General features: G+C 39.2%; 3 non-coding genes across 3 annotated transcripts; 2 read left to right on the forward strand and 1 right to left on the reverse strand.

The window, feature by feature from the left end:
• The first annotated feature begins 34,321 nt into the window (after nucleotides 1-34,321).
• LOC112773589 (small nucleolar RNA R71) lies at nucleotides 34,322-34,429 on the forward strand. The gene has a single exon (XR_003188133.1). It is a non-coding gene; the product is annotated as a small nucleolar RNA R71 (small nucleolar RNA).
• A 19,918-nt stretch (nucleotides 34,430-54,347) lies between these two features.
• On the forward strand, nucleotides 54,348-54,455 carry LOC112774817 (small nucleolar RNA R71). Its single transcript, XR_003189276.1, has one exon. It is a non-coding gene; the product is annotated as a small nucleolar RNA R71 (small nucleolar RNA).
• A 17,054-nt stretch (nucleotides 54,456-71,509) lies between these two features.
• LOC112774671 (small nucleolar RNA R71) lies at nucleotides 71,510-71,613 on the reverse strand. Its single transcript, XR_003189144.1, has one exon. It is a non-coding gene; the product is annotated as a small nucleolar RNA R71 (small nucleolar RNA).
• Between the last annotated feature and the right edge of the window lie 476 nt (nucleotides 71,614-72,089).

Consider the following 72,089-nt stretch of genomic DNA (forward strand, 5'->3'; position numbering starts at 1 on the left):
TAATTTGATGTTTCTTGTTTGAGTCTTGTGTCAATTTGTAAGTTTAGTGTCAATTGCATCTTTTTAATTTTCATTAAAATTTTCGAAAACTCATGCATGGTGTTCTTCATAATCTTCAAGTTGTTCTTGATGATTTGCTTTGTTTGATCTTTGCATTTTTATGTTTTGTGTCTTTTCTTGTTTTTCATATGAATTTTCAATTTGTTAGTGTCTAAAGTTTGAAAATTTCTAAGTTTGGTGTCTTGCATTTTTTCTTTTCTTAAAAATTTTCAAAAATAAGTTCTTGGTGTTCATCTTGACATTCAAAGTGTTCTTGGTGTTCATCTTGACATTCAAAGTGTTCTTGGTGTTCATCTTGACATTCAAAGTGTTCTTGCACGCATCATGTGTTTTGATCTTGAATTCTCATGTTTTGAGTCTTTTCATTCTTTTTCTCTTTCATCATTAAAAATTCAAAAATAAAAAAAATATCTTTTCCTTTTTCTTCTCATAAATTTCGAAATTTTGGTTTGATTTAGTCAAAAAGTTTTAAAATTTAGTTGTTTCTTGCTAATCAAGTCAAAATTTCAATTTAAAAATTATACCCTTTTCAAATCTTTTTCAAAAATCAAATCTTTTTCAATTTTTTTATATATTTTCAAAAATTTTTAAAATTAATTTTCAAAATCTTTTTCTTATTTTTACTTCAGATTTTCGAATTTATTACTAACATTTAATATTTTGATTCAAAAATTTCAAGTTGTTACTTGCCTATTAAGAAAGGTTCAATCTTTAAAATTTTAAAATCATATCTTTTTGTTTCTTGTTAGTCAAGTAATCAACTTTAATTTTCAAAATCAAATCTTTTTAAATTTCCTTTTCAAATCTTTTTCAAAATATCTTTCAATCATATCTTTTTCAATTTTAATTTCAAAATCCTTTTCTAACTTCTTATCTTTTCAAAATTGATTTTCAAATCTTTTTCAATTAACTACTTGACTTTCTGTTTGATTTTAAAAGTTTTCTGTTTCAATCTTATCTTTTTCAAAACCACCTAACTACCTTTCTCTCTCCAATTTTAAAAAATTACTAACCTCTTTTTCAAAATTACTTTTCATTAACTAATTGTTTTAAATTTCATTTTAATTTTATTTTCCTTCTTAATTTCGAATTTTAACTAATATTTAAAATAAAAACAAAAATATTTTCCTTTTATTTTAATTTAAAATTCGAACCCTCTCTCCCTCTCTGTGTTCGAATTCTTCATCTTCTCTTTTCTTCATTCTATTCTTTTCTTCTTCTACTCACATAAAGGAATCTCTATACTGTGACATAGAGGATTCCTCTTCTTTTCTGTTCTCTTCTTTTTCACATGAGCAGGAACAAGGATAAGAACATTCTTGTTGAAGCTGATCTGGAACCTGAAAGGACTCTGAAGAGGAAGCTAAGAGAAGCCAAAACACAACACTCTGAAGAGGACTTTACTGAAATTTTCGAAAAAGAAGTAGAGATGGCCGAAACCAATAACAATGGTGGAGGTGCAAGGAAGATGCTTGGTGACTTTACTGCACCAAATTCCAACTTCCATGGAAGAAGCATCTCAATCCCTGCCATTGGAGCAAACAATTTTGAGCTAAAGCCTCAATTAGTTTCTCTGATGCAACAGAATTGCAAGTTTCATGGACTTCCATCAGAAAATCCTTTTCAATTCTTAACTAAATTCTTGTAGATCTGTAATACTGTTAAGACCAATGGGGTTAATCCCGAGGTCTACAGGCTTATGCCTTTTTTTTTGCTGTAAGAGATAGAGCTAGAATATTGTAGGACTCTCAACCTAAAGATAGCCTGAACTCTTGGGATAAGCTGGTCACGGCTTTCTTAGCCAAGTTCTTTCCTCCTCAAAAGCTTAGCAAGCTTAGAGTGGATGTTCAAACCTTCAGAGAGAAAGAAGGTGAATCCCTTTATAAAGCTTGGGAGAGATACAAGCAACTGACCAAAAAGTGTCCTTCTGACATGCTTTCAGAATGGACCATCCTGGATATATTCTATGATGGTCTGTCTGAATTATCTAAGATGTCATTGGACCATTCTGCAGGTGGATCCATTCACCTAAAGAAAATGCCTGCAGAAGCTCAGGAACTCATTGACATAGTTACAAATAACCAGTTCATGTACACTTCTGAAAGAAATCCTGTGAGTAATGGGACGCCTTAGAGGAAGGGAGTTCTTGAAATTGATACTCTGAATGCCATATTGGCTCAGAATAAAATATTGACTCAGCAAGTCAATATGATTTCTCAGAGTCTGAATAGATTGCAAGATGCATCCAATAGTACTAAAGAAGCATCTTCTGAAGAAGAAGCTTATGATCTTGAGAACCCTGCAATAGCAGAGGTGAATTACATGGGAGAATCCTATGGAAACACCTATAATCCCTCATGGAGAAATCATCAAAATTTCTCATGGAAGGATCAACAAAAGCCTCAACAAGGCTTTAATAATGGTGGAAGAAACAGGTTTAGCAATAGCAAGCCTTTTCCACCATCTTCTCAGCAACAGACAGAGAATTCTAAGCAAAATCCATCTAGCTTAGCAAATATAGTCTCTGATCTATCTAAGGCCACTCTAAGTTTCATGAATGAAACAAGGTCCTCCATTAGAAATTTGGAGGCAAAAGAGTCATTGAAACTCCTCCTAGTACTCTCCCGAGCAATACAAAAGAGAATCCAAAAAGAGAGTGCAAGGCCATAACCTTACTTGGTGTGGCCGAACCCAGAGAGGAGAAGGAGGACGTGAATCCTAGTGAGGAAGACCTCCTGGGACGTTCACTGACCAATAAGGAGTTTTCCTTTGAGAAACCAAAGAAATCTGAGGCTCATCTAGAGACCATAGAGATTCCATTAAACCTCCTTTTACCACTCATGAGCTCTGATGACTATTCATCTTCTGAAGAAGATGAAGACATTTGTCAAGGGCAAGTTGCCCAGTATTTAGGAGCAATCATGAAGCTGAATGCCAAGCTATTTGGTAATGAGACTTGGGAGGACGAGCCTCCATTGCTCATTAATGAACTGAATATCTGGGTTCAGCACACTTTACCTCAAAAGAAATAGGATCCTGGTAAATTCCTAATTACCTGTAACATTGGCACCATGACCTTTGAGAAGGCTCTGTGTGACCTGGGATCAGGCATAAACTTAATGCCACTCTCTGTAATGGAGAAACTGGGAATCTTTGAGGTACAAGCTGCAAGAATCTCATTAGAGATGGCAGACAAATCAATGAAAAAAGCTTATGGACTAGTAGAGGACGTGCTAGTAAAGGTTGAAGGCCTTTACATCCTTGCTGATTTCATAATCCTAGACACTGGGAAGGATGAGGATGAATCCATCATCCTTGGAAGACCCTTCCTAGCCACAGCAAAAGCTGTGATTGATGTGGACAGAGGAGAGTTGGTCCTTCAACTGAATGAGGACTACCTTGTATTTAAGACTCAAGGTTCTCCTTCTGTAACCATGGAGAGGAAGCATGAAAAGCTTCTCTCACTTCAGAGTCAACCAAAGCTCCCACAGTCAAACTCTAAGTTTGGTGTTGGGAGGCCACAGCCAAACTCTAAGTTTGGTGTTGGGAAGCCACAACCAAACTCTAAGTTTGGTGTTAAGAGGCCCCAACCTTGCTCTGATTATCTGTGAAGCTCCATGAGAGCTCACTGTCAAGCTAATGACATTAAAGAAGCGCTTGTTGGGAGGCAACCCAATGTTATTTAATTATATCTATTGTTATTTTATGTTTTCTTTAGGTTGATGATCATGTGAAGTCACAAAAACTACTGAAAAATCAAAAACAGAATGAAAAACAGCATAAAAAAATAGCTCACCCTGGAGGAAGAGCTTACTGGCGTTTAAACGCCAGTAAGAAGCATCAAACTAGCGTTTAACGCCAGAAAGAAGCATCAAGCTGGCGTTAAACGCCAGAAACAAACACCAGACTGGTGTTTATCGCCAGAACAGAGCATGGAATTGGCGTTTAACGCCAGAAACAAACAGCAGTCTGGCAATAAACGCCAGGATTGCACACTAATGGCGTTTTACACGCCTAAATGGAGCAGGAATGTTAAGTCCTTGACCCCTCTGGATCTGTGGACCCCACAGGATCCCTACCTACCCCACCTCTTCTTCTCTCCTCTTCACACCTTTTCATAACTCTCTCCCCTAAATACCTTTCACCAATCAACTCCATACCTCTTCCCTAAATACCCTTCACCAATCACCTCCATACCTCTTCCCTAAATACCCTTAACCACTCACATCTATCCACTCTTCCCCATAAACCCCACCTACCTCCAAAATTCAAATTCTTTTCCCTCCCAAACCCAACCCTAATGGTCGAAACCTACACTCCCCCCACCCCTATATAAACCCCTCAACCCTACTCCATTTTCACACATTACAACCACCACTTCTCCCCCTTGGCCGAATACACCTTCTCCCTCCATCTCCTCCATTTTTTTCTTCTTCTACTACTTTCTTTCTTCTTTTGCTCGGGGATGAGCAAACCTTTTAAGTTTGGTGTGGTAAAAGCATTGCTTTTTGTTTTTCCATAACCATTAATGGCACCTAAGGCCAGAGAAACCTCAAGAGAGAGGAAAGGGAAGGCAATTTCTTCCACCTCTGAGTCATGGGAGATGGAGAGATTCATCTCAAAGGTCCATCAAGACCACTTCTATGAAGTTGTGGCCAAGAAAAAGGTGATCCTTGAGGTCCCTTTTAAGCTCAAAAAGAGCGAATATCTGGAGATCTGACAAGATATTAGAAGAATAGGATGGGAAGTTCTCTCTAATCCTATTCAACAAGTCGGGATCTTAATGGTTCAAGAGTTCTATGCAAACACATGGATCACTAGGAACCATGATCAAAGTAGGAACCCGAATCCAAAAAATTGGCTTACAATGGTTTGGGGGAAATACTTAGATTTCAGTCCGGAAAATGTAAGGTTGGCGTTCAACTTTCCAATGATGCAAGAAAACGCACGCCCATACACTAGAAGGGTCAACTTTGATCAAAGGTTGGACCAAGTCCTCATGGATATATGTGTGGAAGGAGCTCAATGGAAAGTTGACTCAAGAGGTAAGCCGGTTCAATTGAGAAGACCGGACCTTAAGCTTGTAGCTAGAGGATGGTTGGAGTTCATTCAACGCTCAATTATTCCTACTAGCAACCGGTCTGAAGTTACTATAGACCGGGCCATCATGATCCATAGTATCATGATTGGGGAGGAAGTGGAAGTTCATAAGATTACTTCAAGAACTCTACAAGGTGGCTGACAAGTCATCCACTTTGGCAAGGTTAGTCTTTCCTCACCTCATTTGTCACCTCTGTAATTCAGCTGGAATTGACATAGAGGAAGACATCCTCATTGATGAGGATAAGCCCATCACTAAGAAAAGGATGGAGCAAACAAGAGATCATGGACCTCAACAAGAGCATGAGGAAATTTCTCACCATGAAATCCCTGAGATACCTCAAGGGATGCACTTTCCTCCACAAAACTATTGGGAGAAAATCAACACCTCCCTAGGAGAATTAAGTTTCAACATGGGACAACTAAGAATGGAGCACCAAGAGCACTCCATCATTCTCCATGAGATTAGAGAAGATCAAAGAGCTATGAGGGAGGAACAACAAAGGCAAGGAAGAGACATAGAGGAGCTCAAGAACACCATTGGTTCTTCAAGAGGAAGAAGATGCCACCCTCACTAAGGTGGACCCGCTCCTTAATCTCCTTGTTCTTATTTTTCTGTTTTTCGGTTTTTGAGCCTTATGTTTTATTTATGTTCGTGTCTTGATTACATGATCATTAGTATTTAAGTGTCTATGTCTTAAAGCTATGAATGTCCTATGAATCCATTACCTCTCTTAAATGAAAAATGCTTTTAATCACAAAAGAACAAGAAGTACATGATTTCGAATTCATCCTTGAAATTAGTTTAATTATTTTGATGTGGTGACAATACTTTTTGTTTTCTGAAAGAATGCTTGAACAGTGCATATGCCTTTTGAATTTGTTGTTTATGAATGATAAAATTTTTGGCTCTTGAAAGAATAATGGGAAAGGAGAAATGTTATTGATAATTTGAAAAATCATAAAATTGATTCTTGAAGCAAGAAAAAGCAGTGAATACAAAAGCTTGCAGAAAAAAATGGCAAAAAAAAAAAAGAAAAAAAAAAGAAAAAGCAAGCAAAAAAAGCCAATAGCCCTTAAAACCAAAAGGCAAGGGTAATAAAAAGGATCCAAGGCTTTGAGCATCAGTGGATAGGAGGGCCCAAAGGAATAAAATCCTTGCCTAAGCGGCTAAACCAAGATGTCCCTAACCATGTGCTTGTGGCGTGAAGGTGTCAAGTGAAAAGCTTGAGACTGAGCGGTTAAAGTCGAGGTCCAAAGCAAAAACAGAGTGTGCTTAAGAACCCTGGACACCTCTAATTGGGGACTTTAGCAAAGCTGAGTCACAATCTGAAAAGGTTCACCCAATTATGTGTCTGTGGCATTTTTGTATCCGGTGGTAACACTGGAAAAAAAAGTGCTTAGGGCCACGGCCAAGACTCATAAAGTAGCTGTGTTCAAGAATCAACATACTGAACTAGGAGAATCAATAATACTATCTGAATTCTGAGTTCCTATAGATGCCAATCATTCTGAACTTCAAAGGATAAAGTGAGATGCCAAAACTATTCAGAGGCCAAAAGCTACTAGTCCCGCTCATCTGATTGGAGCTAAGTTTCATTGATATTTGAAATTTATAGTATATTCTCTTCTTTTTATCCTATTTGATTTTTAGTTGCTTGGGGACAAGCAACTATTTAAGTTTGGTGTTGTGATGAGCGGATAATTTATACGCTTTTTGGCATTGTTTTTACATAGTTTTTAGTATAATTTAGTTAGTTTTTAATATATTTTTATTAGTTTTTAAATAAAAATCACATTTCTGGACTTTACTATGAGTTTGTGTATTTTTCTGTGATTTCAGGTAATTTCTGGCTGAAATTGAGGGACCTGAGCAAAAATCTAATTCTGAGGTGAAAAAGGACTGCAATTGGATTCTGACCTCTCTGAACTCAAAGTGGATTTTCTGGAGCTACAGAAACCCAAATGGCGTGCTCTCAATTGCGTTGGAAAGTAGACATCCATGGCTTTTCAGAAATATATAATAGTCTATACTTTGCCCAAGTTTAGAAGATGCAAACTGGCGTTCAACGCCAACTTTCTGCCCTATTCTGGCGTTAAACGCCAGAAACAAGTTGCAAAGCAGAGTTAAACGCCAGAAACAAGTTACAAACTGGCGTTCAACTCTAAGGAAGACCTCTACATATGAAAGCTCAATGCTCAGCCCAAGCACACACCAAGTGGGCCAGGAAGTGGATTTCTGCATCATTTACTTATCTCTGTAAACCCTAGTAACTAGTTTAATATAAATAGGACTTTTTACTATTGTATTTACAGCGATCGGTGGATTATCTTTTGATCCTTTGATCACGTTTAGGGGGCTGGCCATTCAGCCATGCTTGGACCCTATTCTTATGTATTTTCAACGGTAGAGTTTCTACACACCATAGATTAAGGTGTGGAGCTCTGCTGTTCCTCATGAATTAATGCAAAGTACTATTGTTTTTCTATTCAACTCAAGCCTATTTCTTCTCTAAGATATTCATTCACACACAAGAACATGATAAATGTGATGATTATGTGACGCTCATCACCATTCTCACTTATGAACGCGTGCCTGACAAACACTTCCATTCTACATGAAAGCAAGCTTGAATGCATATCTCTTAGTCTCCTGATCTACGATTAGAGTCTTCGTGGTACATGCTAGAATTATTGGCGGCCATTCTTGAGATCTGGAAATTCTAAACCTTGTCTGTGGTATTCCGAGTAGGATCTGGGAGGGGATGGCTATGACGAGCTTCAAACTCGCGAGTGCTTGGCGTAGTGACAGACGCAAAAGGATTACTGAATCCTATTCTAGCATGATCGAGAACCGACAGATGATTAGCTGTGCGGTGACAGGGCATTTGGACCATTTTCACTGAGAGGACGGAATGTAGCCATTGACAACGGTGATGCCCAACATACAGCTTGCCATGGAAAGGAGTACGAATGATTGGATGAAAGCAGTAGGAAAGCAGAGGTTCAGAAGGAACAAAAGCTACTCCATATGCTTATCTGAAATTCTCACCAATGAATTACATAAGTATTTCTATCCTATTTTATATTTTACTTATATTTGAATTATCGAATCTCCATAACCATTTGAATCCGCTTGACTGAGATTTACAAGGTGACCATAACTTGCTTCAAGACGACCCAGTGCACTTGTTGGTTAGTTGTGCGAAGTTGTGACAAAGAACTAAGATTATGAACGTGCGTATAAAGTTTTTGCCACCATTACCAAGGAATGAACAATCACGATTTCGTGCACCAGGCACCCCAACACTTTATCCTTTTTTATTTAATTGCCTTTCTTAGAAGTAGTTTAAAATCTATTGCTTTGGATAGTTTAATTTTCAATCTCACATTTGTGTTACATTGCCAAATTAGGATTAGTTTACAATTGTAGATTATAAAGTTTGATATTAGCTTTGGTAGCTAGATTTTCTTTACACTCTTTTATTTCTTTCTATTCTAGAATTGCAACTTGATGAAGGCACAACTAGTGAGGAGTGAATGGGCTGAGAACTAGCTAAATTGCTAAGTTTGGTGTGGCCTCTCACCCGCTTAATCTAGGCTTACAAATACTTAATAGCTTGATTTTGAAGAGTAAGCCCAGAGATTAAGTTTGGTGTGGCCACCACCAAGGATCACATAGCAGCCCAAGTCACCCAATTTGAAAGCACTTAATATTTTGGGTAAGAACATCAATGTGGCTTAATGAGTTCAGAGGAATTGGAATCAAAAGAAAATGAAAGGATTTATGTTACTCCACTCTTATGAACACATTAAATACACAATGATGGAACCAATTTATTAAGATGCCAAAGGATTAAGTTTGGTGGTCCAAGGGACACCCATCAGTTGCAATTCAAATCACTCTTGATGAGAAGGAATGAGAAGGGGTTCTTTCGTCATTACTAATGGGTTCAGTTTCAATTTTAGGAGAGAAGATGGCCCACATGGTAAACAACTCACAAAGCAAGGAAATCAAAGTGTACTTGCACTTTGAAACTCAACACATGCAGAAGACTCTGTGAAAAAAAAGTTGGCACCTCTTCCCACGCTAGGCGCCACTCCCCAAGTGGGAAAACATTTAACCCTTTTTATTTCCCACCTTTCGACCACACCATTCACCCATTATAAAAGCCTCACCTCCCTATTCCTCTCCCACTTCAGCAATCCACACGAAGAGCATACACCCCTCATCTTCTTTTCTCTTTCTACTATCTCTCTTCCCCAACTTTCTTTCTTCTTTTTCTTGATTGGGACAATCAAGTCCTAAGTTTGGTGTTGGAGCAAAACCTTGTTTTGCTTACTCTTTCTTGCAACCCACATTTTTTTCTTGCAACCCACATTTCACAACCTCAAACACACTCTCTCAACCTAATGGCACAACCAAAAAGCTCAGCCTCAAAGAAACGAAAAACCAAAGAACCAACCTCTGGATCCTCAAGCTTTTTCAATGACTACAAGTTCCTCTTTGCATTCAACCAAAATTAATTCTATGGTTGGGTGAGTGAGAGGGAGATCATTCCAGAAGTTGGGTTTCAACTAGGGAGGAATGAGCATATTGAAATTAATATTGAGATCAACAATAGGGGTTGGTCACTTCTATGCAACCCACCAAGGAAAGTGGTAGAGAGCTTGGTGAGGGAATTCTATACTAATACAGTACCTCAACCAGGGCAACAATATGGCTACATTAGCTATGTAAGGGGGAAATCCATTGACTACAGCCCCTCTAGCATAGAAAGAATGCTAATGGTGAAGAGGATAAGCTTCACTCGGAGCTATGAAGAAAGAATGAAGCAGCAAGACTCTGGGTTTGATGAGATCCTGAATGAAATTTGTGTGCTGAATGTGTGTTGGATAAATGATAAGGATGGGATACCCAACCAATTGAGGAGAAGAGATTTGAACCCCCAAGCTAGAGGGTGGTTAGAATTTGTGAGGAGGTCCCTAATCCCCACATCCAACACTTCAGAGGTGACCAAAGAGAGAGCTGTGCTCATCTACAGCATCATGAAAGGAGAGAACATCAACGTGGGGGAGATGATCGCCAACAATATCAACAAAGTGCTGAAAAGCACCAGTGACAACACAAGATTGGCCTTCCCCAGCATTATACAGAGGCTATGTGATGCGGATGGAGTTGAAAAGATCATTGATGAGGTGCTTGTGAAGCAAGATAAATTTATAACTGCCAAAAAGATGGCCAAAGTGGTGGCTGTTCACCCACTCAACAGGGCCAGAGAACGAAGAGCTCATGCTCATGGACCACAACAACAACAAGAAGAGGAAGAGGCAGAAGAGCAACCCCACTTCTTGGCACTTCAACTACCACCACATACCAATATCAGCAATTCCCAGAAGGATTCAACTGGAAACAATTGAAAGGAGATGTACACCAAATGAAGGGAGACTTACACCACTTGAGGGAAGATGTCAATCAACTCAAGGAGACTCAACAACAACAATGGAGCCAAGTCAACCAAAACATTCAACAACTCCAAGGCGGTTTTGAGAACCTCAAGGAGCAGTAAGAACGATCTAACTGGGGAGAGATGCAAGGCAGCTTAGGAACGATTCTGAGGGACAATTACAACAAATAGAAAGTCTTGCTGAATTCAAACACCTTTATGAAGCAAGGACTGTAGCCAGAGGGAAATATGATTGCTATACACAAACAAATTTGAGCTACCTGTGCAATGCAGTAGCTAACATAAACCCTAATTACCCCACCTATATGCAGAAATTGGAGGAACTCAGCTCAAGACAAAAAGAAATAGCATACCAACACAGGGAAAATGTGAAATCCTACATGAGGAGGCTAGGATTTTGGAAGCCCAAGGATGCCAAAGCACAAGAAGGATCCTCCAAGCCAGATGAAGGTGGCTCCTCTCCTTCCAAGAAGAAGGACAAAGGGAAAGGGCCAATGAACTAAAGATGAAGCTGCTCAAGGTTGTTGAGTCCCATGGTTGACACTTTCTAATTTTTGAAATCCTGTTTTAAGCTTTTGTTTGATTTACTTTTTGAATAAATAATCATGCTAGGATAGTTTATGATTATTGCTTAGTTTTAATTCCTGTTTGAAGTCTTTATGAGTTTTTTTTACAAGAAAGAAAATGCCATGTATTTCAAGTCTTCATTTCAACATAAATAAAAGTAGAGCTTGTCTCCATAAGAGTTACTGTGGTCTGCAAAAACAATGAGAGGGACCAAGGCCAAGAGAGATCATCAAACAAACTAAGAAATAAGAAACTAAGTGTGGAACCTTGGATGAACTAAAAAGAAAATGAGTCATGGAGAGCAACTAGTCCTAGAAGGTGTAACAAGGGAAGGTCACGGGGTGTTCCTAGAATATCCATAGAACCAAGAGGTAGTAAGCAATAAAGGCCCAAGGCTCTGAGCATCAACTACTGGGATGGAAAAAGAAACATTAAAAAGCCCAGAAAGAATTAAAGATCTTAGTTGATGCTTGTGGTGAAGATGTGTTAAGAAGAGACCTGGTGATAAACGCATATTTTATGATATATTTTGTGCCCAATTTAAGTGATTTATTCAATCCTTCACTCACTTATTCATATAAATTGCATGATTTTACTTTTCCTTCCTTATTATGTGATGTATGTGAAAACATGTTTCTTATGCTTTAAAAATAATTATTTTAATTACCCCTTTTATTACCATTCGATGCCGTGATTCATGTGTTGAGTAATTTCAGATCTTCTAAGGCAGGAATGACTTAAAGGTTGAAAAGAAAACATACAAAAATGGAAGGAAAGCATAAAACAGAGTTTTTGAAGAAACTGGCAGCGACGCGATCACATGGACGACGCGGTCGCATGCCAGCGCGAAATGGCAGTGATGCGACCGCGTAATTGATGCGATCGCGCGCCTTAAGCGAAACGCATATGACGCGGACGCATGACTGAAGCGACCGTGTGATAAGGAAAACTCCAGATGGCATGACCGCGTGACCCACACGGACGCGTGACAGAGGCCACGCACCAGAAATTACAGAAAACGCTCCTAGCGATTTCTGAAGCCCTTTTTGGCCAAATCCAAGTCCAGAAGGCACAGATCAGAGGTTATGAAGTGGGGAAATGCATCCATTCAAAAGGGAGTCTCCAATTTTAGTTACTTTTCATGATTTAGATGTAGTTTTGAGGGAGAGGTTCTCTCCTCTCTCTTTTAGGATTTAGAATTAGGATTTCTTTTGCTTTCAGGATTATATCTTTTTATCAGGTTCAATATTCCTTTTCATTTATTTTCTCAATTTAATTTATGAATTCTTCTATGTTACAGATTATTCTTTGAATTAATGTTATTTGAGGTATTTCAGTTTATGATTGCTTTCTTTTATTTATGTTACTGTTGCTTCCAATTTGAAGATATTTTTTATTCGAATAGATTTACTTTTTCCCTTTCGGTCATGGTTAAGAAATCAGTAACTCAGGGGTTATCAAACTCAACATGATTGATAATTGTTATTTTTGCTAATTGAATTGAACTTCAATAATCCCAATCTTTTCTTAGGAAGTAACTAGGATTTAAAGATTAAACTAATTAGTCGCTTGACCTTCCTTTGCTTTAAGTAAAGGTTAACTAAGTGGAATTAAGATTCAATTTTCATCATCATTGATAAGGATAACTAGGATAGGACTTTCAATTTCTCATACCTTGCCAAAAGTTTATTTTACAGTTATTTATTTATTTTACTTGCCATTTAAATTACTTGTTCCTCATCTTCAAAACCCCAATTTACAATCTTCATAACCAATAATAAGAACATACTTCCCTGCAGTTCCTTGAGAAGACGACCCGAGGTTTAAATACTTCGGTTATGAATTTTTAAGGGGTTTGTTACTTGTGACAACCAAAAGGTTTGTACGAAGGGATTTCTGTCGGTTTAGAAACTATATCTACAACGCGACTGTTTTTATAAAATTCTTTACCAGCAAAAATCCTAACGTCAAAATGGCGCTGTTGCCGGGGAATTGCAAACGTGTGCCTTATTATTGGTTATTGTAAATATTTGCTTTTTGCTTGTTTATTTGTTTTTATTTTCGTTTTTATTTTTGCTTTTTTATAAATTAAGAGGTTATTGGTTTTTATTTAGTTATTAAAAAATTTTTTCAAAAATTTGTTCTTCGTGTTCATCTTGACCTTCAACTTGTTCTTAGTTGTTTTCTTTGCTTTGATCTAAAAATTTTAAGTTTGGTGTCATTTTATTGTTTTTCTCTTTCCTCATTTAATTCAAAAATATCTTTTCTCTTTATTTTTATTGAATTTTCGAAATTTCCATTAAAAAAAATTTAGATTTCTATTTTAAAATTTTTTATCTTATCTTATCTTAGTTTTAAATTTCAAAATTCAAATCTTTTTCAAAAATCATATCTTTTTCAAAATCTTATCTTATCTTATTTTAAAATCAAATTTCAAATTTCAATATTTAAATTCCAAAATTCAAAATCCAAATTTAAAATTTTAAAAATCAAACCTTTTCAAAATTTAAATCTTTTTCAAATTTTTATCTTATATTGTTGACTTTTTCAAAATTTAAATTTCAAAATTCAAATTTCAAATTTCAAATTTCAAAATTCAAAATTTAATTTTCGAATTCAAAATTTAAATAACCTTTTAATTTAAAATTGTTTTTATTTTTGTTTCTAATTTATATTTGTTACTATGAACTCTCACCCCTTTGGCTATGAGTCTGGTTACAATTATGTTGCAGGAAGAGGAAATTACAATGAGAACAGGCATCAAGGTTGGAACAATCAAAGATGGGAGGAGCCACAAGGATTTGATCAACCCTCATGGCAACAACCACCTCCAATGGACTATCAACAACCACCACCATATGCCTATAAACTCTCTCCTCAACATGACTTTGGACCACTATACTCACAAGCCCCTTTTCACCATTCACCACCATATGATCCTCATTTACCCCAGTTTCAATCCAATTACTCCCAAACACCACCACTTCCCCATGTACCACGTCCAAATCCATCACCCCGAGAATTAGAGGTTCGCCTCAAGGAAACAGTAAATCAACTTCAAACAACCCTTCATCAACTGGAGCAAGCAATAAGTCAATTATCTTCTAGACGTTCGAACATTCAAGGAACTCCCACAGCCCCATGTGGACAATCTAATGAAGAGCGTAGTATGAAGGAGATACTAGAAACTCTAGTGGATAGAATAGGGCATGACTTCGTACTGGAACAAGTAGAGGAAACTATCATTGTAAAAGAAGAAGAGTTGGTTGAAGACTTAGGAGAAGCTGAACTTCCATGGGAATCTAGAATTGTGGAAAATTCTGTCAAGGACGTTACAATTGATGCTAAGGAGGATAGTGCACAACTCCCAAAGCAAGTCTTTTATGAAGAACTAGACAGAATAATCCAAGAAGCAAGTTTCCTTGATGATGATAATCTCAAGTCAAGTTCTCCTAGTAATGAACTTGCATCCACAAGTGAATTCTCTGAGATCGAAGAATCTTCCCTAAATGAATACGAAGATGATGCAGAGGTAGATTTCTCTCAACCTCCCGTTTATGACTTAAGTGACGAGGAAGACATAGAAGGCTTTGATCAGGACATGGATGCATTTGAAGAAGTCTGCAAGGAAGTGGAGAAATTCACAGAAGAGCACAAGGGAGTAGAACTTACAGAACCACTGGAAACACCTATCCCAAGGCCATTACCACCCAATACAAGCTTCAAGTGGGTACAATCCTTAACCTTTAGCTTTATTTTTCCACTTGAATATGGGTTGCTTGAAACAGATGGCCAACTTAGAGCTCTCTGCGGCTTTAAGAGTTAGAGGGAAATGGCTCGTACTCAGAGCTGGTGCACAAGGTTCAATAAGGTTCCACGCTTAAACTCGAAGTGCACGGATTGGCATCATGATCAATCGAATGGATCTCAGAAAATGTTTGGTCATCTTGGTGAGAATCTTATTTTTAAACCGCCCGAATGGAAAAATATAGATCAAAACAAAGGCGGATTTAAAAGCAAAATTTGGGATCCTGGAATCTATTCTGACATTCGTCACCCCGGGAGCCTGAGAATCTGATTGAAGCTGCTCAGAAGCTTTACATGCCTAGTTTGGTACCTCGGAGGCTATTGGCATTCCAAGCATTGGTGGAGATTTCTGGATTAATTTAAACATAAGCCGCCATAACAGGAAGCTCATCCAATGTGCAACTTAAGGACTTTAACTAAAAGTGCTAGGTGGGAGACAACCCACCATGGTATGGTCGTTTCTTTTTCAGTTTTATTTTGTGTTATTTATTTTTATTTCCTTTTCAATTGAACCTGAATATTATTCACTAAAATTGCATACTACATAATTGCATACCTGCATAAAAAAAAAAGAAAGGGCGCGCGACGCGACCGCATCACTCATACGGTCGCGTCAGTTGTGAAAAACACTTCCCACGCGTCCGCATCATTCACGCGGCCGCGTGATCTGGAAATTGGCGTAAGGATCCAACGCCCAGAAAATTAGGCTGGAATCGTGCGGCTGTTGTGCGTTTCGCATAAAACGACCCACGCGGTCGCGTCAAGCACGTCCTTGACGCGATCGCGTCACTTGCACAACACCAATCCCACGCAACAGCGTGAGCGACGCGATCGCGCCGTGTAGATTGCACACCACCCCAAAGGAGACAGAGAGTTGCGCTGAAATGACGCTGGAATTGTGCGTTTTGCACGATTTCCAGGGACGCGATCGCATGCCTCACGAGATCGCATCATTCATTATTTACCCATTCCATGCGATCGCACCACCCACGCAATCGCGTCAACCACTATTCCACCCTAGCCACGCGACCGCGTGCCCCACGCGATCGCGTGGATTCAAATTTATTAACCCCCTGTGATGCGAACCCTACCCCATCGCGCCCCCCCAACCCCTTTCTTCTTCCTCTTCTCTGCAACCCTTGCTGCTCCTCCACCACCCGCGCCACCCTACGCCGCCGCACCACCGTCAACCACCCAGACCCCACCGCAACGCCACCCCCTTCTCCTTTCCCTCTCTTTCTTCTTCTTCTCTCCTCTTCTTCCCTCCACCACTCCTGCCCCTCTCCGCGACCACCACCCCCACCGCGCCACCGTCACCACCGCGCCTTCCACCACCATACTCAACCCCTCCCATCATTCCCCCTTAACCCCTACCCCCATTAACCTACCCGAAACCCCCTGCCTCCGAACAACCACCGTCGCACCAACCACCCTCAATCGCCGTGTCAGGCGCCACCACCACCATCCCCCAGCCATCTCTCTGCCCCACTTTCATTCATACGCCTACCAGGTTCCACCGAACGCCACCCTTTTTTCAATTCCTAACGTCACCTGGGCAAGTAAATTTTTAAGGGTGTCTCAACACCTAGTACCCTAAAACCAACTAGTTTGGGAGTGCTAATTGAAAGCTTAATTAAAGGGTTTTCTTGAGACAAAACACTTAGAGTCGTGGTCAAGAAAGCAAAACAACCCTTACTACTTCAAAGTGACAATCAATAGAAAGGACCCTTAAAGCCTATACCTGAAAGAACCCTCAAGGATCCAAGAACTTTTCATGACATTAAAATATTCATACATGTGTTGAACACTTAGTTGTACTCTTAGTTGTATTGCAATCATTCAAAGCCAAGGCCTCAAGTTATAAAGGCTTACTCACATTGATTTGCTTGGGAAAAGCAAAGCTTAAGTTTGGTGTTGTGATGACTTGCATCATCTACCCTTCTTTCTTGCATAAAGAAGACCATAAAAGAGCATAAATCTCATTTGATCAGGACAATTCATGCATTATTTGATGAATATTATGGTACACTACTTTGAGATGAGTTATGCTGAATTTCAGGTGAAAAAGGCATCAAAAATGGGTAGAAGACAAACAAGAAGCTGGCCGAGTGAAACTGGCGTGCCACTTGGGAGAAAACGCCACAAAAATGCACTAGCGTGGTACGCCAGGAGCTAGGCATGGCACGCTAGTACTAAATTCCAGAGGGGAAATCCAAGCATGCATGTGGGCGTGGCACGCCAGGGACTGGGCGTGGCACGCTAGTACAAAGTTCCAGGAAGCAACAATGGAGGAAATGAAAGGGGCGTGGCACGCCAGGTTGGGCGTGGCACGCCTAACCCATCAACTCGCCATTCCAAGAAGAACCTCCACTATGGCGTGCCACTTGGTATCAAAGGCATGGCACGCCAGCTCCAAGAAGTCACTTGGGCGTGCCACTTGAGAACCCAGGCGTGGCACGCCAAGCTTGAAGAGTTCACAAATCCAGGGGCGTGCCACTTGAATAACATGGCGTGACACGCTGGTACAATTATCCATAGAAGGGGATGAAGGCAATTGAAGATTGGGCGTGCCACTTGAAGTCAAAAGCGTGGCACGTCAACCTCTCAACCTCAGTTAGGCGTGCCACTTGAGCAACCAGGCGTGGCACACCAATGCACAAAGATAACAAAAGCAAGGACTGGGCATGCCACTTGGTGTCGAAGGCGTGGCATGCCAACCCAAGCATGTCACTATGGCATGCCACTTGAAGGCTGAGGCGTGGCATGCTAACTATTGGAACCAAGACAAGATCATGGGACTTCATGTCTGAAAACTTGATGAACTACTATGGACCAGTGATACCAAGTGGCACGCCATAGTGGAGGTTCTTCTTGGAATGACGAGTTGGCATGCCATGCCCCTTTGCACAAGTGTTGATGGGTTAGGTGTGCCACGCCCAAGCTGACGTGCCACGCCCCTTTCATTTCCTCCATTGTTGCTTCCTGGAACTTTGTACTAGCATGCCACGCCCAGTCCCTGGCGTGCCACGCCCACATGCATGCTTGGATCTCCCCTCTGGAATTTAGTACTAGCGTGCCATGCCTAGCTCCTGGCGTGCCACGCCAGTGCATTTTTGTGGCGTTTTCTCCCAAGTGGCACGCCAGTTTCACACGCCCAGCTTCTTGTTTGTCTTCTACCCATTTTTGATGCCTTTTTCACCTGAAATTCAGCATAACTCATCTCAAAGTAGTGTACCATAATATTCATCAAAAAATGCATGAATTGTACTGATCAAATGAGATTTATGTTCTTTTATGGTCTTCTTTATGCAAGAAAGAAGGGTAGATGATGCAAGTCATCACAACACCAAACTTAAGCTTTGCTTGTCCCAAGCAAATCAATGTGAGTAAGCCTTTATAACTTGAGGCCTTGGCTTTGAATGATTGCAATACAACTAAGAGTAAAACTAAGTTTTCAACACATGTATGAATGTTTTAATGTCATGAAAAGTTCTTGGATCCTTGAGGGTTCTTTCAGGTATAAAACTTGATGGTTAAAATTCACACCCCATTCAAAAATTGCTGAATTAGTTCTTTTGGCAAACGCACCAAATTTATTGTCAAGTAATAACCCACAGTAGAGTGGGATCGTATCCACAGAGATTGGCAAATTCGAGCAGTTTTAATTAATTGATGAATTATTCAAGCGGATCGATAAGATTGTGAAGTGCAGAATTGTAAATGACATAAATGTAAATGACTAGAATATAAAGAAGGGCAACAAAATGGAGAAATAGAAATGGCAGAATGTAAATTACAGAATCATAAATGACATAAATGTAAATGGGAATGGGGAATTACTGAATGTAAAATTAAGCTATAAAGAAATGGATAGATAAGAATGGCGAAATTCATTGAGATTGTGAGATGTTGTCTCTTTGGATCAAATCTAGCTTATATCCTCTTCAATCATGCTGCTCATTGACCTCTTTGCAATCATGATTGATTGAGTCCCAATCCCTTGGTGACTCAATCTCTCAGATCTTGATCAATAGCCAATTTCTTGGTCTAATTGCTCATGAAGAGAGATATGCTTGGTCCCTGATTATACCACACACCATCATAGATCCAAGTAGAGGGACGATTATATGTCACATATCCAAACACTAAAACCCAGATTCTACTCAAGTGTGAGAAGGGATTTCAAGAATGGTTTCATGTTTCCTTTCCCAAGGTTCCCATGAAACCCAATTGCATTCAATCTCTTTCCCAAGATAATTGAACACTAAGCATTAAGAACGAAATTCCTTCTAGCAAATCAAAGAGAAGATGAAGAGAAGAAGAATTTCACTATTATCAATCCATCAAGTACAACAGAGCTCCCTCTCTCAATGAGAGGGAAGTTAGCTACTCATAGCTCAAAAAATACTCAAAAGTGAAGTGTAAAAGTGGATCTAAAACTGACTGCTTAACCTCCTTTCTTCAGTATTCCTTGGGGGTATTTATACTAATCCAAGTAAAATAAAAGAATTACAAAAGTGAAAAAGGAAAATTACATTTTGGAGGGAAAATAAGCTCAATAAGTGTGATCTCCTAGTTGGCGTGTGATTGGCGCTTTAGTGGCGTGTCACGTGCTCTTTGCTTTTAGCTTGGTGTGCCACGCCTAACCCTTCAAGTGGCATGCTCGTCTCTTTAACAACCTTGGCGTGCCACGCCTTCGAGCTCAAGTGGCACGCCTTAGCCTTTTTCCTTTTCTGTTGTCCTCTGGAAATTTGAACTAGCGTGGCACGCCCAGGTTCTAGCATGCCACGCCCCTTTATGAGTGAGTGGTTCCTCCGTTTGGCGTGCCACGCCACAAGCTCAAGTGGCACACCCCAATGCTTCTTTGCTCTCTGAATGGCACTGACGTGCCACGCCTGGGATTCAAGTGGCACGCCTAAGTGAAGAATAGTGAGTGGCGTGCCACGCCTTCGATACCAAGTGGCACGCCCCCTTTAATTGGCCTCCTTCATCCTCTCTGGAAACTTATACCAGCATACCACGCCTAAAGGTTGGCGTGCCACGCCCATGATCTTGTCTTGGTTCCAGTAGTTGGCATGCCACGCCTCAGCCTTCAAGTGGCACGCCATAGTGACATGCTTGGGTTGGCGTGCCACGCCTTCGACACCAAGTGGCATGCCCAATCCTTGCTTTTGTTATCTTTGTGCATTGGCGTGCCACGCCTGGTTGCTCAAGTGGCACGCCTAAGTGAGGTTGAAAGGTTGGTGTGCCACGCCTTCGACTTCAAGTGGCACGCCCAATCTTCAATTGCCTTCAGCCCCTTCTCTAGATAATTGTACCAGCGTGCCACGCCATGCTGTTCAAGTGGCACGCCCCTAGATTTGTGAATTCTTCAAGCTTGGCGTGCCATGCCTGGGTTCTCAAGTGGCACGCCCAAGTGACTTCTTGGAGCTGGCGTGCGACGCCTTCGATACCAAGTGGCACGCCATAGTGGAGGTTCTTCTTGGAACGGCGAGTTGGCATGCCACGCCCCTTTGCTCAAGTGGCACGCCCATAGTAGTTGATGGGTTAGGCGTGCCACGCCCAACCTGGCGTGCGACGCCCCTTTCATTTCCTCCATTGTTGCTTCCTGGAACTTTGTACTAGCGTGCCACGCCCAGTCCCTGGCATGCCACGCCCACATGCATGCTTGGATCTCCCCTCTGGAATTTAGTACTGGCGTGCCACGCCTAGCTCCTGGCGTGCCATGCCAGTGCATTTTTGTGGCGTTTGCTCCCAAGTGCTACGCCAGTTTCACACGCCCAGCTTCTTGTTTGTCTTCTACCCATTTTTGATGCCTTTTTCACCTGAAATTCAGCGTAACTCATCTCAAAGTAGTGTACCATAATATTCATCAAATAATGCATGAATTGTACTAATCAAATGAGATTTATGCTCTTTTATGGTCTTCTTTATGCAAGAAAGAAGGGTAGATGATGCAAATCATGACAACACCAAACTTTAGCTTTACTTGTCCCAAGCAAATCAATGTGAGTAAGCCTTTATAACTTGAGGCCTTAGCTTTGAATGATCGCAATACAACTAAGAGTAAAACTAAGTGTTCAACATATGTATGAATGTTTTAATGTCATGAAAAATTCTTGGATCCTTGAGGGTTCTTTCAGGTATAGGCTTTAGGGATCCTTTCTATTGATTGTCACCTTGAAGTAGTAAGGGTTATTTTGCTTTCTTGATCACGACTCTAAGTGTTTTGTCTCAAGATAATCCTTTAATTAAGCTTTCAATTAGCACTCCCAAACTAGTTGGTTTTAGGGTACTAGGTGTTGAGACACCCCTAAGAATTTACTTTTCCAGGTCTCTTCTTGACACATCTTCACCACAAGCATCTACTAAGATCTTTAATTCCTTTTGAGCTTTTTAATGTTTCTTTTTTCATTCCAGTAGTTGATGCTCAGAGCCTTGGGCCTTTATTGCTTACTACCTCTTGGTTCTATGGATATTCTAGGAACACCCCTTGACCTTCCCTTGTTACACCTTCTAGGACTAGTTGCTCTCCATGACTCATTTTTTTAGTTCATCCAAGGTTTCACACTTAGTTTCTTATTTCTTAGTTTGTTTGATAATCTCTCTTGGCCTTGGTCCCTCTCATTATTTTTGCACAACTCACAGTAACTCTTATGGAGGCAGCTCTACTTTTATTTATGTTGAAATGAAGACTTGAAATACATGGCATTTTCTTTCTTGTAAAAAAAAAACTCATAAAGACTTCAAATAGGAATTAAAACTAAGCAATAATCATAAACTATCCTAGCATGATTATTTATTCAAAAAGTAAATCAAACAAAAGCTTAAAACAGGATTTCAGAAATTAGAAAGTGTCAACCATGGGACTCAACAACCTTGAGCAGCTTCAACTTTAGTTCATTGGCCCTTTCTCTTTGTCCTTCTTCTTGGAAGGAGAGGAGCCACCTTCATCTGGCTTGGAGGATCCTTCTTGTGCTTTGGCATCCTTGGGCTTCCAAAATCCTAGCCTCCTCATGTAATTCCTTTCATCTTTCTTATGTTTAGCTAGGATTTCCTCTTGTCTTGCACTTAGCTCTTCCATTCCTTGCATGAAGGTTGGGTATCCTGGGTTTAGAGCGGCCACAGCGTTGCACAAGTGATTCAGCTTTGCTTGTGTATTGATGTCATACTGCCTCTTGGATATGATTCTGGCATCATAGAGATTTCTGAATTCAGTCAAGTTCCTCTGTTGCCACTTGCCTTGCTCTACTATTTTGTCCAGTGCACTTCGCACTTCTCCCCAGTCAAATTGTTCTTGCTGCTCCTTGAGGTTCTCAAAACCCCCTTGGAGTTGTTGAATGTTCTGGTTGACTTGGCTCCATTGTTGTTGCTGAGTTTCCTTGAGTTGATTGACATCTTCCCTCAAGTGGTGTAGGTCTCCTTTCATTTGGTGTACATTTCCTTGTAATTGTTCCCAATTGAATCCCTCTAGAAATTATTGATACTGGTAGTGTGGTGGTGGTGGTTGAAGTGCTAAGAAGTGGGGTTGCTCTTCTGCCTCTTCCTCTTCTTGTTGTTGTTGTGGTCCATGAGCATGAGCTATTCGTTCTCTGGCCCTGTAGAGTGGGTGAATAGCCATCACTTTGGCCATCTTTTTGGCAGTTATAAATTTATCTTGCTTTACAAGTACCTCATCAATGATCTTTTCAACTCCAGCCTCATTTATCCAACGCACATTCAGCACACAAATTTCATTCAGGATCTCATCAAATCCAGGGTCATGCTACTTCATTCTTTCTTCACAGCTCCGAGTGGAGCTTGTCCTCCTCACCATTAGCATTCTTTCTATGCTAGAGGGGCTGTCGTCAATGGATTTCCTCCTTACATAGCTAATGTATCCATATTGTTGCCCTGGTTGAGGTACTACATTAGCATAGAATTCCCTCACCAAGCTCTCTACCACTTTCCTTGGTGGGTTGCATAGAAGTGATCAACCCCTATTATTGATCTCAATATTGATTTTAATATGCTCATTCCTCCCCATTTGAAACCCCACTTCTGGAATGATCTCCCTCTCACTCCCCCAACCATAGAATTAATTTTGGTTGAATGCGGAGAGGAACTTGTAGTCATTGAAAGAGCTTGAGGATCCAGAGGTTGGTTCTTTAGTTTTTCTTTTCTTTGAGGCTGAGCTTTTTGGTGGTGGCATTAGGTTGAGAGAGTGTGTTTGAGGTTGTGAAATGTGGGTTGCAAGAAAGAGTAAGCGAAATAAGGTTTTGCTCCAACACCAAACTTAGGACTTGATTGTCCCAATCAAGAAAAAGAAGAAAGAAAGTTGGGGAAGAAAGATAGTAGAAAGAGAAAAGAAGATGAGGGGTGTATGCTCTTCGTGTATGATTGGGGATTGCTGAAGTGGGAGAGGAGATGGGGAGGTGAGGCTTTTATAATGGGTGAATGGTGTGGTCGAAAGGTGGAAAATAAAAAGGGTTAAATGTTTTCCCAGTTGGGGAGTGGCGCCTAGCATGGGAAGAGGCGCCAACTCTTTTCTCACAGAGTCTTCTACATGTGTTGAGTTCCAAAGTGCAAGTACACTTTGACTTCCTTGCTTTGTAAGTTGTTTACCATGTGGGCCCCATCTTCTCTCCTAAAATTGAAACTAAACCCATTAGTAATGAGAAAAGAACTCATTCTCATTCCTTCTCATCAAGAGTGATTTGAATTGCAACTGATGGGTGTCCCTTGGGACACCAAACTTAATCCTTTGGCATGTTAATAAATTGGTTCCATCATTGTGTATTTAATGTGTTCATAAGAGTGGAGCAACATAAATCCTTTCATTTTCTTTTGATTCCAATTTCTCTGAACTTATTAAGCCACATTGATGTTCTTACCCAAAACATTAAGTGCTTTCAAATTGGGTGACTTGGGCTGCTATGTGATCCTTGGTGGTGGCCACACCAAACTTAATCTCTGGGCTTACTCTTCAAAATCAAGCTATTAAGTATTTGTAAGCCTAGATTAAGTGGGTGAGAGGCCATACCAAACTTAGCAATTTAGCTAGTTCTCAGCCCATTCACTGCTCACTAGTTGTGCCTTCATCAAGTTGCAATTCCAGAATAGAAAGAAATAAAAGAGTGTAAAGAAAATCTAGCTACCAAAGTTAATATCAAACTTTCTAATCTACAATTGTAAACTAATCCTAATTTGGCAATGTAACACAAATGTGAGATTGAAAATTAAACTATCTAAAGCAATAGATTTTAAACTACTTCTAAGAAAGGCAATTAAATAAAAAAGGATAAAGTGTTGGGGTGCCTCCCAACTAGCGCTTCTTTATTGTCATTAGCTTGACATTCCTTCATCTTTAGCTGAGCTTGTAGCATACTTTCTGCTCCTCTAAGGGGCCTCCTAAGTAGTGTTTGAGTCTATGGCCATTGACATTAAAAGTTCTCTGAGTCTTGTCCTCCATGAGCTCCACATGACCATAGGGAAACACCTTGAGTATGGTGAAAGGTCCTGACCATCGAGACTTAAGTTTCCCAGGGAAGAACTTGAGTCTTGAGTTGTAGAGTAACACCTTCTGTCCTTCAGTAAACCCCCTTCTTGCTATTTTTTGGTCATGCCACCTTTTTGTATTCTCTTTGTAGATTTTTGCATTCTCATATCCTTGATTTCTAAACTCCTCCAGCTCATTGAGTTGTATTAATCTCTTTTCTCCAGCAGCTTGCTCATTATAGTTTAACATTTTTAGAGCCCAAAATGCTCTATGCTCAATTTCAACTGGTAAGTGACAAGCCTTGCCATATACCAGTTGGTATGGAGACATCCCAATGGGAGTCTTATAGGCTGTTCTGTAGGCCCATAGTGCATCATCCAGCTTCTTAGACCAATCCTTTCTTGAGCTTCCAATAGTTTTTTCAACGATTCTTTTCAGCTCTCTGTTGGAGATTTCAGCTTGCCCGTTGGTCTGTGGGTGGTATGAAGTTGCCACTTTGTGCTTTACTCCATATCTGAGATGGAGTGTCTCGAGTTGTTTGTTGCAGAAGTGTGTCCCTCCATCACTAATGAGAGTTCTGGGAACTCCAAATCTGCTGAAGATGTTCCTTCTCAAGAAGCTTATCACAACTTTGTTGTCGTTTATTGCAGTGGCTATGGCTTCTACCCATCTTGAGACATAATCAACAGCCACCAATATGTAGCTATTTGAGTAGGAGGTTGGGAAGGGTCCCATGAAATCAATCCCCATACATCAAATAGCTCCAGCTCTAGTATGAATTGCTGTTGCATCTCATTTCTCTTGGTTAGATTACCAGCTCTTTGGCATTCATCACACCTTGACACCATTTCCTTGGCATCCTTAAACATTGTTGGCCAGTAAAATCCGGATTGAAGAACTTTTGCTGCTGTTCTTTCTCCATTGAAGTGACCTCTATATACGGATCCTTGGCACGGCCATAACACTTCCTTCCCTTCTTCATGGGATATACACCTTCTTAGGATTCCATCAGCACACTTTTTGAACAAATAGGGGTCATCCCAGATGTAGTGTTTGGCATCCTTGATTAGATTCCTCCTCATGTGCTTATTGATGTTTGTTGGTAGTTCCCCAATAGCCTTGAAGTTAGCTATGTCTGCAAACCAAGGGGCTACTCGAATCATCATCAATTGTTCGTCAGGGAAGTTTTCATTTACTGCTACTTGCTGCATTTCTTCTTCTTGTGGGATCCTAGAGAGGTGGTCAGCTACCTTGTTCTCTGCTCCACTCCTATATTTAATCTCAATATCAAATTCTTGGAGCAGCAGAATCCACCTTATTAGTCTGGGCTTAGATTCTTGTTTCGTAAGCAAGTACTTGAGTGCTGCATGATCAGTGAACACAATTACTTTTGAGCCAATAAGATATGATCTAAACTTATCAAAAGCAAAAACTATGGCTAAAAGTTCTTTCTCCGTGGTAGTATAGTTCCTTTGATTCTCATTAAGGACCTTGCTAGCATAGTAAATAACATGTATTAGCTTGTCTTTCCTCTGTCCTAGAACAGCACCAACAGCAAAATCAGATGCATCACACATTAGTTCAAAGAGAAGATCTAACTTGGTGGTGCTATAATAAGTGCAGAGGGAAGTTTCTTTTTAAGTTCATCAAAGGCTACCATGCACTCTCTATCAAAAACAAAGGGAGAATTTGAGACAAGTAAGTTGCTAAGGGGTTTTGCAATCTTTGAAAAGTCTTTGATAAACCTCTTATAGAACCCAGCGTGTCCCAAAAAACTTCTGATTGCTTTGACATTGCAAGGTGGAGGTAATTTTTCAATTACTTCAACTTTTGCCTTGTCCACTTCTATGCCATCTTTTGAAATTTTATGACCAAGAACCACCCTTCAGTCACCATAAAATGGCACTTCTCACAGTTTAAAACCAGGTTAGTTTCTTGACACCTTTTTAGCATAAGAGCAAGATAGTATAGGCAATCAGAATATAAGTTCCCAAATACAGAGAAGTCGTCCATGAATACTTCTATAAACTTCTCAATCATGTCTGAAAAAATGGAGAGCATGCACCTTTGGAATGTTCCGGGTGCATTGCACAATCCAAAGGGCATTCTCCTATAAGCAAAGACACCATATGGACAAGTAAATGAAGCTTTTTCCTGATCCTTGGGGTCTACAACAATTTAATTGTAGCCCGAATACCCATCCAGGAAGCAATAATACTCATGTCCTGCCAATCTTTCAAGCATCTGGTCCATGAAAGGTAGGGGAAAGTGGTCCTTCCGGGTGGCTTCATGAAGTTTCCGGTAGTCAATGCACATACGCCATCCGGTCACTGTTGTTATGGGTATCAATTCATTCTTCTCATTTGTCACAACGTTGATCCCTCCCTTCTTAGGGACTACTTGCACCGGGCTTACCCAAGGGCTGTCTGAGATGGGGTAGATCACCCCTGCTTGCCATAATTTCAACACTTCTTTCTGAACCACTTCATTCATAGTTGGGTTTAGCCTCCTTTGTTGTTGTCTTGAAGGTTTGGCATCTTCTTCAAGTAAGATTTTATGCATATACATTGAAGGACGGATCCATTTTAAATCTGCAAGTGTCCAGCCTATGGCATCCTTGTGTTGTCTCAGCACTTGGATAAGCTCCTCTTCTTGTTCCTTACTCAAACTTGTATTTATGATCTCTGGGTGAGTGTTGTTAGCACCCAGATATGCATATTTCAAGCTGGGTGGTAAGGTTTTCAGCTCTAGTTTTGGTGACTCTGCATCTTTGTTGTCAGTAGTGGTTGACATGATTAAGTTTCTCATGGTTGTGTGTGGTGGTTCTCCATCTGGTGCTTGTTCTATCTCAATGGTTCCTCCACATTGTTCTTCTTCCAAGACTTCTTAAACTATCTGTTCCATGGTGTCTACCAGCATGCATTCTCCTATGGATTCCCTGGGGTAACTCATTGCTTTAAAGATGTTGAAGACCATTTTCTCTTCATGCAACCTCAAGACTAGTTCCCCTTTTTGCACATCAATGATGGCTCCAGCAGTAGCTAGAAATGGTCTTCCTAGGATAATTGACGTGTTGGCCTCTTCTTTCATGTCCAGTACAACGAAATCAGCAGGGAAAATGAATTCTCCTATTTTTACTAACAAGTCTTCCACCACCCCATGTGGAAACTTAAATGTTCTATCAGCCAATTGGAGTGCCATTCTTGTTGGCTTGGCTTCCTCAATCCTCATCCTTCTCATCATGGTTAGGGACATAAGATTTATGTTAGCTCCCAAGTCACATAAAGCTTTCTCAATAGTGATATCCCCTATGATGCAGGGGATTTAAAAACTCCCTGGGTCTTTCAGCTTTTGAGGCAGCTTCTTCTGTGTGATGGCACTACACTCCTCAGTTAATACTATGGTCTCCTTTGCTTCCCAGTTCCTCTTTTTGGTTATAAGCTCCTTCAAAAATTTGGCATGGAGTGGCATTTGTTCTAATGCCTCAGCAAATGGTATGTTGATTTGGAGCTTCTTGAAGATCTCTAGGAACTTAGAGAACTGGCCATCCTTCCCATCTTTTCCCAGTCTTTGTGGGTATGGTGCTTTTGGTACATAAGGCTTCAAGATTGGTTTTGGTGGAGGTGGAGCTGGGATCTTTCATTCATCATTGTTCCCATGCTTTTCTGCAACTTCTTCATGATTGTCTTTGCTTGGGGTTCCTTCCTCTACAACCTTCCCACTTCTTAGAGTAATGGCTTTGCATTCCCCTCTTGGGTTAGCCATGGTGTCACTGAGAAATGTGTGTGTGGGAAGTGGGATTTGCTTGGATAAAATCCCCACTTGTGCTTCCAACTTTGAGATTGATGTGCCTTGATTTTTCAGATTTGACCTGTATTCTTCCTGATTAGCGTCTATCCTTCTTTCAGTTTGTGCTTGTCTGTCTATGAGGGCGGAGACTGCCCCTGTAATCTGTGATGACAGTTGTGCTATTGCAACCTCCATCCTCTCAAAGTTGCTCTTGATTTCTGGTGTGCGAAATTATGATCGTTCCTTCCTTGGTAACGGCGCGAAAAACTTAATACGCACGTTCATGTTCTTAATTCTGTTTCACAACTTCGTACAACTAACCAGCAAGTGCACTGGGTCGTCCAAGTAATAAACCTTACGTGAGTAAGGGTCAATCCCACGGAGATTGTCGGCTTAAAGCAAGCTATGGTTACCTTGTAAATCTCAGTCAGGCGGATTCAAATGTATTAAGAGATTATAGTGTACCAAAAGATAATTAAAATAGGATAGAGATACTTATGTAATTCATTGGTGAGAATTTCAGATAAGAGTATAGAGATGCTTTCATTCCTCTGAACCTCTACTTTTCTGCTGTCTTCATCCAATCAGTCCTACTCCTTTCCATGGCAAGCTGTATGTTAGGCATCACCGTTGTCAATGGCCACCTGTCCTCTCAGTAAAAATAGTCCAATGCGTTGTCACTGCATGGCTAATCATCTGTCGGTTCTCGATCATACTGGAATAGGATTTACTATCCTTTTGCGTCTGTCACTACGCCCAGCACTCGCGAGTTTGAAGCTCGTCACAGCCATCCCTTCCCAGATCCTACTCGGAATACCACAGAAAAGGTTTAGACTTTCCGGATCTCAAGAATGGCCGTCCATGGGTTCTAACTTATACCACGAAGACACTAATAACTCGGACTCGGTCCCCTGTATTAGATATCCAAGAGATACTCATTCTAGCTTGTTTGCATGTAGAACGGAAGTGTTTGTCAGGCACGCATTCATAAGTGAGAATGATGATGAGCGTCACATAATCATCACATTCATCATGTTCTAGGGTGCGAATGAACATCTTAGAAGCGGAATAAGTTGAATTGAATAGAAAAACAGTAGTACTTTGTATTAATTCATGAGGAACAGTAGAGCTCCACACCTTAATCTATGGTGTGTAGAAACTCTACCGTTGAAAATACACAAGTGATGATGGTTCAGGTATGGCCGAATGGCCAGCCCCCAAACGTGATCTAAAGATGAAACTAAAGATGTAAATACAATAGTAAAAAGTCCTATTTTTAAAAATTAGTTACTAGGGTTTACAGAGATAAGTAATTGATGCAGAAATCCACTTTTGGGGCCCACTTGGAGTGTGCTTGGGCTGAGCATTAAGCTTTACACGTGTAGAGGTCTTTCTTGGAGTTGAACGCCAACGTGTAACCTGTTTCTGGCGTTTAACTCCACTTTGGAACCTGTTTCTGGCGTTTGACTCCAGAATGCAGCATGGAACTGGTGTTCAACGCCAGTTTACAACGTCTATCCTTAATTAAAGTATGGACTATTATATATTTCTGGAAAGCCCTAGATGTCTACTTTCCAACTCAATTGAGAGCGCACCATTTGGAGTTTTGTAGCTCCAGAAAATCCACTTTGAGTGCAGGGAGGTCAGAATCCAACAACATCTGCAGTCCTTCTTCAATCGTTGAATCTGATTTTTGCTCAAGTCCCTCAATTTCAGCCAGAAAATACCTGAAATCACAGAAAAACACACAAACTCGTAGTAAAGTCCAAAAATGTGAATTTAGCATAAAAACTAATAAAAACATCCCTATAAGTAACTAGATCCTACTAAAAATATACTAAAAACAATGCCAAAAAGTGTATAAATTATCCGCTCATCACAACACCAAACTTAAATTGTTGCTTGTCCCCAAGCAACTGAAAATCAAATAGGATAAAAAGAAGAGAATATACTATAAATTCCAAACTATCAATGAAACTTAGCTCCAATCAGATCAGCGGGACTTGTAGCTTTTTGCCTCTTGAATAGTTTTGGCATCTCACTTTATCCATTGAAGTTCAGAATGATTGGCATCTATAGGAACTCAGAGTTCAGATAGTGTTATTGATTCTCCTAGTTCAGTATGTTGATTCTTGAACACAGCTACTTTATGAGTCTTGGCCGTGGCCCTAAGCACTTTGTTTTCCAGTATTACCACTGGATACATAAATGCCACAGACACATAACTGGGTGAACCTTTTCAGATTGTGACTCAGCTTTGCTAAAGTCCCCAATTAGAGGTGTCCAGGGTTCTTAAGCACACTCTGTTTTTGCTTTGGACCTTGACTTTAACCGCTCAGTCTCAAGTTTTCACTTGACACCTTCACGCCACAAGCACATGGTTAGGGACAGCTTGGTTTAGCTGCTTAGGCCAGGATTTTATTCCTTTAGGCCCTCCTATCCACTGATGCTCAAAGCCTTGGATCCTTTTTATTACCCTTGCCTTTTGGTTTTAAGAGCTTTTGGCTATTTCTGCTTGCTTTTTATTTTTCTTTCTTTTTTTCTATTTTTTTTTCCATTTTTCTTTCTTTTTTTTTCTGCAAGCTTTTGTATTCACTGCTTTTTCTTGCTTTAAGAATCATTTTTATGATTTTTCAGATTATCAAATAACATGTCTCCTTTTTCCTTATTCTTCAAGAGCTAACATATTTAACATTCATAAACATCAACTTCAAAAAGACATATGCACTGTTCAAGCATTCATTCAGAGAACAAAAAGTATTGACACCACATCAATATAATTAAACTAAATTCAAGGATAAATTCGAAACTCATGTACTTCTTGTTCTTTTGAATTAAAAATATTTTTCATTTAAGAGAGGTAATGGATTCATAGGACATTCATAGCTTTAAGGCATAGACACTTAAATACTAATGATCATGTAATGAAGACACAAACATAAATAAACATTTAACATAAAAAATGAAAAACAGAAAATTTAAGAACAAGGAATGAGTCCACCTTAGTGATGGTGGCGTTTTCTTCTTGAAGAACCAATGATGTCCTTGAGCTTTTCTATGTCTCTTCCTTGTCTTTGTTGCTCCTCCCTTATTGCTCTTTGATCTTCTCTAATTTCATGGAGGATGATGGAGTGCTCTTGATGTTCCACCCTTAGTTGTCCCAAGTTGGAACTTAATTCTCCTAGGGAGGTGTTGATTTGCTCCCAAAAATTCTGTGGAAGAAAGTGCATCCCTTGAGGCATCTCAGGGATTTCTTGGTGATGAGCTCCTTCATGCGTCTCTTGAGATCCATGAATAGGCTCTCTTGTTTGCTCCATCCTTTTCTTAGTGATGGGCTTGTCCTCATCAATGAGGATATCTCCCTCTATGTCAATCCCAGCCGAATTGCATAGATGGGAAATGAGGTGAGGAAAGGCCAACCTTGCCATAGTGGAGGATTTATCAGCCACCTTGTAGAGTTCTTGAGGTATAATCTCATGAACTTCTACTTCCTCCCCAATCATGATACTATGGATCATGATGGCCCGGTCTACAGTAACTTCAGACCAGTTGCTAGTGGGAATGATTGAGCATTGAATGAACTCCAACCATCCTCTAGCTACAGGCTTAAGGTCCAATCTTCTCAGCTGAACCGATTTGCCTTTTGAGTGAATCTTCCATTGAGCTCCTTCCACACATATGTCCATGAGGACTTGGTCCAAACTTTGATCAAAGTTGACTCTTCTTGTGTAGGGACATGTGTTTTCTTCCATCATTGGTAGCTTGAACGCCAGCCTTACATTTTCCGGACTAAAATCTAAGTATTTCCCCCGAACCATGGTGAGCCAATGCTTTGGATTCGGGTTCACGCTTTGATCATGGTTCCTAGTGATCCATGCGTTTGCATAGAACTCTTGAACCATTAGGATTCCGACTTGTTGAATGGGGTTGGTTAGGACTTTCCAACCTCTTCTTTAGATCTCATGTCGGATCTCCGGATACTCATTTTTCTTGAGTTTGAAAGGGGCCTCGGGGATCACCTTCTTCTTGGCCACAACATCATAGAAGTAGTCTTGATGGGCTTTGGAGATGAATCTTTCCATCTCCCATGACTCGGAGGTGGAAGCTTTTGTCTTCCCTTTCCCTTTCTAGAGGTTTCTCCGGTCTTAGGTGCCATCAATGGTAATGGAAAAACAAAAAGCGTATGCTGTTACCACACCAAACTTAGAATATTGCTCGCCCTCGAACAAGAGAAGAAAGAAAAGAAGAAGAAGAAGAAGAGAAGATATGGAGGAGAGTGAGGGGGAGGTGTATTCGGCCAAGATAGAGGGGATAGGGTTGTGTGGTGTGAAAATGAAGGAGGGATGGAGGGGTTTATATAGTGAGGGGAGAGGGAGTAGGTTCGGCCATAGTGGGTGGGTTTGGGTGGGAAAGTGATTTTGAATTTTGAAGGTAGGTGGGGCTATGGGGAAGAGTGGATGGATGTGAGTGGTGGTAGGTGGTAATAGGGAAGAGAGATTGAGGTGATTGGTGAAGGGTTTTGGGGAAGGGTGTTTATTGGGAAGAGAGGATGAATGAGAAGAGGGGAGAATATGAGTGGAGGTAGGTGGGGATCCTGTGGGGTCCACAAATCCTGAAGTGATCCTGTGGGGTCCACAGATCTTGAAGTGTCAAGGATTTACATCCTTGCACCAATTAGGCATGCAAAATGCCTTTGCATGCATTTCTGGCGTTTAAACGCCGAAGTGATGCTTGTTCTGGGCGTTCAACGCCCATGTGCAGCATGTTTCTGGCGTTGAACGCTAGCTTCATGCTTGTTTCTGGCGTTCAGCGCCAGCTCTTCTCAGGGTGTATTCCTGGCATTTAAACGCCAGGATGTTGCTTGTTTCTGGCGTTCAACGTCAGATCCATGCTCTGTTCTGGTGTTGAACGCCAGCCAAATGCTCCTTAATGGTGTTTAAATGCATGTAAGTCCTTCCTTCAGGGTGTGATTTTTCTTCTGCTGTTTTTGATTCTGTTTTTAATTTTTGTATTTATTTTATGACTCCACATGATTATGAACCTAATAAAATATAAAAGAACAATAAAAATAAAAGTATAATTCAATAAATAAAAATTGTGTTGCCTCCCAACAAGCGCTTCTTTAAAGCTTGACAGTGGGCTCTCACGGAGCCACACAGGTGATCAGGTCAATTTTATAGACTCCCAACATCAAACTTAGAGTTTGGATGTGGGGATTCAACACCAAACGTAGAGTTTGGCTGGGGCCTCCCAACACCAAACTTAGAATTTAATTGTGGGGGCTTTGTTTGACTCTGTATTGAGAGAAGCTTTTCATGCTTCCTCTCCATTGTTACAGAAGGATAGCCTTGGGCCTTAAACACAAGGTTGTCCTCATTTAGTTGAAGGACCAACTCTCCTCTGTCCACATCAATCACAGCTCTTGCTGTGGCTAGGAAGGGTCTTCCAAGGATGATGGATTCATCCTCATCCTTCCCGGTATCTAGGATTATGAAATCAACAGGGATGTAAAGGCTTTCAACCTTTACTAACACGTCCTCTACTAGTCCATAAGCCATTTTCATGGATTTGTCTGCCATCTCTTGTTGAGGCTTTTGTTGATCCTTCCATGAGAGATTTGGGTGATTTCTCCATGAGAGATTATAGGTGTTTCCATAGGTTTACCCATGTAATTCACCTCTGCTATTGCAGGGTTCTCAGGATCATAAGCTTCTTCCTCAGAAGATACCTCTTGAGTACTGTTGGATGCAGCTTGCTTTCCATTCAGACTCTGAGAAATCATATTGACTTGCTGAGTCAATATTTTGTTCTGAGCCAGTATGGCATTCAGAGTATCAATTTCAAGAACTCCCTTCTTTTGAGGCGTCCCATTACTCACAGGATTCCTCTCAGAAGTGTACATGAACTGGTTACTAGCAACCATGTCAATGAGTTCTTGAGCTTCTGCAGGTGTTTTCTTTAGGTGAATGGATCCACCTGCAGAAGTATCCAACGACATCATAACTAATTCAGACAGACCATCATAGAATATATCCAGGATGGTCCATTCTGAAAGCATGTCAGAAGGACACTTTTTGGTCAGTTGCTTGTATCTCTCCCAAGCTTCATAGAGGGATTCACCTTCTTTCTGTCTGAAGGTTTGAACATCCACTCTAAGCTTACTAAACTTTTGAGGAGGAAAGAACTTGGCTAAGAAAGCCGTGACCAGCTTGTCCCAAGATTTCAGGCTATCTTTAGGTTGAGAGTCCAACCATACTCTAGCTCTGTCTCTTACAGCAAACGGGAAAAGCATAAGCTTGTAGACCTCGGGGTCAACCCCATTGGTCTTAATAGTATCACAGATATGCAAGAACTCAGTTAAGAACTGAAAAGGATCTTCAGATGGAAGTCCATGAAACTTGCAGTTCTATTGCATTAGAGAAACTAATTGAGGTTTAAGCTCAAATTTGCTCCAATGGCAGGGATTGAGATGCTCCTTCCATATAAATTGGAATTAGGTGCAGTAAAGTCACCAAGCATCCTCCTTGCATTGTTGTTGTTAGGTTCGGCTGCCATCTCCTTTTCTTGTTCAAAAATTTCGGTAAGGTTGTCTCTGGATTGTTGTATTTTAGCTTCTCTTAGTTTCCTCTTCAGAGTCCTTTCAGGTTCTGGATCAGCTTCAACAAGAATGCCCTTTTCCTTGTCCCTGCTCATATGAAAGAGAAGAGAACAAGAAAAGAATAGGAATCCTCTATGTTACAGTAAAGAGGCTCCTTATTGTTAGTAGAAGAAGAAAGGGAATAAGAGTGAAGAAGAATGGATAATCCAAACACAAGGGCGAGGATATGAGCAGAGATATGAGATGAAGAGAAGTGTTAGTAAGTAATTAAATAAATAGAAGAAGATGAGAGAGAGAAATTTTTGAAAATAATTTTTGAAAAGGAATTGATGATTTTCGAAAATTAAAGGGGAAATAAAATTAAAATTAAAATTTAAAATAATTAATTAATTAAAAAGAATTTTTGAAAAAGTGGGAGGTATTTTCGAAAATTAGAGAGGGAAGAGTAGTTAGGTGGTTTTGAAAAAGATAAAAAACAAACAAAAAATCAATTAGTTAGTTGAAAAAGATTTGAAAATCAATTTTGAAAAGATAAGAAGATAAGAAGTTAGAAAAGATATTTTAAAATCAATTTTTTTTTGAAAAAGATATGATTTAAAAAGATATGATAGAAAGATATGATTAAAATTAGTTTTGAAAAAGAATTGAATTTTAAAATCAAAATTAATGACTTGACTCACAAGTAATCACAAGATATGATTCTAGAACTTAAAGTTTGAATCTTTCTTAACAAGAAAGTAACAAACTTGAAATTTTTGAATCAAAATATTAATTGTTGATAATATTTTTGAAAATTATGAGGTAAAATTAAGAAAAAGATTTTTGAAAAATATTTTTAAAATTTTCGAAAATAAATAAGAAAAATGCAAAAGATTTGATTTTTTGAAAAAGATTTTGAAAAGATAAGATTTTTAAATTAAAAATTTGATTTGACTCATAAGAAACAACTAAATTTTAAAAAGTTTTGAAAAAGTCAACTCAAATTTTCGAAAATTTATGAGTGAAGAAAAAAGGGAAAGATATTTTTTTGATTTTTGAATTTTTAATGATGAAAGAGAAAAACATCAAAAAGACTCAATGCATGAAAATTTTGGATCAAAACATGTGATGCATGCAAGAACACTATGAATGTCAAGATGAACACCAAGAACTTATTTTTGAAAAATTATCAAGAAAAGAAAACATGCAAGACACCAAACTTAAAAAATTTTTATTCTTTAGACATTAATAATTCAAGAATGCATATGAAAAACAAGAAAAGACACAAAACAAAAAAATATGAAGATCAAACAAGAAGACTGGTCAGGAACAACTTGAAGATCATGAAGAATGCAATGCATGAAATTTTTGAAAAAAAAATTTTTTTTTTAGAAAATTAGAAAGATGCAATTGACACCAAACTTGAAACTTGACTCTAGACTCAAACAAGAAACAGAAAAATATTTTTGATTTTATGATTTTATAAAAATTTTTTTGGATTTTTTCGAAATTAATTGGGAAAAACGAAAAAGAAGAAATTTTTTTTTGTAAATTTTTTTTTCAAAAATAAGAAATAAAAATCTTAAAATTAAAATAAAATTACCTAATCTGAGCAACAAGATGAACCGTCAGTTGTCCAAACTCGAACAATCCCCGGCAATGGCGCCAAAAACTTGGTGTGCGAAATCGTGATCGTTCCTTCCTTGGTAACGGCGCGAAAAACTTAATACGCACGTTCATGTTCTTAATTCTGTTTCACAACTTCGTACAACTAACCAGCAAGTTCACTGGGTCGTCCAAGTAATAAACCTTACGTGAGTAAGGGTCGATCCCACGGAGATTGTCGGCTTGAAGCAAGCTATGGTTACCTTGTAAATCTCAGTCAGGCGGATTCAAATGTATTAAGAGATTATAGTGTACCAAAAGATAATTAAAATAGGATAGAGATACTTATGTAATTCATTGGTGAGAATTTCAGATAAGAGTATAGAGATGCTTTCGTTCCTCTGAACCTCTGCTTTCCTGCTGTCTTCATCCAATCAGTCCTACTCCTTTCCATGGCAAGCTGTATGTTAGGCATCACTGTTGTCAATGGCCACCTGTCCTCTCAGTAAAAATGGTCCAATGTGCTGTCACTGCATGGCTAATCATCTGTCGGTTCTCGATCATACTGGAATAGGATTTACTATCCTTTTGCGTCTGTCACTACGCCCAGCACTCGCGAGTTTGAAGCTCGTCACAGCCATCCCTTCCCAGATCCTACTCGGAATACCACAGACAAGGTTTAGACTTTCCGAATCTCAAGAATGGCCGTCCATGGGTTCTAACTTATACCACGAAGACACTAATAAATCGGACTCGGTCCCCTGTATTAGATATCCAAGAGATACTCATTCTAGCTTGTTTGCATGTAGAACGGAAGTGTTTGTCAGGCACGCGTTCATAAGTGAGAATGATGATGAGCGTCACATAATCATCACATTCATCATGTTCTTGGGTGCGAATGAACATCTTAGAAGCGGAATAAGTTGAATTGAATAGAAAAACAGTAGTACTTTGTATTAATTCATGAGGAACAGCAGAGCTCCACACCTTAATCTATGGTGTGTAGAAACTCTACGGTTGAAAATACACAAGTGATGAAGGTTCAGGCATGGCCGAATGGCCAGCCCCCAAACGTGATCTAAAGATGAAACTAAAGATGTAAATCAATAGTAAAAAGTCCTATTTATAAAAACTAGTTACTAGGGTTTACAGAGATAAGTAATTGATGCAGAAATCCACTTCCGGGGCCTACTTGGTGTGTGCTTGGGCTGAGCATTGGGCTTTACACGTGTAGAGGTCTTTCTTGGAGTTGAACGCCAGTTTGTAACCTATTTCTGGCGTATAACTCCACTTTGCAACCTGTTTCTGGCGTTTGACTCCAGAATGCAGCATGGAACTGGCGTTCAACGCCAGTTTACGTCATCTATCCTTAATCAAAGTATAGACTATTATATATTGCTGGAAATGCCGGGATGTCTACTTTCCAACGCAATTGAGAGCGCGCCATTTGGAGTTCTGTAGCTCCAGAAAATCCACTTTGAGTGCAGGGAGGTCAGAATCCAACAGCATCAGCAATCCTTCTTCAACCTCTGAATCTGATTTTTGCTCAAGTCCCTCAATTTCAGCCAGAAAATACCTGAAATCACAGAAAAATACACAAACTCATAGTAAAGTCCAGAAATGTGAATTTAGCATAAAAACTAATAAAAACATCCCAAAAAGTAACTAGATCCTACTAAAAATATACTAAAAACAATGCCAAAAAGTGTATAAATTATCCGCTCATCAATTTCACATGGTTTCATAGTTGAGGATGGTGCATCTTGATTGAGGTTGTTGTGTATGGGTTGGTTGCTATGGTATGATGTGTTTTGTGAGTTATGATAGGGTCTATGGTTCCCTGCTTGATGGTTGGGGTTATGGTTGGAATGCTGATTTGATGAATAAGGTTTGTTGTTGTCTTGGTTGTGATTTTGTTGATTTTCCCACCCAAAGTTTGGGTGGTTCCTCCAACATGGGTTGTAAGTCTTAGAGTGTGGGTCATATGGTGGTCTGGATGAATTGTTCACATAATTAGCTTGTTCCCAGTCACTTTAAATTCTGGTGCATTCCCTTCTTGTTGAGGAGTTTGGTCTTGAATGACTGAGGCTTGATTGGCCTCCATCCTCTTAGTTAGAGCTGCTATTTGAGCTGCAATTGCTTTGTTCTGAGCTAACAAAGCATCTACAGAGTTGAGTTCTAGCACTCCCTTCTTCTGAGTCCTTTCTGAAGTATAGAAATACTCATTTTCCGCTACAGTCTCAATGACATCTATGGCCTCTTCAATGGTTTTCTTTTTGTTGAGTGAGCCTCCTGAAGAATGATCCACTGCCTTCTTTGCTTCATAGGACAGCCCCTCATAAAAGATATGTAGTTGTACCCACTCATTGAATATTTCTGGTGGGCATCTTCTTGTCAGATCTTTGAATCTCTCCCATGCCTCATAGAGTGTTTCTCCATCTTGTTGTCTGAAGGTTTGCACCTCAGCTCTCAGCTTGTTGATTCTTTGTGGAGGGTAAAATCTTGCAAGGAATCTATTCACGACCTCCTCCCATGTAGTTAGGCTCTCCTTGGGGAATGATTCTAACCACTTTGCTGCCTTATCTCTGAGTGAGAAAAGAAACAAGAGTAGTTTGTAGATGTCGGGGTGTACCCCGTTGGACTTTACAGTATCACATATCCTCAAGAATGTGCTAAGATGTTGATTAGGGTCTTCTTGGGCACTTCCTCCATATGAGCAATTATTCTGAACAAGTGTGATGAGCTGAGGCTTCAGCTCAAAATTATTTGCGTGAAATGTTGGCTTTAGGATGCTGCTACCATAATTTCCTGGGTTTGGGTTGATGTAGGAGCCTAAGACTCTCCTTTCTTGCCCAACATGATTCACTGGGCCTTCTCTAGCATGGTTGTGAGCTTCTTCTTCATGGTGGTTCTCTATATTCTCCTCCATGTCTGTTTCAAAATACTCTTCCTCTTCCTCAGCACCAACGACTCCCTTCCCTCTTGCTTCCCTCCTTAATCTAAGGAAGGTCCTCTCAGGTTCAGAATTAAAGGAAGTTGAAGCCCCGCTTCTTCTACCTGTCATACAACCAACAAGGCAAAAAGCAAGAAAGAAAATGAATGAAGAAATTACTCTTGTTAGAGTGATTGTTAGTGTGAGTGGTGCAATCAATCAAATAGTTAGAAGAGTGGAAATATCAAAGAAAAAAGAAATAGGACTTAGGGTAGAAAAAAAATTAAAAGGTGCTAAATAAAAGAAATTAAAATAACAAGGAATTTAAGTTGCTTAATCTAGCTCTCCAATTAATTTAATCACTGTCAAATTTAAGCCAATCCCCGGCAATGGCGCCATAAGACTTGATGAATCTGAATTCACACCCCATTCAAAAATGGATGGTGAATCCATTCTTTTGGCAAGCGCACCAAAGTATCATCAAGTAATAACCCACAATGGAGTGGGATCGTATCCATAGAGATTAACGAACTAAGGCAAACAATAGTTAATTGATTATCCTAGTTAGACTATTCATTAAGAAGAGATAATCAACAAGAAATGTAAATGACATGAAAGTAAAGGAAAGCAATCAAGTGCAAGAAAGTAAAGTATACGAAAGTAAAGTGCTAGAAATGTAAAGTGCAGAAAATGTAAATAACCATAAAGTAAATAAAAGAAAGAAAGATAAAATAAGCATTGGGATCAAGAGATATTGCATTCTCTGGATTAATTGATTTCATCTCATCTTCAATCATGCAACTTATTGACCTCTTGGCAATCATGATTGATTGAGCCCCAATCCCTTGGTGACTCAATCTCTCATATCTTGATCAATAGCCAATTCCTTGGTCTAATTGCTCATGAAGAGAGATATGCTTGGTCTCTGATTATACCACACACCATTATAGGTCCAAGTAGAGGGAGGATTATATGTCACCATATCCAAACACCAAAACCCAAATCCTATTCAAGTGTGAGAAAGAATCTCAAGCATGGTTTTATGTTTCCTCTTCCAAGGTTCCCATAAAATCCAATTACATTCAATCTCTTTTCCAAGATAATTGAATGCTATCATGAAGAACAAAATTCTTTCTAGTAAATCAAAGAGAGATGAAGAGAAGAAGAAGAATAAAAATAATCAATCCATTGAAAAACAATAGAGCTCTCTTTCCCAATGAAAAGAGTTAGTAATTCATAACTAAATTATTTACAAAGTAAGAAAGAAAAGAGAAGAAATTGATGGTGAATAGAGAGGGTCCGAAGACTTTCCCCAATCCAGCCATAGTGGAATAGTTCTTTTGGCAAGACATAGTAGTTGATTGAGCCCAAGTTTTCAGACCAAGTGATACCAAGTGGCACGCCCCATAGTAGTTGATGAACTTGATGAACTTGATGAGTCTTGTCCTCCAAGAGCACCACATGACCATAGGGAAACACCTTGAGTATGGTGAAAGGTCCTGACCATTAAGACTTAAGTTTCCAAGGGAAGAATTTGAGTCTTGAGTTGTAGAGTAACACCTTCTGTCCTTCAGAGAACTCCCTTCTTGCTATCTTTTGGTCATGCCACCTTTTTGTATTCTCTTTGTAGATTTTTGCATTCTCATATGCTTAATTTCTAGACTCCTCCAGCTCATTGAGTTGCATTAATCTATTTTCTCCAGTAGCTTACTCATCATAGTTTAACATTTTTAGAGCCCAAAATGCTCTATGCTCAAGTTCAACTAGTAAGTGACAAGCCTTGCCATATACCAGTTGGTATGGAGACATCCCAATGGGAGTCTTATAGGCTGTTCTGTAGGCCCATAGTGCATCATCCAGCTTCTTAGACCAATCCTTTCTTGAGCTTCCAACAGTTTTTTCAAGGATTCTTTTCAGCTCTCTGTTGGAGATTTCAGCTTGCCCGTTAGTCTGTGGATGGTATGGAGTTGCCACTTTGTGCTTTACTCCATATCTGAGAAGGAGTGTCTCGAGTTGTTTGTTGCAGAAGTGTGTCCCTCCATAACTAATGAGAGTTCTGGGAACTCTAAATCTGCTGAAGATGTTCCTTCTCAAGAAGCTTATCACAACTTTGTTGTCATTTGTTGCAGTGGCTATGGCTTTTACCCATCTTGAGACATAATCAACAGCCACCAATATGTAGCTATTTGAGTAGGAGGTTGGGAAGGTTCCCATGAAATCAATCCCCCATACATCAAATAGCTCCAACTCTAGTATGAATTGCTGTGGCATCTCATTTCTCTTGGTTAGATTACCAGCTCTTTGGCATTCATCACACCTTGACACCATTTCCTTGGCATCTTTAAACATTGTTGGCCAGTAAAATCCAGATTGAAGCACTTTTGCTGCTGTTCTTTCTCCATTAAAGTGACCTCCATATGCGGATCCATAGAACTGCCATAACACTTCCTGCCTTTCTTCATGGGATATACACCTTCTTAGGATTCCATCAGCACACTTTTTGAACAAATAGGGGTCATCCCAGATGTAGTGTTTGGCATCCTTGATTAGCTTCCTCCTTATGTGCTTATTGATGTTAGTTGCTAGGTCCTCAATTGCCTTGAAGGTAGCTATGTCTGCAAACCAAGGGGCTACTCGAATCATCATCAATTGTTCGTCAGGGAAGCTTTCATTTACTGCTACTTGCTGCATTTCTTCTTCTTGTGGGATCCTTGAGAGGTGGTCAGCTACCTTGTTCTCTGCTCTACTCCTATCTTTAATCTCAATAACCTAAACTTAAACTTTGCTTGTCCTCAAGCAAATAAAGAATCATGCAATAAAGTTTGGCAAACTAAGGTAAGAAGAGTAGCAATTTTTATGCTCATGGTTGGCTAGTTTTTTATGCATGCTACAATCACAAAAGACATTCAAATGATTGATACTTCTATCTAGCTCATTTTATGAAATCTTTTTCTTTATGTTCCTTCCTTGAAACAAGCTTTTTATTCTTTTCTTAGCTTAACTTTTTGGGTGCTTTGCACCATGTGTTGAAAGCTATGACTCTAAATGCTTTGTTTTCAAGTATTACCACTTGATACATAAGAACCACAAGCATTTAATTAGAGGACTCTTTAAGCTCATTTGTTTCTTTTCTTTACTCTCTAATTATTGATGCTCAGAGCCTTGAGCTTTGAGGGAGTGCTTTTGCACTTGAGCCTAGCCTTGACTCTAAGTGTTTTGTTTTCAAGCTTTTTGCTTGATACATAAACACCACAAGTACTTAACAAATAAATTATCATTGGTACTCAGAGCCTTCAGCTTTCTCATTCTTTCCCTTTTCTCTTTCTTGCCTTATTTGCATTTGCTTCTTCAAGGTTTTCATGATTTCAAAAACTTCATAAAATGTCCTAGATGAAAACTTCAATCAAACAAATTCAAATGTAATTGAAGAACAATAATCATGCTAGCCTTCCAATACTTATATGCCCATGCTAAGTTCTTCTTTAATGACCTTGTTTGTTTATGATCATGAAACTAAATTGCTTTTGAACTCACAAAGCTCAAGATGGTAGTCATAATATCACAGCAACATGTTCCAATTCAACAATCAAGCTATGCTTATTCACAACACACATGTATACAAAGGAAATAGAAGATAATCATACAATTTAAATATACTAGAAACAAATAAGAGGAAAAAAAAACTTTACCACATTGTAGTTCATCTTCATTGTTGTTATCACTTTCCTCTTATTCTTCCCCTTCCCACACCAAACTTAGAATGATTGCTTGTCCTCAAGCAACAAATAAAACAGTGGTGATAGGGTTTATGATAGTTCATGAATGTCTTAAACAATAGAGTGTTAGTAATACATATGGTTTAGGCAAGCAAAAATTAAGGATACAATAAAGGCAAAAGAAGTAAAAACAGAGACAAGTGATTGCATTAATAAGTGGTGTATGCATGGTACTTTGAATGAAAAATAAGTGGCAACACCAAACTTAGTGTGACATCCTCATTTTAGAATGTTGTAAGTACCCAGTGAAGATTCAAACTCAAATTGTTGCATGGCAACACCAAACTTAGAATGCAATCATATGTCAAATTATTGAAAATAAACAAAGAAAAGAATGAAAATGTTACCTATGTTTGGGTTGCCTCCCAGCAAGCACTCTTTTAGTGTCATTAGCTTGACATGTTGTTCTCAACTTTCTTCCTCTTCTTCCAGTTTGTTAAAAGTAAGGACCTCAAGGGGAAAGAAGAGTAAGTTGAGGTCCCCTGTGTTGGCCTCTTCCCAACAAGCTCTCTTTTGTTGTTAGCTTGATTTGCTTTTTTTGTTGGGGCAGGGGTTGGATTGTTTGCAATTGGCCTTTTCTTCTTTATGAATGTTGTCAATTGTATCTTGGTCACAATCCTCATTCTAGTGTTTTGGTTGATTGCCTTCACTTCTTTATTTTTAGAACTTGGGTGTTGTGAGATGGTTGGAGTATCCTCTTTATCAAGAACATCTTAGAATAGTGGCTCACTTGGTACAAGGATCTCTTTCTCTTGCTCTACTAATTCCTCATTTTCATCCTCATTAAGCACTTCTCCACTCCTTAGACTGATGGCATGATATTCTTCCCCTGGCCAAGAAAAGTCATTGGTTGGTTCATCAACAAAATGTTGTGCCAATTGTCTCATTTGCTCTTCTTGATTTCTCCTTAAGATTTCTATATCTTCAATCACCTCTCTTACATTTTGCCTTAAAAACTCACTGAGTTGGGCAATGAAGAGATATCTCTTGGAGAGTTCTTCCATTGCAAATTCTAGAAGATTTTGTCAAGGTGCATAGGTTGGACAATTATGGGATGATAGTCTTTGAAGAATGGGGTATGCAGCATTAAAATTCCTTCCAAGGCCAAAATTTCTATAGTTGTTATAACAATATGAACTATTTTGTGGCTCTGGAAGGTATTCCATTTCATTTGGTTGCTCATACTCTATCATTCTTTGGTGATATTCCTAGCCACCATTAGAAAAATGACTAGAATCATTTTGTGGTGGTGGGCAATATCCCATATGACATGATTGATCAAAAGATGAGGTAGACTCCATTCTTACTTGTAAAATGCTCTGTCTCAAACAATAATCACCAAAAGAAATTGGAATCCCCATTGTCACAAATGAGGGATTCTTTGTGAGGCAATAACACAAAAACCTTACTAGCAAGAGAAAATTAAAAGAAATTAAATGACGAAAACAAAAAAAAAGTGTCTAATCTAGGTAATCAACCAACCGGTAGTTTGTTAATCACAATTAATCCCCGGCAACGGCGCCATAAAACTTGATGAGCCGGAATTCACACCCCATTATAAAATGAGTGATGAATCCATTCTTTTGGCAAGCGCACCAAATATCGTCAAGTAATAACCCACAATGGAGTGGGATCGTATCCACAGAGATTAACGGAATAAGGTAAACAATAGTTAATTGATTATCCTAGTTAGACTATTCATAATTGTGATAATGAGTAACAAGAAATGTAAATGACATAAAAGTAAAGGAATTCAATAAAGTGCAAGAAAGTAAATGGCAAGGAAAGTAAAGTACAAGAAAGTAAAGTGCTAGAAATGTAAAGTGCAGAAAATGTAAATAACCATAAAGTAAATCAAAGAAAGAAAGATAAAATAAGCATTGGGATCAAGAGATATTGCATTCTCCGGATTAATTGATTTCATCTCATCTTCAATCATGCAACTCATTGACCTCTTGGCAATCATGATTGATTGAGCTCCAATCCTTTGGTGACTCAATCTCTTAAATCTTGATCAATAGCCAATTCCTTGGTCTAATTGCTCATGAGAAGAGATGAAGCTTCTTTTCTGATTATACCACACTCTTTCCTAGGTCCAAGTAGAGGGAGGATTATATGTCACCATATCCAAACACCAAAACCCAAATCCTATTCAAGTGTGAGAAAGAATTTCAAGCATGGTTTTATGTTTCCTCTTCCAAGGTTCCCATAAAACCCAATTACATTCAATCACTTTTCCAAGATAATTGAATGCTATCATAAAGAACGAAATTCTTCCTAGTAAATCAAAGAGAGATGAAGAGAAGAAGAAGAATAAAAACAATCAATCCATTGAAAAACAATAGAGCTCTCTTTCCCAATGGAAAGAGTTAGTAATTCATAACTAAAAGATATTTACAAAAGTAAATAAGAAAAGAAAGGAAACTGATGGTGAATAGAGAGGGTCTGAAGACTTCCCCCCATCCAGCCATGAGTAATTCTTTGAAACTAATGCCTTTATATAGGCTCTCCTAAATTACAAACTTAAATGAAATTAAAAGCAAATTACAATGAAATGAAAATAAACTATTCTAGATGCTTCTTGTGGCCTTGATTAATTGATGAGTGTGGCTTGAATGAGAGTTGGAGTGGGCTTGATTGAAGGTTGGGGGCTGCAGGGAGAAGTTGGCGTATGGTTCCAAGTGCCACTACCACTTGATTTTGCCCTTTAGAGTATGACCCACTTTACAATGCTGAATTGATGGAGTTGTTTGGGCCTCAAATTGAATGTCTATCATAAATTATTATATATTGTTGGAAAGCCCTAGATGTTAGCTTTCCAACGCTTTTGAAATCAACTCATTTGGAGTTGTGTAGCTCAAGATATTTTCATTTGAATGAGAGGAGGTCAGGCTTGCATATGCCTCGGCGTGCCACGCCCACTTCTTGGCGTGCCACGCCCATAGTGGGGCTCAAAATTACTCCTCTGGAACTTAAGCCTGGCGTGCCATGCCCAAAACACCAAGTGGCATGCCCTCTTTGAGATCCTGGCTTCTCAACTTGGCGTGCCATGCCCATAGCACTAAGTGGCACGCCCATGTTGGTCTTCATTCTTTCAAGCTTGGCGTGCCACGCCTAGAACCCAAGTGGCACGCCCAAGTCACAATTAAGGTTGGCGTGCCACGCCTTCAACATCAAGTGGCACACCCATGTTGATGGTTGGCTTCACAATCTTGGCGTGCCACGGCCAGAGCTCCAAGTGCCATGCCCATTGTTAAGAGTTGGTTCAAAAGCTTGGCGTGCCACGCCCAGAGCTTCAAGTGGCACGCCCATCCTTATTTGTTGATTTCCTTCCTCTTTTATTGCTCTTTTCACTTGAAATTTAGCACAAACCCATTTCAAAGCAATGTACCATAATATCTATCATTTGGCTCATGAAATTGAATTGAATTAATGAGATTATGCCCTTTTTATGGCCATTTTAGATAAGAAAAAGGATACATGATGCGCAGTCATTCAAGACCAAACTCCTCAACAAGAAGGGAATACACCAGAATTTGAAGGTGACTAGGAACAAGCTAATTATGTGAACAATTCATCCAGACCACCATACGACCCACACTCTAAGACTTACAACCCAGGTTGGAGGAACCACCCAAACTTTGGGTGGGGAAATCAACAAAGTCACAACCAAGACCACAACAAACCTTATTCATCAAATCAGCATTTCAACCACAACCCCAACCATCAAGCAGGGAACCATAGACCCTATCATAACTCACAAAACACATCATACCATAGCAACCAACCCATACACAACAACCTCAATCAAGATGCACTATCCTCAACTATGCAACCATGTGAAATCAAGAGCAACTTTGAGAGGATGGAGGCTGCAATAGCACAACTGTCATCATAGATTACAGGGGCAGTCTCCACCCTCATGGACAGACAAGCATAAACTGAAAGAAGAATAGACGCTAATCAAGAAGAATACAGATCAAATCTGAAAAATCAAGGTGCAGCAATCTCAAAGTTGGAAGCACAAGTGGGGATTTTATCCAAGCAAATCTCACTTTCCATACAAACATTTCCCAGTGACACCATGGCTAATCCAAGAGGAGAATGCAAAGCCGTTACTCTAAGAAGTGGGAAGGTTGTAGAGGAAGGAACCCCAAGCAAAGACAATCATGAAGAAGTTGCAGAAAAGCATGAGAACAAAGATGAAGGAGAGATCCCTGCTCCACCTCCACCAAAACCAGTCTTGAAGCCTTATGTACCAAAAGCACCATACCCACAAATACTGGGAAAAGATGGGAAGGATGGTCAGTTCTCTAAGTTCCTAGAGATCTTCAAGAAGCTCCAAATCAACATACCATTTGCTGAGGCATTAGAACAAATGCCACTCTATGCCAAATTTTTGAAGGAGCTTATAACAAAAAAGAAGAACTGGGAAGCAAAGGAGACCATAGTATTAATTGAGGAGTGTAGCGCCATCATACAGAAGAAGCTGTCTCAAAAGCTGAAAGACCCAGGGAGTTTTCAAATCCCCTGCATCATAGGAGATATCACTATTGAGAAAGCTGTGTGACTTGGGAGCTAGCATAAATCTTATGTCCCTAACCATGATGAGAAGGATGAGGATTGAGGAAGCCAAGCCAACAAGAATGGCACTCTAATTGGCTGACAGAATATTTAAGTTTCCACATGGGGTGGTGGAAGACTTGCTAGTGAAAGTAGGAGAATTCATTTTTCCTGCTGATTTCGTTGTATTGGACATGGAAGAAGAGGCCAACACGTCAATTATCCTAGGAAGACCATTTCTAGCTACTGCTGGAGCCATCATTGATGTGCAAAAAGGGGAACTAGTCTTGAGGTTGCATGAAGAGAAAATGGTCTTCAACGTCTTTAAAGCAATGAGTTACCCCATGGAATCCATAGGAGAATGCATGCTGGTAGACACCATGGAACAGATAGTTCAAGAAGTCTTGGAAGAAGAACAATGTGGAGAAACCATTGAGCTGGAACAAGCACTAGATGGAGAACCACCACACGCAACCATGAGAAACTTAATCATGCCAACCACTACTGACAACAAAGATGAAGAGTCTCCAAAACTAGAGCTGAAAACCTTACTACCCAGCTTGAAATATGCATATCTGGGTGCTAACAACACTCACCCAGTGATCATAAATTCAAGTTTGAGTAAGGAACAAAAAGAGGAGCTTATCCAAGTGCTGAGACAACACAAGGATGCCATAGGCTAGACACTTGCAAATTTAAAAGGGATCAGTCCTTCAATGTGTATGCATAAAATCTTACCTGAAGAAGATGCCAAACCTTCAAGACAACAACAAAGGAGGATGAACCCAACTATGAATGAAGTGGTTCAGAAAGAAGTGTTAAAATTGTGGAAAGCAGGGGTGATCTACCCCCATCTTAGACAGCCCTTGGGTAAGCCCGGTGCAAGTAGTCCCTAAGAAGGGAGGGATCACTGTTGTGACAAATGAGAATAATGAATTGATACCCACAAGAACAGTGACCGGATGGCGTATGTGCATTGACTACCGGAAACTTAATGAAGCCACCCAGAAAGACCACTTTCCCCTACCTTTCATGGACTAGATGCTTGAAAGATTGGCAGGACATGAGTATTATTGCTTCCTGGATGGTTATTCGGGCTACAATCAAATTGTTGTAGACCCCAAACATCAGGGAAAAAATTTAATTTACTTGTCCATATGGTGTCTTTGCTTATAGGAGAATGCCCTTTGGATTGTGCAATGCACCCGCAACATCCCAAAGGTATATGCTCTCCATTTTTTTAGACATGATTGAGAAGTTCATAGAAGTATTCATGGACGACTTCTCTGTATTTGGGAACTCATATTCTGATTGCCTATACCATCTTGCTCTTGTGCTAAAAAGGTGTCAAGAAACCAACCTGGTTTTAAACTGGGAGAAGTGCCATTTTATGGTGACTGAAGGGGTAGTTCTTGGTCATAAAATTTCAAAAGATGGCATAGAAGTGGACAAGGCAAAAGTGAAAGTAATTGAAAAATTACCTCTACCTTGCAATGTCAAAGCAATCAGAAGTTCTTTGGGACACGCTGGGTTCTATAGGAGGTTTATTAAAGACTTTTCAAAGATTGCAAAACCCCTTAGCAACCTCCTTGTCTCAAATACTCCCTTTGTTTTTGACAGAAAGTGCATGGTAGCCTTTGATGAACTTAAAAAGGAAACTCTCATCTGCACCTATTATAGCACCACCAAGCTGGGATCTTCCATTTGAACTAATGTGTGATGCATCTGATTTTGCTGTTGGTGCTGTTCTAGGACAGAGGAAAGACAAGCTAGTACATGTTATTTACTATGCTAGCAAGGTCCTTAATGAGAATCAAAGGAACTATACTACCACGGAGAAAGAACTTTTAGCCATAGTTTTTGCTTTTGATAAGTTTAGATCATATCTTATTGGCTCAAAAGTAATTGTGTTCACTGATCATGCAGCACTCAAGTACTTGCTTACCAAACAAGAATCTAAGCCCAGACTAATAAGGTGGATTCTGCTGCTCTAAGAATTTGATATTGAGGTTAAAGATAGGAGTGGAGTAGAGAACAAGGTAGCTGACCACCTCTCAAGGATCCCACAAGAAGAAAAAATGCAGCAAGTAGCAGTAAATGAAAGCTTCCCTGACGAACAATTAATGATAATTCGAGTAGCCCCTTGGTTTGCAGACATAGCTAACTTCAAGGCTATTGGGGAACTAACAACTAACATCAATAAGCACATGAGGAGGAAGCTAATCAAGGATGCCAAACACTACATCTGGGATGACCCTTATTTGTTCAAAAAGTGTGCTGATGGAATCCTGAGGAGGTGTATATCCCATGAAGAAGGGCAGGAAGTGTTATGGTAGTGCCATGGATCCGCATATGGAGGTCACTTCAGTGGAGAAAGAACAACAGCAAAAGTGCTTCAATTCGGATTTTACTGGCCAACAATGTTTAAGGATGCCAAGGAAATGGTGTCAAGGTGTGATGAATGCCAAAGAGCTGGTAATCTAACCAAGAGAAATGAGATGCCACAGTAATTCATACTAGAGCTGGAGCTATTTGATGTATGGGGATTGATTTCATGGGACCCTTCCCAACCTCCTACTCAAATAGCTACATATTGGTGGCTGTTGATTATGTCTCAAGATGGGTAGAAGCCATAGCCACTGCAACAAATGACAACAAAGTTGTGATAAGCTTCTTGAGAAGGAATATCTTTAGCAGATTTGGAGTTCCCAGAACTCTCATTAGTGATGGAGGGAGACACTTCTGCAATAAACAACTCGAGACACTCCTTCTCAGATATGGAGTCAAGCACAAAGTGGCAACTCCATACCACCCACAGACCAACGGGCAAGTTAAAATCTCCAACAGAGAGCTGAAACGAATCCTTGAAAAAACTATTGGAAGCTCAAGAAAGGATTGGTCTAAGAAGTTGGATGATGCACTATGGGCCTATAGAATAGCCTATAAAACTCTCATTGGGATGTCTCCATACCAACTGGTATATGGCAAGGCTTGTCACTTACCAGTTGAACTTGAGCATAGAGCATTTTGGGCTCTAAAAATGTTAAACTATGATGAGCAAGCTACTGGAGAAAAGAGATTAATGCAATTCAATGAGCTGGAGGAGTTTAGAAATCAAGCATATGAGAATTCAAAAATCTACAAAGAGAACACAAAAAGGTGGCATGACCAAATGATAGCAAGAAGGGAGTTCACTGAAGGACAGAAGGTGTTACTCTACAACTCAAGACTCAAGTTCTTCCCTGGGAAACTTAAGTCTCGATGGTCAGGACCTTTCACCATACTCAAGGTGTTTCCTTATGGTCATGTGGAGCTCATGGAGGAGAAGACTCAGAGAACTTTTACTGTCAATGGCCCTAGACTCAAACACTACTTGGAAGGCCCCTTAGAAGAGCAGAGAGTAAGCTACAAGCTCACCTAATGATGAAGGAATGTCAAGCTAATGACAATAAAGAAGCGCTAGTTGGGAGGCACCCCAACACTTTATCCTTTTTGATTTAATTGCTTTTCTTAGAAGTAGTTTAAAATCTATTGCTTTAGATAGTTTAATTTTCAATCTCACATTTGTGTTACATTGCCAAATTAGGATTAGTTTACAATTGTAGATTAGAAAGTTTGATATTAGCTTTGGTAGCTAGATTTTTTTTACACTCTTTTATTTCTTTCTATTCTGGAATTGCAACTTGATGAAGGCACAACTAGTGAGGAGTGAATGGGCTGAGAACTAGCTGAATTGCTAAGTTTGGTGTGGCCTCTCACCCACTTAATCTAGGCTTATAAACACTTAATAGCTTGATTTTGAAGAGTAAGCCCAGAGATTAAGTTCGGTGTGGCCACCACCAAGGATCACATAGCAGCCCAAGTCACCCAATTTGAAAGAACTTAATGTTTTGGGTAAGAACATCAATGTGACTTAATGAGTTTAGAGGAATTGGAATCAAGAGAAAATGAAAGGATTTATGTTACTCCACTCTTATGAACACATTAAATACACAATGATGGAACCAATTTATTAAGATGCCAAAGGATTAAGTTTGGTGTCCCAAGGGACACCCATCAGTTCCAATTCAAATCACTCTTGATGAGAAGGAATAAGAAGGGGTTCTTTTGTCATTACTAATGGGTTCAGTTTCAATTTTAGGAGAGAAGATGGGGCCCACATGGTAAATGATAAACCATTATTTTATGGTTTATATTGTATTTAGTTGTGTGGTTTTATCAAATCTTTATCCACTTATTCATTAAATTAGCATGTATTTACAATTCCTTCCCAAAATTACTCCATGGTTGAAAACTTGCTTCCTAGAGATTTTTAATTATGTATTTTAATTCTCCTTTATTTCATTCGATGTCGTGATCCGTGTGTTAAGTGTTTCAGGCTTTACAGGGCATGAATGACTTGGAGATTGGAAAGGAGGCTTGCAAAAATAGAAGGAACACAAGAAATTGAGGAGATGACCAGCAAAAAATGATGCGGACGCATGGCTCACACGACCGCGCGAATTAGAAAAAATTGCAGTGACGCGCTCACGTGCCTTACGCGAACGCATGGATTGGAAACTGCACAGGTGACGCGAATGCATGGATGACGTGCACGCGTGGCAAGGCAAAACGCTGGATGACGCGAACACGTGGATGACGCGATCGCATGACGTGTGCGATTTGCAGAATCTGCAGAATTCGCTGGGGCGATTTTGGGCCCTGTTTTGACCCAGTTTTTGGCCCAGAAAAGCATATTAGAGCCAGGGAACATGCAGAGACCAAAAACAACATTCATTCTGCATAATTTTAGTTTTAGATATGATTTTACTCCTCCTAAAGAAAACATAAAATAACACTAGAAAATAAATAAATATAATTAGATAACATTGGGTTGCCTCCCAACAAGCGCTTCTTTAATGTCAATAGCTTGACACTGAGCTCTCATGGAGCCTCACAGATGTTCAGAGCAAGGTTGGAACCTCCCAATACCAAACTTAGAGTTTGAATGTGGTGGTTCAACACCAAACTTAGAGTTTGGTTGTGGCCTCCCAACACCAAACTTAGTGTTTGACTGTGGGGGCTTTGGTTGACTCTGCAGTGAGAGGAGCTTTTCATGCTTCCTCTCCATGGTTACAGAATGAGATCCTTGAGTTTTAAACACAAGGTTGTCCTCATGCAGTTGAAGGATCAATTCTCCTCTGTCCACATCAATCACAGCTCTTGCTGTAGCTAGGAAGGGTCTTCCAAGTATGATGGATTCATCCTCATCCTTCCCAGTGTCTAGGATTATGAAATTAGCAGGGATGTAAAGGCCTTTAACCTTTACTAGCACGTCCTCTACTTGTCCATAAGCCTATTTTCTTGAGTTGTCTGCCATCTCTAATGAGATTCTGGCAACTTGCACCTCAAAGATTCCCAGTTTCTCCATTACAGAGAGTGGCATGAGGTTTATCCCTGATCCAAGGTCACATAGAGCCTTCTCAAAGGTCATGGTGCCTATGATTCAAGGTATTAAGAACTTTCTAGGATCCTATTTCTTCTGAGGCAATCTCAGTTGATCCAGATCACTTAGTTCATTGATGAGCAAGGGAGGTTCATCTTCCCAAGTCTCATTACCAAATAATTTAGCATTCAGCTTCATGATTGCACCAAGGTACTTGGCAACTTGCTCTTCAGTGACATCTTCACTCTCTTCAGAAGAAGAATACTCATCAGAGCTCATGAATGGCATAAGGAGGTTCAATAGATTCTCTATAGTCTCTAAATGAGTCTCAGATTCCTTTGGTTCCTCAGAGGGAAACTCCTTGTTGATCACTGGACGTCCCAGAAGGTCTTCCTCACTGGGATTCATGTCCTCTCCCTCCCTTGTAGGTTTGGCCATGACGGTTAAATCAACGGCCTTGTACTCTCTTTTTGGATTCTCTTCTGTATTGCTTGGAAGAGTACTAGGAGGAGTTTCAGTGACCCTTTTACTCAGCTGGCCTACTTGTGCCTCCAAATTTCTAATGGAGGACCTTGTTTCATTCATGAAACTCACAGTGGTCTTAGATAGATCAGAGACTATATTTGCTAAGCTAGATGGATTCTGCTCAGAATTCTCTGTCTATTACTGAGTGGATGATGGAAAAGATTTGCTATTGCTAAACCTGTTTCTTTCACCATTATTAAAGCCTTGTTGAGGCTTTTGTTGATCCTTCCATGAGAAATTTGGATGATTTCTCCATGAGGGATTATAGGTGTTTCCATAGGGTTCACCCATGTAATTCACCTCTGCTATTGTAGGGTTCTCAGGATCATAAGCTTCTTCTTCAGAAGATGCCTCTTTAGTACTGTTGGATGATTCCTTCAATCCATTCAGACTCTGAGATATCATATTGACTTGCTGAGTCAATATTTTATTCTGAGCCAATATGGCATTCAGAGTATCAATTTCAAGAACTCCCTTCCTCATAGGCGTCCCATTACTCACAGGATTCCTTTCAGAAGTGTATATAAACTGGTTATTTGCAACCATGTCAATGAGTTCTTGAGCTTCTGCAGACATTTTCTTTAGGTGGATGGATCCACCTGTAGAATGGTCCAGTGACATCTTTGATAACTCAAATAGACCATCATAGAATATATCCAGGATGGTCCATTCTGAAAGCATGTCAGAAGGACACTTTTTGGTCAGTTCCTTGTATCTCTCCCAAGCTTCATAGAGGGATTCTCCTTCTTTCTGTCTGAAGGTTTGAACATCCACTCTAAGCTTGCTAAGCTTTTGAGGAGGAAAGAACTTGGCTAAGAAAGTCGTGACCAGCTTATCCCAAGAGTTCAGGCTGTCTTTAGGTTGAGAGTCCAACCATACTCTAGCTCTGTCTCTTACAGCAAACGGGAAAAGCATAAGCCTGTAGACCTCGGGATCAACCCCATTGGTCTTAACAGTATCACAGATCTGCAAGAATTCAGTTAAGAACTGAAAAGGATCTTCTGATGGAAGTCCATGAAACTTGCAATTCTGTTGCATCAGAGAAACTAATTGAGGCATAAGCTCAAAATTGTTTGCTCCAATGGCAGGGATTGAGATGCTTCTTCCATGTAAATTGGAGTTTGGTGCAGTAAAGTCACCAAGCATCTTCCTTGCATTGTTATTATTTTCGGCCATGTCTCCTTCTTTTTCGAAAATTTCTGTCATATTTTCTCCAGAGAGTTGTGCTTTAGCTTCCCTTAGCTTCCTCTTAAGAGTCCTTTCAGGTTCAGGATCAGCCCCAACAAGAATGTTCTTATCCTTGTTCCTGCTCATATAAAAAAGAAGAAAACAGAAAAGAAAATATGGAATCCTGTATGTCACAGTATAGAGATTCCTTTATGTGAGTAGAAGAAGATAAGAATAAAAGAAGAGAAATTCGAACACCAAGAGGAAGAGAGGGTTCGAATTTTGAGATGAAGAGAAGTGTTAGTAAATAAATAAATAAATAAATAATTAGAAGGAGATGAGAGAGAGGGATTTTCGAAAATTAATTAAATTAAAATTAAAATTTAAAGTTAAATTTTGAAAATTAAAATTGAAATCAAATTAAATTAAATTTTTAAAACAATTAATTAATTAAAAAGGAATTTTTTTTTTTGAAAAAGAGGGATGGGATTTTCGAAAATTAGAGAGAGAATTAGTTAGGTAGTTTTGAAAAAGATATGATTGAAACAAAAAGATAATATTGATTGAAAAAGATTTGAAAATCAAATTAAAAAGATAAGAGGTTAGAAAAGAAGTTAGAAAAGATTTTGAAATTGATTTTGAAAAAGATGTGATTGAAATTTATTTTGAAAAAGATTTGAAAAAAGAAATTTAAAAAAATTTGATTTTGAAAATTAAAGTTGATTACTTGACTAACAAGAAACTAAAAAGATATGATTCTAGAGTTTAAAGATTGAACCTTTCTTACTAGGCAAGTAACAAACTTAAAATTTTTGAATCAATCACATTAATTGTTACCATTAATTTTGAAAATTTGAAATAGAAATAAGAAAAAGATTTTTGAAAATCATTTTGGAATTTTCGAAAATTATGAAAGGAAAAATGAGAAAGATTTTATTTTTGAAAAAGATTTGAAAAAGATAGAATTTTTAAATTGAAAATTTGATTTGACTCATAAGAAACAACTTGATTTTAAAATTTTTGAAAAATTCAACTCAAATTTTCGAAAAATTTTATGAGAAAAGAAAAAAAAAGGGGAAAGATAATTTTTTTATTTTTGAATTTAAATGATGAAAGAGAAAAAAAACACAAAAATGACACATAACATAAAAATTATGAATCAAAACACACAATGCATGCAAGAACACTTTGAATGTCAAGATGAACACCAAGAACACTTTGAAGATCAAGATGAACATCAAGACTTATTTTTGATAATTTTCAAGAAAAGAAAAACATACAAGACACTAAGCTTAGAAATTATCAAACTTTAGACACTAACAAATTGAAAATGCATATGAAAAACAAGAAAAGACACAAAACAAGAAAATATGAAGATCAAACAAGAAGACTGGCCAAGAACAACTTTAAGATCATGAAGAATGCAATGCATGAAATTTTCGAAAATAATTTTTAGAAAATTAAAAAGATGCAATTGACACCAAACTTAAAACTTAACTCTAGACTCAAACAAGAAACACAAAATATTTTTTTTATGATTTTATTTTTTTTTTTTGGTTTTTTTCGAAAATTATTTTGGGAAAAACGAAAAAGAAGAAATATATTTTTGAAAATTTTTTGAAAACCTTTTGAAAACAAAACAAAAGTTGGAACAAGAAGAAAATTACCTAATCTGAGCAACAAGATGAACCGTCAGTTGTCCAAACTCGAACAATCCCCGGCAACGGCGCCAAAAACTTGGTGCGCAGAAATTGAGACGGTTCCATTCCTTGGTAACGGCGCTGAAAACTTTATACGCATGTTCATAATCTTAATTCTTTGTCACAACTTCGCACAACTGACCAGCAAGTGCACTGGGTCGTCCAAGTAATAAACCTTACATGAGTAAGGGTTGATCCCACGGAGATTGTCGGCTTGAAGCAAGTTATGATCTCCTTGTAAATCTCAGTCAGGCGGATTCAAATGGTTATAGAGTTTTAATAATTAAATAGATAATTAAAATATGAACTAGGATAGAGATACTTATGTAATTCATTGGTGAGAATTTCAGATAAGAGTATAGAGATGCTTTCGTTCCTCTGAACCTCTGCTTTCCTGCTGTCTTCATCCAACCATTCCTACTCCTTTCCATGGCAAGCTTTATGTAGGGCATCACCGTTGTCAATGGCTACATCCCATCCTCTCTATGAAAATGGTCCAATGCGCTGTCACTGCAAGGCTAATCATCTGTCGGTTCTCGATCATACTGGAATAGGATTTACTATCCTTTTGCATCTATCACTACACCCAGCACTCGCGAGTTTGAAGCTCGTCACAGCCATCCCTTCCCAGATCCTACTCAGAATACCACAGACAAGGTTTAGACTTTCCGGATCTCAAGAATGGCCATCCATGGGTTCTAACATATACCACGAAGATTCTAATATCTCGGACTCGGTCCTCTGTATTTGATATCTAAGAGATATTCATTCTAGCTTGTTTGCATGTAGAACGGAAGTGTTTGTCAGGCACGCGTTCATAAGTGAGAATGATGATGAGCGTCACATAATCATCACATTCATCATGTTCTTGGGTACGAATGGATATCTTATAATAGGAATAAGCTTGAATTGAATAGAAAAACAGTAGTACTTTGTATTAATTCATGAGGAACAGCAGAGCTCCGCACCTTAATCTATGGTGTGTAGAAACTCTACTGTTTGAAAATACATAAGTGATAACGGTCTAGGCATGGCCGAATGGCCAGCCCCCATGAAAGTCTAAGATAGCATAAAACTAATCAAAGATCTCCTACAAAGATAGTAAAAAGTCCTATTTATACTAAACTAGTTACTAGGGTTTACAGAAATGAGTAAATGATGCACAAATCCACTTCCGGGGCCCACTTGGTGTGTGCTTGGGCTGAGCATTGAGCTTTACACATGTAGAGGTCTTTCTTGCAGTTGAACGCCAGTTTGTAACCTATTTCTGGCGTTTAACTCCACTTTGCAACCTGTTTGTGGCGTTTGACTCCAGAATGCAGCATGAAACTGGCGTTCAACGCCAGTTTACGTCATCTATCCTTAATCAAAGTATGGACTATTATATATTTATGGAAAGCCCTGGATGTCTACTTTCCAACGCAATTGAGAGCGTGCCATTTGGAGTTCTGTAGATCCAGAAAATCCACTTTGAGTGCAGGGAGGTCAGAATCCAACAGCATCTGCAGTCCTTCTTCAACCTCTGAATCTGATTTTTGCTCAAGTCTCTCAATTTCAGCCAGAAAATACCTGAAATCACAGAAAAACACACAAACTCATAGTAAAGTCCAGAAATGTGAATTTTAATTAAAAACTAATAAAAATATACTAAAAACTAACTAAATCATACTGAAAACTATGTAAAAACAATGCCAAAAAGCGTATAAATTATCCGCTCATCACAACACCAAACTTAAATTGTTGCTTGTCCCCAAGCAACTGAAAATCAAATAGGATAAAAAGAACAGAATATACTATAAATTCCAAAATATCAATGAAACTTAGCTCCAATCAAATGAGCGGGACTTGTAGCTTTTTGCCTCTTGAATAGTTTTGGCATCTCGCTTTATCCATTGAGGTTCAGAATGATTGGCATCTATAGGAACTTAGAATTCAGATAGTGTTATTGATTCTCCTAGTTCAGTATGTTGATTCTTGAACACAGCTACTTTATGAGTCTTGGTCGTGGCCCTAAGCACTTTGTTTTTCAGTATTACCACCGGATACATAAATGCCACAAACACATAACCGGGTGAACCTTTTCAGATTGTGACTCAGCTTTGCTAAAGTTCCCAATTAGAGGTGTCCAGGGTTCTTAAGCACACTCTTCTTTTTGCTTTGGACCTTGACTTTAACCGCTCAGTATCAAGTTTTCACTTGACACCTTCACGCCACAAGCACATGGTTAGGGACAGCTTGGTTTAGCCGCTTAGGCCAGGATTTTATTCCTTTAGGCCCTCCTATCCACTGATGCTCAAAGCCTTTGATCCTTTTTATTACCCTTGCCTCTTGGTTTTAAGGGCTATTGGCTTTTCGTTCTTGTCTTTTGGTTTTAAGAGCTTTTGACTTTTTCTGCTTGCTTTTCCTTTTTCTTTCCCCTTTTTTTCTTTTTCGCTTTTTTTTTCTGCAAGATTTTGTATTCACTGCTTTTTCTTGCTTCAAGAATCATTTTTATGATTTTTCAGATTATCAAATAACATGTCTCCTTTTTCCTTACTCTTCAAGAGCCAACATATTTAACATTCATAAACATCAACTTCAAAAGACATATGCACTGTTCAAGCATTCATTCAGAAAACAAAAAGTATTGTCACCACATCAAAATAATTAAACTAGTTTCAAGGATGAATTCGAAACCCTGTACTTCTTGTTCTTTTGTTTTTAAAACAGTTTTCATTTAAGAGAGGTGGTGGATTCATATTCATAGGTTTAAGGCATAGACTCTTAGACACTAATGATCATGTAATAAGACACAAATATAAATAAACATAAAGCTCAAAAAATCGAAAAACAGGAAAATAAATAAACAAGGAGATTAAGGAATGAGTCCACCTTAGTGAGGGTGGCGTCTTCCTCTTCTTGAAGAACCAATGGTGCTCTTGAGCTCCTTTATGTCTCTTCCTTGTCTTTCTTGCTCCTCCCTCATAGCTCTTTGATCTTCTCTAATTTCATGGAGGATGATGGAGTGCTCTTGGTGCTCCCCCCTTAGTTGTCCCATGTTGGAACTTAATTCTCCTAGGGAAGTGTTGATTTGTTCCCAATAGTTTTGTGGAGGGAAGTGCATCCCTTGAGGCATCTCAGGGATTTCATGGTGAGGAATCTCCTCATGCTCATGTTGAGGTCCATGATCTCTTGTTTGCTCCATCCTTTTCTTAGTGATGGGCTTATCCTGTTCAATGAGGATATCTCCCTCTATGTCAATTCCAGCTGAATTGCAGAGGTGGCATATGAGGTGAGGAAAGGCTAACCTTGCCCAAGTGGAGGACTTGTCAGCCACCTTGTAAAGTTCTTGAGGTATAATCTCATGAACTTCTACCTCCTCTCCAATCATGATACTATAGATCATGATGGCCCGGTCTATAGTAACTTCAAACCGGTTACTAGTAGGAATGATTGAGCGTTGAATGAACTCTAGCCATCCCCTAGCCACTGGTTTGAGGTCATGCCTTTTCCCACCTTGGTCTCAGATCTTGTCTCAGCAGCCGGAGTCTCCTACAGAGCTGGTGACACCAAAGACATGCTCCCACGGGCTGATCAATACGTCCCCAACAGGAAATATATCAGACCTCCAACAGCCACTATAAGACAGCCTACTGAACCGGCTGAAGACATTCCACCTTCAACACCACAAGCACCTACAACAACCCAACTGCTCCATCAGATACTCGAGAGGTTGGATCGGCAGGAACACAAAGCAAAGCTAAGAGAGCGCCGTAACAAGCACCGATTCACGTACCTCAAGGAGCCACTTAAGGGAAAATACCGAGACTCAGACACCTCGGACTCCACTTCGTTTACCAGCACAGGGAGCCATGACGGTCCCGACTGTGGAGATACTGCTACCAGCCCACCTTTGTTCCTGACAGATGGCACCGAGGACGGTGCAAAGCCTTAAGTGTGGGGAGGTCGGTCAGTACCTGACTTTCGGAGGTAATTTCTCTTCCTTAACACCAATAAAATAGGATATTTAGTTAGTTTTTCTTTGTAAAATAGGATAAATTGCATAGTAATAGGTTAGTTACATGCATGTTCTACTTGATTGAAAAGATAATAAGTTTCTCCTAAGACTCTATTTTTAGAACAAAATTTCACTAATTTTAATCAAAACTTTTATGTTAAATTTGCCTAAAGTTGTATTTGGAACATGGTTTTTGAGCTAAAGAACACACAACCTGTGAGACTTTGAGCCTAGATACATGGTTACATTATTTAACCATAATTATTTTATTCTTGTGTGTTTACTTCTCTATGATTGTAATCTATATTTTGTTTCATCCTATATGTCCAATGTTTAATATATTTATATGCTTGCATATGATTGAGGCCATTATTTGTTTAGCTCACTTATCCAAATTAAGCCTACCCTTTCAATTACCTTTGTTAGCCACTTTGAGCCTTTAAATCCCATTTGTTCTTTATTTCACCACATCACTAGCCTTAAGCAGAAAAATAATTATATATCCCAATTGAATCTTTGGTTAGCTTAAGATAGAATTGTGTGTTAATTGAGTATGGGAAGATTGTGGGAACAAAAGATAATAAGAGAATGTGTCATGATAGTATAATGGGAATTTGGGTACCTACTCATGTGAAACTATAAAAGAAAATTAAAATTCTATATGCATTGATAAGCTATGTTTATTTTCATGTTTAAAAAAAATGTCAATAAATAAGGGGACAACAATTACCCCAATGCTAAGTTAAAATTCAAGGATCAATGCATATACGATTGAATAAAAAAATAAAAGTTGATACATGAGTATGGAATGTGAAAAGGAAATTTTGGGTAGCTAGGTATGAGATTTGAGTTATAAAGAATATATATGTGTGTTAGGTGAAAGCTTGGGTTAATTAAAGATTCAATTTATAAGCTTACTTAGCCATATATATGCCCTTACCCTTACCTTGGCCCCACTACAACCTTGAAAAGACCTCATGATGTTTGCATTGGTACATTAAATGCTGTTGATTGGTTAGGTGAAGAACAAAAATTAGAAAGCATGATTAGAGAAGGATAGAGTGATTACCCTATACACTAGAGAGACTAGAGCATACATACATCATCAGTGAGGGTTCAATGCTTAAATTCTATGTTCCCCGCTTTCATGAGCTACCTTCTTGTATTTTTATCTGTTGTTACTGTATAAGAATTGAATTAGTTGAATTTGATTTGTGATTGTGTTGAAGAGCTTATTTACTTTTGACCAAGTGGACAAGAATCATATAGTTGCATTCACATATATAGGTTGCATTGTATTGCATGAGTTTTACATGTTCCTACTCATTTATATTATCTCCTTCAACTAAGCATGAGGACATGCTAATATTTAAGTGTGGGGAGGATGATAAACCATTATTTTATGGTTTATATTGTGTTTAGTTGTGTGGTTTTATCAAATCTTTACCCACTTATTCATTAAATTAGCATGTATTTACAATTCCATCCCAAAATTACTCCATGGTTGAAAAATTGCGTCCTAGAGATTTTTAACTATGTATTTTAATTTTCCATTATTCCATTCGATGCCGTGATCCGTGTGTTAAGTGTTTCAGGCTTTATAGGGCATGAATGACTTGGAGATTGGAAAGGAGGCTTGCAAAAATGGAAGGAACACAATAAATTGAGGAGATGACCAGCGAGAAGCGACGCGGACGCATGGCTCACGCGACCGTGTGAATTAGAGGAAATTGCAGTGACGCGCTCGCGTGCCTGACGTGAACGCATGGATAGGAAACTGCACAAGTGACGTGAATGCGTGGACAACGCGCACGCGTGGCAAGGCAAAACGCTGGATGACGCGAACGCATGGATGACGCGATCGCGTGATTTGCGCGATCTGCAGAATCTGCAGAATTCGCTGGGGACGATTTTCGGCCTTGTTTTGACCCAGTTTTCGGCCAAGAAAAGCAGATTAGAGCCAGGGAACATGTAGAGACCAAAAACAATATTCATTCCACAAAATTTTAGTTTTAGATCTGATTTTACTCCTCCTCTAGGTTTTTTCACTACACATTCATAGTTCTTAGGATTTTGATTCTATTGCTTCTTGGATTGGGATATTGAGAAGAGTTGTTACCTCTGTCAAGACTTCGTCATTCTAGTTTGTTTTCTTACTTGTCACTTACTCTTCCATATCCTTAATTTATTCAGAGTTACTATTGGATTATTTTTAGAATTTCTTAATACAAGAACTATTTTTATTTTTAATTGATCCTTTTGATTATTATTCATCATGTCTTTCTTTATTCCCTTTTCTTATTTTGCGAAGTTTACATTCATAATGAGCGAGTAGTTCCATAACTTGATTGGGAGTTGGTTGAAAGGAAGACCTTGAGTTGGAATGCTCAAGAGTAAAATTATAGTTGGGTTTAGCGTTGGGTCGCCCTCTAGTCACTGACACTAGTCCTTTCCAAGGGAGAGGATTAGAACTTCTGAGTAGAAACTGACTTCCAACTTGCTTAACTTTCCTTTATCCGGTAAGGGATAACTGAGCAGACAACCTTCAATTATCAATTAATCTTGGGAGAACTCCAACAAGGATAGGACTTCCAACTAATCTACTCCCGGTCAAGGTTTTTATTTAAATTACATAAATTCTCTGATTTAATTTCCTATTTACCAACTCAAAACCATTTTTGAAAACATCTAATTAATAAAATAGCACACCTTTCTGCAACTCGTTGGGAGACGACCTGGGATTCATACTCCCAGTATTTTAATTCTAATTTTGTGACAACCCTTCTAAATTGATAAGCGGATTTTTGTTGGTTAAGAACTGTACTTGCAACACATCTCTTATAAGAATTTCTTAACCCGCCAATTTCTGCCACGTCAGTAAATAACTCACAAAGCAAGGAAGTCAAAGTGTACTTGCACTTTGGAACTCAACACATGCAGAAGACTCTGTGAGAAAAGAGTTGGTGCCTCTTCCCACGCTAGGCGCCACTCCCCAAGTGGGAAAACATTTAACCCTTTTTATTTCCCACCTTTCGACCACACAATTCACCCATTATAAAAGCCTCACCTCCCCATCTCCTCTCCCACTTTAGCAATCCCCAATCACACACAAAGAGCATACACCCCTCATCTTCTTTTATTTTTCTACTATCTCTCTTCCCCAACTTTCTTTCTTCTTTTTCTTGATTGGGACAATCAAGTCCTAAGTTTGGTGTTGAAGCAAAACCTTGTTTTGCTTACTCTTTCTTGCAACCCATATTTTACAACCTCAAACACACTTTCTCAACCTAATGGTACCACCAAAAAGCTCAGCCTCAAAGAAAAGAAAAACCAAAGAACCAACCTCTGGATCCTCAAGCTCTTTCAATGACTACAAGTTCCTCTCCGCATTCAACCAAAATCAATTCAATGGTTGAGTGAGTGAGATGAAGATCATTCCAGAAGTTGGGTTTTAACTAGGGAGGAATGAGCATATTGAAATCAATATTAAGATCAACAATAGGGGTTGGTCACTTCTATGCAACCCACCAAGAAAAGTGGTAGAGAGCTTGGTAAGGAAATTCTATGCTAACACAGTACCTCAACCAGGGCAACAATATGGCTACATTAGCTATGTAAGGGGGAAGTCCATTGACTACAGCCCTCTAGCATAGAAAGAATGCTAATTGTGAATAGGACAAGCTCCACTCAGAGCTATGAAGAAAGAATGAAGCAACAAGACCCTGGGTTTGATGAGATCCTGAATGAAATTTGTGTGCTGAATGTGCATTGGATAAATGATAAGGATGGGATACCCAACCAATTGAGGAAAAGAGATTTGAACCCCCCAAGCTAGAGGGTGGTTAGAATTTATGAGGAGGTCCCTAATCCCCACATCCAACACTTCTGAGGTGACCAAAGAGAGAGCTGTGCTCATCTACAACATCATGAAAGGAGAGAACATCAACGTGGGGGAGATGATCGCCAACAACATCAGCAAAGTGCTGAAAAGCACCAGTGACAACACAAGGTTAGCCTTCCCCACCATTATACAGAAGCTATGTGATGAGGCTGGAGTTGAAAAGATCATTGATGAGGTGCTTGTGAAGCAAGATAAATTCATAACTGCCAAAAAGATTGCCAAAGTGGTGGCTGTTCACCCACTCAATAGGACCAGCGAACGAAGAGCTCATGCTCATGGACCACAACAACAACAAGAAAAGGAAGAAGCAGAAGAGCAACCCCACTTCTTGGCACTTCAACCACCACCACAATACCAATATCAGCAATTCCCATCAGGATTCAACTGGGAACAATTGCAAGGAGATGTACACCAAATGAAGGGAGACTTAGACCACTTGAGGGAAGATGTCAATCAACTCAAGGAGACTCAACAACAACAATGGAGCCAAGTCAACCAGAATATTCAACAACTCCAAGGGGGTTTTGAGAAGCTCAAAGAGCAGCAAGAACGATCTAACTGGGGAGAGATGCAAGGCAGCTTAGGAATGATTCTGGAATGACAATTTCAACAAATGAAAAGTCTTGCTGAATTCAGACACCGTTAGAAAGCAATGACTGTAGCCAGAGGGGAATATGATTGCCATGCACAAACAAATTTGAGCTACCTATGCAATGCAATAGCTAACATGAACACCAATTACCCCACCTATATGCAGAAATTGGAGGAACTCAGCTCAAGGCAAGAAGAAATAGCATACCAACACAAGGAGAATGTTAAATCCTACATGAGGAGGCTAGGATTTTGGAAGCCCAAGAATGCCAAAGCACAAGAAGGATCCTCCAAGCCAGATGAAGGTGGCTCCTCTCCTTCCAAGAAGAAGGACAAAGGGAAAGGGCCAATGAACTAAAGATGAAGCTGCTCAAGGTTGTTGAGTCCCATGGTTGACACTTTCTAATTTCTGAAATCTTGTTTTAAGCTTTTGTTTGATTTACTTTTTGAATAAATAATCATGCTAGGATAGTTTATGATTATTGCTTAGTTTTAATTCCTGTTTGAAGTCTTTATGAGTTTTTTTACAAGAAAGAAAATGCCATGTATTTCAAGTCTTCATTTCAACATAAATAAAAGTAGAGCTTATCTCCATAAGAGTTACTGTGAGTTGTGCAAAAATAATGAGAGGGACCAAGGCCAAGAGAGATCATCAAATAAACTATGAAATAAGAAACTAAGTGTGGAACCTTGGATGAACTAAAAAGAAAATGAGTCATAGAGAGCAACTAGTCCTAGAAGGTGTAACAAGGGAAGGTCAAGGGGTGTTCCTAGAATATCCATAGAACTAAGAGGTAGTAAGCAATAAAGGCCCAAGGCTCTGAGCATCAACTACTGGGATGGAAAAAGAAACATTAAAAAGCTCAAAAGGAATTAAAGATCTTAGTAGATGCTTGTGGTGAAGATGTGTCAAGAAGAGACTTGGGCAAGTAAATTCTTAGGGGTGTCTCAACACCTAGTAACCTAAAACCAACTGGTTTGGTAGTGCTAATTGAAAGCTTAATTAAAGGGTTGTCTTGAGACAAAACATTTAGAGTCGTGGTCAAGAAAGCAAAACAACCCTTACTACTTCAAGGTGACAATCAATAGAAAGGACCCCTAAAGCCTATACCTGAAAGAACCCTCAAGGATCCAAGAACTTTTCATGACATTAAAACATTCATACATGTGTTGAACACTTAGTTTTACTCTTAGCTGTATTGCAATCATTCAAAGCCAAGGCCTCAAGTTTGGTGTTGTGATGACTTGCATCATCTTAATGCCAGGGCATTTTGGCCAGTTTCACTGACCTTTTCTTTACTGTTTTTAGGGTAGTTTCATGCATTTCCTTAGAAAATAAGCTAGTTTTGGGTAGATATTCACTTACATCTTGATTCAAGCATACATTGTGCACTTTACATGATTTCATGAGGATTTTGCATGAATTTTATGACAAATTTGATGTTGCATTTCCCATGACTTGGACCAGAACTTTGATGCACTGGATTGCTTGATTTCAGGACAAAGGAAGCAAAGAAGAACCACATTAGTGGCTACATTAGTTACACTAACGTGGGGACTAACGTGGAATCGGAGTAACTTGCAAAGTTAATGAGAAAAGTAATCGCCAATAACGCTCTCGAAGCCATCATTGCCCACGTTAAGAGTCACGTTAACTAAGTTAACGTGAACTCTAACGTGGAAGAAAGGAAAGGGAGCCAACGTTAGTGACACTTAACATTATCACTAACGTTGGACCAAGGTCATAAGTGGCCACGTTAAGAGCCACGTTAACTTAGTTAACGTGGCCTCTAACGTTAAGAAATAAAGGGGAGGCCAACGTTAGTGACATTCAACTTTGTCACTAACGTTGGCCAAGTCACAATAAGCCACGTTAACCTAGTTAACGTGGAAGCTAACATGAAGAAAGTAGGTGGTCGACAACATTAGTGACACCAAACATTATCACTAACGTTGGGATTAACCCACACAAGCCCCAATAAGCCACGTTAACTCCCACGTTAACCTAGTTAACGTGGAAGCTAACGTGAAGAAGGAAGGTGATCGCCAACGTTAGTGACACCTAACATTGTCACTAACGTTGGAAGGAGCCCACACAAGCCACAATGAGCCACGTTAACTCCCACTTTAACATAGTTAATGTGGAAGCTAACGTGAGGAGGAGAGATGATGAGCCAACGTTAGTGACATTCACCTTTGTCACTAACATTGGAGATGGGTAGCACAGCCACGTTAGAGGCCACGTTAACCTACGTTAACCTAGTTAACGTGGACTCTAATGTGGGAGCTAAGGGCACATTGGAACGTTAGTGACAAAGGTAAGTGTCACTAACGTTCTCGAAGGTTGGCAAGCATACGTTAAAAGAGCCACGTTAACTAAGTTAATGTGGACCCTAACGTAAGGAAGGGGGAGACTTCTCAACATTACTGGGAAAGGTGAGTCCCAATAACGTGTGCGAAGGACATAGAGGCAACGTTAGTGGCAACGTTTGTGCCACTAACGTTGAAGTTAACGTGGCTCTTACTTTGGTGAGGAACGTTAGTGAAAAAGGTAATTGTCACTAACGTTCTCGAACCCATATTTTCACTGAACGTTAACACCACTAAAATTCTGAGCTAAAGTCTCTACCCACTTCACACTTTCTCTCTGCAAGTAAAGCCAAGCCCAATGAAGAAGATAACTGCTTCAAACTGAAGATCCAAAGGCCCATACCCAAGACTTGAAAAGCCAACTAGAAGATCAGAAGAGTAGTATATATAGGAGTAGCTTTGAATTGAAAAGAGAGTTGGAAATTATAGGGAGCCTCTTGGCATAGAACTACTCTCTGTATTTTACCTTCTCTGCACTTCTAGTTTCATAATGTATTCTCCATCTTTGTTTTTATTTTCCAGAGCTATGAACAACTAAACCCCTTTCATTGGGTTAAGGAGCTCTGTTGTAATTTGATGGATCAATACTAGTTTTCATTATTCTTCTTCTATCTTTTCTCTTGATTTTACTTGAAAGCTTTTGATCTTCATCCAATTGGGTAGTTATCTTGGAAAAGAAGCTATTCAAACTTGGATCTCTTCTGATCCTTGAAAGAGGAATGAAGAGATCATGCTAGAAATGCTTTCTCATGCTGGACCAAATTGGGTTTGGATGGATATGTGACTATAATCCTCTCAACACTTGATTTGGGAAATGCATGTGGTATAATAAGTGACCATACTTCATCTCTTCTCATGAACAATTGACCAAGGAATTGGCTATTGATCAAGATTTGAGAGATTGAATTACAAGGAATTGTAATTCGATCACTTAAGATTGCCAAGGAGATCAATGAGTGCATTGATTGAGGAAGAGATGAAAATGAAATTGATCCGGAGAATGCAACATCTCCTGAGCCCAATGAACTCCCCATTTCTGATCTTACCCATTCTCTTTAATTTCTGTCATTTACTTTTATGAGCAATTACCCCATTCCCATTTAAGATTCTGCAATTTACTTTCCGTCATCTACATTCAGCTCTTTATTTCCAGCATTTACTTTTCTGTTATTTACTTTTCCGCCATTTAATTTTCTGCAATTCTCAACTCAAATTCTGATTCGCTCAACTAGAACATTCCTCTAGTTAAAGTTGCTTGATCAATCAATCCCTGTGGGACTCGACCTCACTCTATTGTGAGTTTTTACTTGACGACAAATTCGGTACACTTACCGAAGGAAATTTGTTATGAGACAAGTTTTCTGTGCATCAAGTTTATGGCGCCGTTACCGGGGATTGATTGTGCATCAACAATGATTAAATTGGAGGATTGATGTGTATTTTCAGAAAATGAATTCCAAACACACAAAACTAACCGGCAAGTGCATCGGGTCGCATCAAGTAATAATAACTCACGTGAGTGAGGTCGATCCCACAGGGATTGAAGGATTGAGCAATTTCAGTTTAGTGGTTGATTTAGTCAAGCGAATCAAGATTTGGTTGAGTGATTTGTGATTAACAGAATTTAAATTGCATGGAAAGTAAAGGGAATGGGTAAATTGCATGAAATTAAAGAGAACAGAAAATAAAGTGCTGAATCTTAAAGAACAAGAAATGTAAATTACAGAAACTTAGATTGCAAGAAATGTAAATTGTAAAATCTTAAAGTGCAAGAAATGTAAATGGCTTGAATTATAAAGGGAATCGGGAAGTGGATTTGCAGAAATTAAACAAGGAAAAGTAAATTGCATAAATCAGACAAGTAGAAAGTGACTTGAATTGAACCGAATCTCAAACGGAAATGTAAATGAACTTGAAAAGCTTTAAACAGAGAATTTAAAATGCAAACTCCATATCTCAGGACCCAAGAGACTAGATAACCGAGTCTAGATCTCAATGCCTTCCTAGATCCAAATGTAGAATTCAATTGCAAGAAATTAAAGATCAAAACCGAAGAAAGCTTGAATGTAAATCTCAATTCTCCAATGGTGCAGTAAAAGAAACAGAAAGAGATCTCAAGGTGAGATTGAGACAGAATTTCCCCAATTCTCAACACCCAAGACTCAAGACAAGTGTAATTGAAATTGAAAACAAGAAAACTAAGAGGAAGAGAATTCAATTCTCCTCTCCGAAACTCAGAAACTCAAAATAATTCAAAACTAAAAGCTCTCCAAAACTCTCAGCAAAACTCCAAAAGAAAAGCTCCCCTAAAACTTAAATCCTAAGCTATTTATACACTTTCTTCAAATGGCCTTCAAGCTTTGAATTGGGCATTTGCTCTTGATAGAATTGGGTTGATAAAGGCCTTGGTTGATGGCTCTTGGAGTTGGAGAAAGATCCATTGTGAACCGGGTTGAAATCATGAAAGTTTGAGTAAAAGTTTGAGGCAAACTTTTACTCAAACTTTTTATACCAGATGGCTTCACTTGCTGCTACCAACGTTTGGGCTAAAGTTTGAGGTCAAACTTTTGCTCAAACGTTGGCCCCCTTGTGTATATGTGTGGCGCCAACGTTTGCCAAAAAGTTTGAGGCAAACGTTGGCGCAAGCTTTTCTCCTCCAGGGTGTTGGTTTTGTGATGCCAACGTTTGCCAAAAAGTTTGAGGCAAATGTTGGCTCAAGCTTTTCTCCAAAAGTTTGAGCTAAAGTTTGAGGCAAACTTTTGCTCAAGCTTTTTTCCTCTGGAGTGTTTTCAATTCTTCCAAAAGTTTGAGCTAAAGTTTGAGGCAAACTTTTTCTCAAGCTTTTTTCCTCTGGAGTGTTTTCAATTCTTCCAAAAGTTTGAGCTAAAGTTTGAGGCAAACTTTGGCTCAAGCTTTTTTTCTCTGGCATGTTTTCAACTCTTCTAAAATTTTGAGCTAAAGTTTGAGGCAAACTTTGGCTCAAACTTTTTGTTCTCTCTTGCTCCTAGCCATTCCTTCTTCCTTCAACCTTCTTCAAAACTCTTTCCACCTATCATCAATCAATCAAAATAATCAAAGCTATGCCCCAAATCATGAGATTGTGTTTCTTTCATAATATATGAAATTATAGCATAAAATCTCATGAAAGTGCATGAATTCATACATGGTTGATTGAATCAAAGGAAACATGGAAATCTACCCAATTGGCTTGCTTATGGCTTAAGAAAGTGCATAAAATCAATTGAAAACAAAAGAAAAAGGCTAGTGAAACTAGCTAAGATGACTTGTTATCAAGGATCACTAGATTGAGCATTTTATTTTTGTTTGATTTAATTTTCTGTTTGAGTAATTTACTTTCAGTTTTAGTTAATTTCTTCCCTTCCCCTACTTTTTCGTTTTTAGTTATTTACCATTCATTTCACTAACCCACTAACTATTTGATATATTGCATCACTCACACTAACAGTCATTCTGACAGAAATACTTTCAGCATCTATTTTCCTTGCTTGTACTTGTTGGTTGTATGACAGGGAGAAGAAGCGGGGCTTCAACTTTCTTTGATTCTGAACCTGAGAGGACCTTCTTGAGATTAAGGAGGGAAGCAAGAGGAAAAAGAGTAGTTGGTGCTGAGGAAGAGGAGGAATACTTTGAACCAAACATGGAAGAAAACATGGAAAACCATCATGAAGAAGAGACTCACAACCATGGCGGAGGAGGTCGAGCAAATCATGCTGGGGAGGATAGAAGAGTTTTAGGCTCTTACATCAATCCAAACCCAGGAAACTGTGGAAGTAGCATTCAAAAGCCAACCATCCACGCCAACAATTTTGAACTGAAGCCACAGCTCATCACCCTTGTTCAGAACAACTGTTCGTTCGGAGGAAGTGTCCAAGAAGACCCCAATCAACATCTAACCACCTTCCTGAGAATTTGTGACACAGTGAAGTCTAATGGTGTTCATCCTGACGCCTATAGACTGCTCTTATTTCCATTCTCACTCAATGATAAGGCAGCTAAGTGGCTGGAGTCTTTCCCAAGGGAGAACTTGACAACTTGGGAAGATGTGGTGAACAAATTCTTAGCAAGATTTTACCCTCCTCAACGAATCAATAGGCTGAGAGCTGAGGTCCAAACTTTCAGACAACAAGATGGTGAGACTCTGTATGAAGCATGGGAGAGGTTTAAGGACCTGACAAGGAGGTGTCCACCTGACATGTTCAACGAATGGGTGCAGCTGCACATTTTCTATGAAGGGCTACCTTATGAATCAAAGAAGGCAGTAGACCATTCATCCGGAGGATCTTTGAACAAGAAGAAGACCATTGAGGAAGCCATAGATGTCATTGAAACAGTAGCAGAGAATGATTATTTCTATGCTTCTGAAAAAGGCAACACTAGAGGAGTAATGGAGCTAAACAATGTAGATGCTCTGCTGGCCCAAAACAAGCTCATTACCCAGCAGCTGGCTGACCTCACCAAGAAGATGGAGAGGAACCAAGTAGCAGCAATATCCACTCATCAACAACCCAAGAAGGAGTGAATGAAGAAGCAGAGGGAAGTCAGGAGCAAGTCAACTACATTGGGAATTCACCTAGGCAAAACCATGATCCATACTCCAAGACTACAACCCTGGATGGAGGAATCACCCAAACTTGGGTGGGGAAATCAACAAGACCAAAGCCTTGATAAAG

This window comes from Arachis hypogaea, chromosome 18 (assembly GCF_003086295.3).
Source record: "Arachis hypogaea cultivar Tifrunner chromosome 18, arahy.Tifrunner.gnm2.J5K5, whole genome shotgun sequence".
NCBI classification, from domain to species: domain Eukaryota; kingdom Viridiplantae; phylum Streptophyta; class Magnoliopsida; order Fabales; family Fabaceae; genus Arachis; species Arachis hypogaea.